Source organism: Arachis hypogaea, chromosome 6 (assembly GCF_003086295.3).
Source record: "Arachis hypogaea cultivar Tifrunner chromosome 6, arahy.Tifrunner.gnm2.J5K5, whole genome shotgun sequence".
In the NCBI taxonomy this organism is placed as follows: Eukaryota; Viridiplantae; Streptophyta; class Magnoliopsida; order Fabales; family Fabaceae; genus Arachis; species Arachis hypogaea.
The window spans coordinates 1047549-1118654 of NC_092041.1; the positions used below are offsets into that span (position 1 = coordinate 1047549).

The window sequence follows — 71106 nt, forward strand, 5'->3', positions numbered from 1 at the left end:
ATCTTATTTTATTATTATTATTATCATCGTCTTTATCTTTTTCTTTTCTTATAAATATTCAATACAAAAATATTGATGCACAACACATAAATTATAATGCACAACATACAAATTTTAGTATACAATACAAAATTTTTAAAGATTATATGTTTAAAATATTGACACTGAACCAATGAAATACGCAAAGAGAGTCACTCAGATAAAGACGCTTAAAATATCTTTTTTTAAAGATAATTTTTAGTAATTAAAATTTTATACATATAATTAATCGATTAAATCGTATTATTTTTGTCAAAATTAGATAAGACAAATTGATTTAGCCAAAAAATCGGCAAACCAAATTTTGAATTGACTAAATTAATAGTTTCTTTTATAGAAATGACTACAATAATTCTATTATAGAAAACGACTGAAATATTGTTATATATATATTTTTTTCTTTTAATTTTAAGAACCCTAAATCCTAATTCTATGATGGTACAGAGATAAGAGAAGAATTAGGATTTTCTGTTCTCAAAATTTATATAATAATAACAATAATAATAATTATATTTTAGTCATTTTTTATAAAAAAATATTAATTTAGACTAGTTCAAGGTGTAGTTCATCGATTTTTTGGCTAAAATCAATTTGCCTGATCTAATTTTGATAAAAATAACATGATTTAATCAATTATATGTATTGAATTTTAATTACTAAAAAATATCTTTAAAAAAAGACGTTTTTAACGTCTTTATCTGAGTAACTCCCATACGCAAAATATATCAAAAAACAACACAAAAATCTTGTTGCATAAAATAGAATTTTTGAAGTGTAACATAGAAATTTTTAGAAGATACACAGAATATTGACTCACTAAATTAACAAAATACATTTACAACAAAAATTGGTGTTATATACAAAAATTTGTGTGCTATGTGCAAAAAAATGTGTGTTATATGTAAAATTTTGTGTGTTATATTGATAAGTTTGTATTATATGCAAAATTTTGTATTATACTTTAAAAATTTATATACTATATCAATAAATTTTTGTATTCTTCAACAAAAATTTGTGTACAATGAAAAGTACAAAAGATAAGAAATAATAACGAAACACTCTATTATACAGATCGAAGTTGTATAAAAAAAATATAAATTTTTTTATAATTATTTTTAATTATTTTATTAATATTTAAAATGTAGGTCTTAATATTTTCATTTTTTTTATCACATAAAAAAATCTATAAATTTATATCTTTATCGTACAATTCACCAATAATAATATATGCACATATTTTTTTTTCGCTGAATTTTATACTAATTTAATTAGATTTGATTATAAAAAAATTTGTAGACGTAACGTAACACCGAATAATATCTGCTAAACTCCTCTTACATAGGCTAGGTATTAGTATAAATATATAAATAAATTAATACTGCAATGATGACTAATAATGGTTGTATCTGTGGATGGTCAAAAACCGAGAACAAAGCATTAAAATAACAAAAATCTAAACATGATAATTGAATAATGAATATTGAATTTTCAATGATAATGAAATGCGACTGCCAACTCTTCTAACACTTTAACCGATGGTCTCAGTTCAGACTCACACTCACTCCTTCGATTTCTCGTGTTCTCGTTCTCTCTCTCTCTGCGCCAAACAAGAAATAATCATAATGGCCAAGAAACCGCCACTCGTGCCGACGCATCTCCTCATCGGCCTCATCATCGCCGCCGTAGCTGTGGCGGGAGGCGGCTCCGGCGAAGGGGAGCTTGACTACAAGAAGCTATCGGGCATTATAATCCCAGGCTTCGCGTCCACTCAGCTTCGTGCGTGGTCCATCCTCGACTGCCCTTTCTCTCCCCTCGATTTCAACCCTCTCGATTTGGTCTGGCTCGACACCACCAAAGTACTCTCTCTCTCTCTCTCTCTCTCTCTCTCTCTCTCTCTCTCTCTCTCTCGTTTACGTTGCATTTTAATAATAATGATACTTAACGTATATTGTGTGTTTTTAATTTCATCGATGGTTGATTTTTCTTGTAAGGTTGAGCAGGACGTGCATGAAAGAATAATATGAACGTAATTCGAACAATTTCAGCATTCCATTTCCGTTTATATACGTGTTTCGTTTGTTTCGAAGGAGTCATTTATTTATATATATGCAGATTCAGATAATGAGCGAGTATCGCTTGATAGTTAATTAGTAAGAGCATGTTAGTAGTAGGTTTCTTGCTTAAGCTGCCTCGGAATGCTTTTGAATTTAATCTTCAAAGATTTTCTCTCTTAAAATTAAAATAAGCTAATTTAATAAACTTGCATAGACACTTAGACTAGTGTATATATATGAGCAGATTTTGATCAATTCATTTGTTTTATAGCTTCTTTCTGCTGTCAATTGCTGGCTTAAGTGCATGTTGCTTGATCCATACAATCAGACTGATCACCCTGATTGCAAGTCCCGCCCTGATAGTGGTCTTTCCGGCATTACAGAACTTGATCCAGGTTATATTACAGGTGGGTTTTCTTGTTTGTCTCCCTCTATGTAGGGTGAATCATGATTTAATAACTTGTTTGCTGTGGATTTTGTGTTCTGTGGTTTGATCATGAACTCCTTTTTTATTTTTTCCTGGTAGGGCCTCTTTCTTCGGTGTGGAAAGAGTGGATCAAGTGGTGTATTGAGTTTGGAATAGAAGCTAATGCAATAATGGCTGTTCCTTATGATTGGAGATTGTCACCATCAATGCTTGAAGAGCGAGACCTTTACTTTCATAAGCTCAAGTATGCCTACATCTCCGAATCTCAATTACATGTCTTGCTTGCTATAGTTTTGGCAAAAAATTTTAGGAGCCAGTGCTGCTGATTTCTACTGCTGGTAAAGGGCCATTTGGTTTCCAATGTTTAGAGGTTTTCTTAATGTGTACATAATAATCGCATATATGATGTAGTCTATGTTTGCATCTATTCAAACATCATAGGCAAATATGATATATGTTCTGTCTTCCGTCAGTCTGATTGATGTTTAGAAGTTCTAGAGACAATGGGTTCTTTCCAAGTTTTCAAATGATTAACGATGGAAGAAACTGGAACTCTGGAAGATAGAAGTTATGATTGTAAAATTTTATTATAGCCCTTATAATCTTTAAGTAACAGAATTCATGTGGTGAAATCGCAAAGAAAAATTTTTAAAATAAAAGCAGAGCGACACTGCTCACTGCTCACTGCTGGTTCTCTACAATTTCCTTCCCCTTTCCGGGCAAGTGTTTTTATCCTCATTCATTAATCCACGTCTGTTCAAATTCTAGGACTCAACCTCTTTTATTTCTAGTGCATGACTGGCACAATAATTTGGTTACACAATCTGTATTGAAAACTAGAATCTTGTGTAGTATAAGGCTAGCAGAATGACAAATATACTCACTTGAAGAGAGCGCTAGAATGATATGTATGCTAATACTGATTAGTAGCGAGTGGATAGGTTCTCACAGTATATGTGTACCAGAATGTTATTCTACTATTCCAGAGCTGAGTTAGAATCCTCTGCTCCCCATCCCCTCTCTTCAAAAGGCAGATGATTACATGAAATTGACTTCTTGTATTTACATTTTGTAATTCTCTTTGCAGATTGACATTTGAAACTGCATATAAACTTCGTGGTGGCCCCTCATTGGTTTTTGCCCATTCATTGGGTAATCATGTCTTTCGTTATTTCTTGGAGTGGTTAAAACTAGAAATTGCACCAAAGCACTATATCCAATGGCTAGATCAACATATTCATGCCTATTTTGCTGTTGGTATGGTTGGCTTATGTTAATTTGTTATAATCCATAAAAAAGCTGATGTAGGCTCTAATAGCTGATAATAACAATAACTTTATATACCCATTTTTTTTTATCTTTGATTGGGTATCAGGAGCTCCCCTTCTTGGTGCAACTGAAACTGTTGAAGCAACACTTTCAGGATTCACATTTGGTCTTCCTATTTCAGAGGTTTGCTTTTAATTTTTATAGTTTCTCTTTTCATTTTTTATATGTTTATTACTTAATATAGGCATGAACTGTTTAACCTTATAGGTTTCCATAACCCCTTCCTTAGGTTTTTAGTTCTACCTGGTCAGGATCTCATATATTTATCTGACATGACACAGTTATTCTACTACATAATTCTACTACATAACTCTCTGATGCCTGCATTGGAATCTCAGTTTCCATTAATACATCCAGTGTTATTTAATATTTTTAATCTTTAACTGATGCTAGTTCTTACACACTGCTGTCATATTTAAAATATAGTTGATAATTAACTACCAGTCCCAGCAGATAGACATGTTAACTGATGGATGTTTTAGACATATATTCTGTGCTGCTATTTCTTATGCAGTTATATTGTTGTCTTAATTCATGCTTATCATAATTTTTTTAAGGTATCAGGGAACAGCTCGATTGATGTTCAACTCCTTTTCTTCGTCATTGTGGATGATGCCCTTTTCCAAGTACTGTAGATCAAATAGTAACTATTGGAAGCATTTTTCTGGGGCAAGGCATGTAGGTAACCACACGTATCACTGTGAAGATAAGGAATTTCAGTCAAACTTCTCTGGATGGCCAACAAATTTAATCAACATTGAAATTCCTTCAACTCGTGGTAAAATCTGATGATTATTTTGTATGTAATTGTGGGGAGTCTTGTTATGGGGGTTGTGGTCCTCAACCGTGTTTTCTACTGCTCACAGGATTTGATGCATACCCTTCAATCACAGAAATACCTCAGTCTAATTTGTCTAGCATGGAATGCGGAATACCTACACAATTATCTTTTTCAGCTCGCGAAATGTCAGATGGAACCTTTTTCAAGGCAATTGAAGATTACGATCCAGACAGCAAGAGGCTGTCGTACCAGTTAGAAAAGTATGTGATATCTCTAATCAGAAGAATATATTTTGCATCAAATAATTGACTGTTTTACAAAGATGCCAAAAGATTAAGGCATCTGAAGCTTCATTTTCTTTTTATATTTACAAAATTTTAGATACAAGGTAGTGCAAAAAATGGCCATCCATTTACCAAGATAGTTACATCTGGTTTATTTATATAAAGATTACTATAAACAGCAAAAAGATTCGACAACAAAGAATAATAATAACAAAGTATATTTTTAGAATACTTTACTTCTAAGGAAGAGAAATATGCCACTATATTATAGCTCTACCATCAAACTGGCTAATATTTGAACACTTCGATGTTTCAGATCATATATCAATGATCCTGTTCTTAATCCTCTGACACCTTGGGACCGGCCACCAATAAAAAATGTCTTCTGCATTTATGGCACTGATTCAAAGACTAAGGTACAATTTACTTCTACAACTGAGCACACTCTGGTGTATAATATCTAAATAATTGAAAATATACTAAGGAGTTCCATTGAAGTGAGTGACTATTAGTTTGGTTAAGTTGTTTCATAGGTCTAAAATCTTGAAAACTTTTGCACTGGGTTTTTTAATTCTTTTGTGTCCCCATCATGTTGTTGGGTTGTGAACTCTGCCAAGTTCATTTATAGTTTGCCTTTTGACATATCTGACATCAATTTTTTTAAAAACATTTTTGGGCTGAATTGGTTGAACTGCATATGTAAACAGCAAGTTTTATTCAGTTTTGACAGCTGTAGATTACCTTAATCCTTTAGTTCTATGGTATATCTCACATTATTCTCACACATCTGTGGAGTCACAACTTACAAGTACTATATGAATTGATGAATGCCAATTTCATCATTGTTCACATTCTGTCATGTTTATTAATTATTACCAATGCATAAGCTTATCGCTTTCCTCTAGTATGGTTAATTGTGTTAAGCAGAGGCCACATATAAGAATATACAATAAAGAAGCATTTTGCATGACTGGGAAAAGAAAAGATAGTTCTACTCTCATGCCTAAAATGAAAAGATAGTCAAATATTTTATATTCTTAAAAGAATATTAAATGGCTACTCCTTTGTGTTAGTCAATTCAATAGTGTTTAACATTCCAGAGAGATTGAGTTCAGCATGTAAGGTTATATATTCTGGTCCTTGCTTCCTTTAAGATCATTTTCGGTAATTTCCATTGTTATTGGGGTAAGACTGATTTACTGGTAACTTAATAATGTGCCGATAACATTTTCAAAATGAGCATGCAGTCATTACAGCTAAAATATTTGTATATTTTCTTTAGCTACGTAAATAATGTCATAATCTAGTATATTAAATATTTTTCCTGATTTGCCAACATTTAATGATTTACCTGTATCCCTGGATCTTGATTTATAAATACAGTAAATCTTTGTGGATTCTGTTGATCGCTGATAGTGCCATTGCAAATGATAAATTTTACTTCAATTATTGAAAACAGGTTGGTTACTACTTTGCACCTAGTGGCAAGCCTTACCCTGATAACTGGATAATTACGGATATCATTTATGAGTTTGAAGGTTCTCTATACTCAAGGTAACCCTTATTTTTGTTAGTTTGAAAGTTTTTTTTAGTAGAACGAAAATTCTATGGTTCTCTCCCTTCCTTTCTATCTCCTTGTCTCCTCCCTAATTTTTTAAGAGATTGACTGACAGTCTCAGGGTCATGAATATGCAAATTTGTCATCGTCAACTCCTACAAGAGATTGACTGCACTTTGTTAACTTTTGGTGGTCATCCTTTATTTTGGGAGGGAGGGGGTAGGGGGATGGTTTGTTAAATCAAATTTGTGGTTTTATCTTTCATTTTGATATTTTTGTGGTAAAGCAACACATATATGGTGGTCAAACAGATGTTACTATTACAGTTTTCCTTTGTATGCTGTTCTGGTATCCTATTTGAACATATTAAAAACTTGTCTCAACTGTCAGGTCAGGGAATCTGATTGAAGGGAATCCTGGAGCCACAAGTGGAGATGAGACGGTTAGCTTAGATTAAGTTTCCTTTTATGTGGTTGTGATTATGAAGGAAGGCATAACATGTTGACTGTTCTAGTTTACTGCTTGTGCTGTTAATGGATTTGCGAGGACAGCACCTACATACAACAATTAGATTACAATATATTCAACCCGTTACAGGTACCATACAACTCCCTTGCATGGTGCAAGAGCTGGCTTGGACCAAAGGTGAACATAACAAGAGCGCCTCAGGTATGCCAGTCTAAAAAGCAGTTGGTTGCCCTTTTCATCTGGAATTAACTATGATTATAGGGTTTTCATTCAGAATTATGCTGTGTGGTTAAGATGCATATAGTAGCAAAGATGTGTTATTAATTGTTAATTTGCTGGGACCTACAGTGTTACAATAGTGTGGCATGCCCTTGTTTGTTTAGTTTACTGGGAGTGTGATAATGGATAATAAGCCCAGAAGATGTGTTTGATGTAAATGAGTTACATAGTTTTGGAAAACAAGCAGCAATTGACATTACATTATGTCTATTCAGAATTGATGTGGTTTCTTTTGTGTCTTTTTAACTGTATGTGTAAAAGTTATAGGATCCAGAAGCTTTAGAACCATATTTGCTAATTTCTTCACTCTGATATGGCAATTTGACATAGTTATCTGTTTTGTTGTCTCTGTTCTAAATTATCCTGTTCAGTTAGTTTCCGATTTATCAATTTCCTGAAACCAACATCTCAAAGTGGCAGCTACTAAATGAATTCATTTTGATTTTTAGAAAGCTCTATCTTCTCAACTTTAACATTTCTTGTTAAGATGTATTTACCTGTCATATTTTAACTGTCATTTGATTACATGTTAACATTGTATTGAATGACGATCATTTTATCTATCTGTTCTTATTTTCAGTCTGAGCATGATGGTACAGATGTACAAATTGAGTTGAATGTAGAACATCACCATGATGAAGATGTTGTTGCAAACATGACAAGATCACCAAAGGTTAAGTACATAACATATTATGAAGATTCTGAGAGTCTTCCAGGAAAGAGGACAGCAGTTTGGGAACTTGATAAAGGTAAGAGTCTGCCCTCTGAGTTGTCATGGACTAACTGATGCTTTTTTCTTTTTTTGGCTTACAAAAATGGCATAGTTATTTACCTGCATTCGTTACTTTTTTCATCAGTTCCATAAAAGCTGCCGTTCATGATTGACTACTAGTTTTTATGGATGAGCAAGAGTTATTGGTCCATTCTTAGTCTAGGCAAAGTCCATCTTGCTGTGGTAGAAGGTAGCATTTCTTTTTAGAGACTGGAACTGAGACTGGGGGATTGGGATTCAGTACTATGTTTGATGACCAGAGACTAGAACTAAAATTTTAGTCTTGGGACACAATTTTAGTCCCTTCAGTAACTCTAGAAAGTGGGGACACAGGGAACTGAAATTTTTTAGGACAGAGACTGAAACTTTATAACATTTTTTTCTAAAAAATATCCTCATTTAACTTTTCAAATTCCAAATCTACCCTTCAATCTCCATATTTATCTTAAACTAAACATAATACTGAGACATAACTCAGTCGATACATTTTACACCAAACACAATACAGAGACTTAATTTAGTTTCAGTCTCTCAGTCCTATCTCCCAGTTTCAGGCTCTCAGTCTCAGTCTCCCTTCCGAACACAGCTGAAAGGAACAAAAACAAATAAGTTTTAGCTAATGTGACAAAGACATCAATTGTAGTTCCAAAAACTCCATATGCTTTGGTTATTTAAAAAAAAACTCAGAAATGAATAGGTATGGAATAGAGAGATTTGAACTGCCAGGCCATTGTCTGCATGTCCTTTACAAAGGTAGTTTATGACAGGGATACATAAAAGTAAACTGACAAAATCTTTGTGTAGCAAATCACAGGAACATTGTGAGATCACCGGTGCTAATGCGAGAGTTATGGCTTGAGATGTGGCATGATGTCCATCCTGATGCAAAATCAAAATTTGTCACAAAAGGTATTTCATGTACTTTTGTAAACAATTTTAGAAGGTTCAGACAAGAATCTCTGCTTACTTTGTGCCATTACAGCTAAGCGAGGACCCTTGAGGGATGATGACTGTTACTGGGATTATGGCAAAGCTCGCTGTGCCTGGGCAGAATATTGTGAATATAGGTCATTTTTAACTATTTCCCTAACATTTAAGGTTTGATTTACCTTTCAGGAAGATTATGAGTGGAAATGTTGGCAAAACATATTTCCAATTTTGGAGAATTAACCAAATAATAAGACTAATTATTTCTTGCAGATTGATTAATGGTTAGCTAAGCTGAATTAGATCATAAAATGCAATAGTTGTTAATTGGGAATATTTTTTATAAGCTTCATTTAATGGAATTCCCCCACTAAAATTTTGTTAACTTGCTTTTGGTTTATTCTTTTAACCTGTCAGATGTATAATAATGCAGGTATGTCTTTGGTGATGTTCACCTGGGACAAAGCTGTAGGTTGAAATCTACTTCAACTAACCAGTTGTTGAATTATTTGTAAATAAGAAGGTACCTTGTATTCCTCATGAATATTCTCTTTTCTATGGCTTGAATGTACACTGCTACATGATTTTGAACTAGACTGAACACCACCACAGCCCCATGATTTTTGTCTTTCTTTGTCTGTTAAAAGATTCTGTTGTTACCTTAGGTACTGGTGGGGCTAACCCCAGGCAAGTCATCCGCCGCACGACATGCTACACATGAATATTAGAACAGATCCTCCATAACTGATTTTTGGCCGTGTTTTCCTGCGGCTTGTAGCGCCACTGAATGCCAGCAAATTCTTTTTTTCCCGTGTGTGGAACTTTTGACCCATTCCTCAGCTCATCTTTCATCCACATTCACCATTTTCACAGTATATTTTGGCTCAGATTACAGAGATTTGTAATGTTGTAGTCTAGTATATGTAGCTGCGGGAACCTCTTCAGTGGCATGTTAATGGCGGCATCTACCGTCTAATATGTGTACCTTCAAATGCTTAACAAAACAATGTTTAGGTCATGGTCTTGTATTTGTTAAGATACACGATTTATTCTGTTAATGATTAAAGTTAGGAGCAATTTTTTACTGCTGGTTACTTGAGTGAGCATTTCCCATTTTGCTTACTGAGACATATCAGGTCATAATTTTGGTGGATCTGTACATGAAACTGGTCATACAGTTTGACATCATAAACATATGAAACTTAGGTTATGTGCAAGATATATAATTTGAGAATTGTTAACCATGACTTAAATTGTTTAGTTTGATGTTAGTTTAATTTGTGAACAAGATCCTTGGATGTAAAACCGTGTGATTCCTTTTAAGTTATAAAACAAACGACTCATCGAGAAGCCACTGCTTCACAACTTAAAAGTGGTTGATTGTAAGATTGATCTTACCACCAAGATGCTAATCATTATCTTATCACACAAAGATCCATTATAATTATTTCTAGTTGTTAAAGATATGCCATCACAATGGAGTTCATCCCTCTTTTGACTATTAGCAAGCAAATATAAACCTGTAGCATCATCAACAAAGAAAAGAAAAATATAACTAACGATTTGGAGCTTAAGATACAAATATGCATAACAAAACGTGTCATTAAAATAAAACCGGCGCTAGCTTCTCTTTTTTATCTCGAACAAATATTTGAGCTCCATGTGACACCTTTTGTCGTCATCTTCAAACTGTAAGACACCAACAAAAGAGAAACAACTTTATTTAGACATCAACTTGAGTCAATTGTACAAAGTGTTGATATTGTCTAAAAATAGTTTCAGCAATGGAAGGTTTTCACATCTTTATATAGACTAGCTTGAAATTTCAATTTTGCAATAGCCTCTGGCAGATTGAACTATGTTGGTTGTAAAATAAATAAACGAAAACTAAATATTATTAACTATGCACACGTTATTTTTCACCTCCTTGTGTTCTAATTGTAGTAAGCATGTGTATTGTACAAGAGAAAAAGGGACTAAATCCCTAATGTGGTTCTTGAGACTCACACCATGCACCAGTTTGGTTCTTGAGGTTCCATTTGCACTATTATCGTTTTTGAGATTGATCTCTGAGTACCATAGTGGTCCCTAGACCCCTTTCTTGCAGTGACTCAGCACCAATGCCACGCTAGATACTGGTGGAATGATCTCGGTTGCTTTTGGCGCCCAATGAAAGCAGATGCGACGTTGTTTTCATATATGCGAAAAATGTTTTAAATGCCAACATATATCAAAACGACATTCCATCTGCTTTTATTGGGTGCCAAAAGCAAACAATGTCGTTTCATCTGTGTCCAGCATGGCATTTTAGTGCAAGTTCATCTCTCTGTTTGCTGAGTATCGGAAAGAGGTCGAGGGACCACTATGCCGCCTAGAGATCAATCTTGGGGACGATAATAGTGTAATTGGAACTTCAGGGACCAAATCGGTGCATGGTGTGAATCTCAATAACCACTTTGGGGATTTAGTGGAGAGAAAGGGTTTTTATTCCAAATTTTCTACTTTTCAATTCTCCTACAAACCAACGCCAACCTAATATCAATGCTAAACTATTTTCTTGGCTGGTCTTAACATAATTCCGATTAAGATAAACATAACGGAAAAAAGCATGCACATCAAATTGAAGTTCCAAATTCCAGATTATGCTTATTGCTCTGAGCATGACAACATTAAAACAAGCTTAAGATAACAAACATTTGAATAATAGCATCAACTATAAAAAAACAAACTATAATAAAGTCTTATCCCATTAGATGGGGTCAACTACATGGATCAATATCATATATCATAAGCCCGGATACATAGAACTTTGTTGAATCTTCATGATGTAGCATCAACTATACTTTGATAAAAACATCTTAAAAAAAGATGACGAATAACACTACATGTTCTTTCCATATATTAAGTGAAGCCTTGGCATGAACTTAATTATGAGCAAAAAGCATTCATTTTTGTTTCTTCATACCTTAAGTTTGGCAGAGTAAACACCCCTTGCAAGTGCACCTGATGGAGTGGTGTCCTCCTTCAAGGCATAGACATATGGTTCTTTTTGAGGAGCAAAAGTCCCTAACATTCCCTTGCTTTGATCAACTGAAAAGCACAAGAGCATAATCAACATGTGAGTAACACACACCAAGAAAAAAAATGTCATTCTAATTGACCAATTTCATATTATTTCAGTCTTTGTTCTTCTCTTTCCTTTCCAAACCTCACGTTCTCAACCATTCTTAGTCAAGAAACCGGTGGTTGTTTGGCGCTAATAACTAATAATCATAAACATAATCCGAGACTCTTAATTTTTCTGATTTTTTTAAAAGCCTTACAAATTCAAAACTATCTAACAAAAGCAAAAATTTCAATTGAATACCTTGAAGCCCTCCTTTCCACACAGTGTTGGAGTATGTCAAGCCAGACACAATGTTGTGTAGAACACTAAATTTTAGCCTAAGCTGATAGCAAGATCCCTCCTTGAGAGTGAATAGATTTCGGCCGTTACGATTTTCGTCCACAGGTAAGGGGATAACAATTTCACCAAAATCCTCAGAGAGAATTCCAATGGAATGAAATTTCACTTCAGGATCCAATTGGCCTAATAAAAAGGAAACAACTTAAGCAGAACTGAGCAAAAGGTTCAGTGAGGCATAAACAAGGATGACAAAACAAACCATCTAAATTGCTTTCCAAACAACCCAACAGCTTCTCCTTCCACCTTCTTAGGCTTTCGTCCTCCTGCATACCACAATTGACCTCGAAATCAGTACCAGTACAGGTAACAAATAACAGACCAATGAATGTGATTCTAATAATCAACCTATGAGAATCCACCTGCATGCAAAAATGCATATCTTCTTTATGATGCATTCTGAATAATGCCCCAATGCCACATTATGTTCAATACTCTTTGTTATTTTCACTATCTTCTTACCAAACACAGAATAGACATAAAACAAAATGATTAAAAAAATAAAACTATGTAAGTTAATGTAGAAGTAACTAGTGACAACTGAAAATCCAGTGTAGACTTGTAGTCAATGAAATTCAGTTACAATTTACAAAGAACTAAAGTTTTAACCTTCCTTCAATCCCACAATTTCAATGGATATACACAAACAAATGCAGAACAAACAAAGAGCTTCAAAAAATGATGGGGAGTAAAAACCTTGTCCCGTTCGATCTGCTCCTTGAGAGAAAGTAAAGGACCAGGTACAAAGCCACAATTTTTGTGATCACCACCAAAGCTTTGTTCATCATCTTCTTCTTGCTCTGCTTGTTCTTCTTCCACTTCCCTTATTGGCTTTTGATTCAGTTGTTGTTGGTGGCTTTCACCAACCCTAAAAGCAGTAGAGATCAATGATGATGGCCCTGCTTCTTCTTCCTCTGCTCTCTTCCTATTCCCACTCTCCATTCTCTCTCTTCAACACCACCACCACAAAGAGAAGCTCTTGACTCTTGTATTGTAGTAATGTGTTGTGTTAGTGTTAGTGTTATCTTCCAATGGATTATTACTTTTTCTTTCTTTTATTTTTTTATTGTTGGCACAATAATCAAAGAGAGACAAAGTTATTGTGTGTGTAAATACTGAAAAGAAAAAGAAGAGTCAGAGTTTTGTGACTGCAACTGGCAGTGTTGACTGACATGACAGACACATATCAATCTGTGTCTTTTGACTTTCACCGTTTTTCATTCACAATTTGTCCCCACTCTGTCGCCATGTGCTTCTCTCAATTGTGTCGCTATTCCGTCACAAATATTCTCATCATATTTTAATTCCCTTTGACCAATGTGAATTGTACAAGTAACCAACCAATCTAGTGTCTCCATTTTTGGTATAGGTATTGTGGTACGGAGTTTGTTGTAGAACATACAGGAAACATCATTTTTATTTCAAAATAATATTGTAAAAAATGACGAATAAAGAACAAGAAAGAATGGGACAAACCAATAGTGTATAAAAAACTTCAAAAATGCTATATACAAACTAATATATATTATTTGTGTATAAATATATGTTTAATTTATTTTCAATGTGAATTTTTTATTTTAATATGTATTTTAAACCAGTTACTGATTTATTCTCTATACCTATGGTTGAAAAAACTTAGGCAATGGTGACTAATCTTGCATAAAGATGTATTTAGAAAAATGAAATGTGACAAAAGCAGTTGTTTTCTTCTTTTACTTCTCAGTTTCAGACTTCCAGTGCTGGAGACAGACGAATGCAGAAGAGAAATACGTGACTGCGAGGGAAGGAGTGAAAGGGGGCAATACTTTTCATGCTTTATGTCAATGACTCTATTAAGGTCTATTTACAAACAAGTTTTATTTAATATTTGAACACAAATTCATGAGCTATGGACAGGACAAGGACTAATCAAATGATAACAAATAAATAAATTTGGATGTTAGAGTGAAGGTTACACTAAAATTCAAAGGTGATAGGGTAAATGAACGAATCACCTCAAATTATTATTAAAAATATAAACCACGCATGATGCATGACGCACGAAATGACGTTAAGAAGTGCTTGGAGACCCTGTCATCTGAATGGTTCAACTGGTGCTGATTCTTCTAGGGAGTTTGCTGCCTCAAAACATTCTGCAGCTTCTGATATTTTATTCTCGGCCTTGTGAAGAATGCCAAGATTGTACCATGCAGAAGCGTTCATCCTGTCATGCCGTAGTGCGTCCATCAGAAAGCTTCTGATGGCAGCATTTGACTGACCATTGAACTGTCTAAGAACCACAGCAGCGGATATCAAGCTAGGGACATGTCCCGAATCGATATCCAAAGCATCTCGAAATGCTTTTAGAGCCTCCTTGTAAAGGCCCTTTGCCTCGTGCATTGTACCTGTGAATATCATGTCAATCATTACAAGTTTTCCACAAGATGTTTCAATTGTGAGGTTATAGGTTAGGGTATCATATCATCATAAAATTGAATTTGGAACATGTTAGACTGTTAAGAGTTATTCAACTATTTTCTGTGGCATGCTTTTCTTCGGTAAGATACACGCATCATTAAACATCCAATGCATTAGATAGCTATAAAATATAAAACCATGCATCAGATGATAACCACAAGTTATTTCCAAAAAGGTTATGCTCAGGTAACACATTTTCAAGGATTTTATTTTACTTACCCAGTGCATGCAACCTTGATGCAGTGTATGGTTTTATGGCTTTAGATCTAGAAAGACACATCTCTGCATCATGCCAACATGACAGAGATATATAGACATAAGCAAGATCATGCCATAATTCCAATTCCAAGTTCCAAGCATGATCTCTAGAATCCTGCTCCAAAGAGTAAGGATAATAAGGTTAAGCAGCTAGAAACAATGTTACCTCCAAAATGCATCTCTGTAAAAATAAATTTTACAGGTTTATAGGAGACCATATCCAGCCAGTTTTTATCACAATAAGCACAGAACAATATACTCTGGTGCTTCTACAGCAAGAAGAGTGGTGCACGTTTCCATTAAATGATCGACACTTTGACAATTGTAAATCAAGTTAAAGTCAAAAGACGACGATGACCCAAAAAAGCTGAAATGTTAGATATCAATAGATCAAAACACAACCCCCTTGTTGCTCTAAGAACACCTATAAATCTCTAGTAATCAAAAGAACAAAAGCTTACGACTCAAGATAGTAAACCAACAAGCATTTCAACCGACCAACCTTACACAGCTTCTTCCATTGACCAAAAGTTTTCCGTTGAATATGAAGAATAGAAAGAAGCTGAACATATGTCTCAAAGGCACTCCTTAACTGGCCCTGTGCAATTTGCAGTTTAGCTTTTGTTCGCAACAGTTCTCCTTGATCCCATTTTGCAGTCTGATCCAAAGCAGCATTAACAACAGATTCAGCATCCAAAAACCGTTTTTGTGCTGATAATATCCGGGCTAACAACAACCACCCTTTAATACTAGCCCTAGCTTCCAGTTCCAGAAAGCACTCAGCATAATGAAGTGCAGAATCCAACTCCCTTTGATCTGCATATTCTAAACTAAGATAGTACAATATAAATGGGTCTCTCATTCTAGTCATTCTCCTTGCAGTTTCCAGAAACTGAAGTGCCTTGGACTGTCTCCGAATCCGCTCGGAATCAGAAACAGCTATTTTTGAGTGTGCTGAAAGTGAAATACCAAGTAAGCAATTTGCACGACTTTCCAACTGGTCACATCTGCCATTCAAGTTCTCTAGCATTCGGCGAGCATAGTTGACCCCATCTTCTGCAAGATTGGGGTTCTTGCAACAAATGTTAGAAGCCATCAACAAAGCTGGAACATGTTTTGGATCTTCGTTGCTACTTAATAATTTTTTAAGAAGATTCAATGCTACCAGATCTTGACCAGCACCATAATAACAAAGAGCAAGGGCATAATATCTTTCTCCTCGATTAATAGTCCCAGGAAGCAATTCTTCCCATTGATTGGCTAAAGCTGTCAAATCCCCTGAAACCGACAGAGCAAATGAAAGGTGGTCCAAAATTGAAGGATCCCACTCAATTTCATTCAAAGAGACTTTTCTTAGCAAAATAATTAAAATTAGTATAGCCTCTTCTATGTTGTTTCTGGGCACAAATGAGTTTTCCTTTTGTGAACGGAGATCTGGGGGGATTACTTCCGCTCCGCTATAAAGAAGAAAAGCAGCAAATTCTTTCTGAATCTTTGCTATGGTCTCGGAGGAAAGGTTCCACCGACGTAGGAGAGCCTGTCGGTAAGCCATGATAACTTCATGTGGACAATCAGCAAGTTTCCATAATTCTGGAAGTAGCTCAACTGCCTTAGTTACAGTGTCCTGCAATTTACATTCAGCACCAAAGTTTTTACACGAGCCTTCAGGCAACAAAGAGTCAACTATGTCCAGAATAACTTTGCAAGATTGGGCAGCTTCTGCAAGAATTTTAGGAAGTATACATCAGAGAATATTTTGGATTCTCATACAGCTCAAACATTCTAAAGAGAAATTTCTTCTAGAATATTTGAGAGATAATATCTATCAGACTATTAAGAGATGATTGTCTACATGGAGTTTGAGATTTTGAGAAAAAGTATAGAAGTGCTAGCAGCAGTAGTGGGTAATTTGTGTTCTTTAAGAAAGTATTTTTCGAAAACACAATTTTAGCAAAGGAAAATTTAACAGCAGGCTCAAACAAGCAGTATATTCAAGTAAACAACGTGGATGATTTAACACTTTAATCAACTCAAGTGATGGGGTGTATAGGGTAAACAAATATCTTAATAGAATCTAGAAAGCTTATACATGTTCCGAACAAACACTCTGCAATCCAGGTGCCTGACAATGAAAAAGCATGCAAAATAAGTTTCATAACAAATGTAGCAGTTACATACTTAAACCAAAGTATGCAACAGAAGTAATACCGGAAAATAAGACAGACAACAAATAAACGACATCAATGTGCATATAAAAAAGAAACTAAGCTAACAGGTTCTTTAAGTTAAAAAGCAATGAGCTAATCTGTCAATCAAGTAAGGGTGGGCACCTTTAAACCTTCCCAGAGCCTGCAAACATTGTGCTTTAAGGAAAACTGCTTCAAACAGTGTGCCAACAGTATGTACAGACATTGGCGGCGGAACATAATTCTTGGAATGTCTCCTATGGTTCTCTTTTATTTTGGCAAGAGAAATTTTTATCTCTGGAGTCACAGAGTCTATATTTATTCCCTCAAAAACATGTAAAGCAGCTTCTATATTCCCTTTCTGATATTCATATCTTCCTAACAGAGCTCTAGCTTCCTGCAAATTTTCAGCACATTATTCATTAAGCAGATCACAAACTTACAAGAAACTTATGTTAAGTCCAATAAATAGATTATCATATAAAGATGTCGATCAGCCTCAGTCATGATCTGAGTGAAACCAACTCCTTGACAGTAAAATGATGTAAGATGAATGCTTGTGTTATACAATTAATTGACAGATGCTAAGTTCCCTCTTCCTCAAATGAATGCAATACACTGAAAGATTAGTTTGTGTAAATATGAATACATCAATGACACAACATTTTCCCATTAAGTACCACTAACTACATCAGTCAGTATCTGCTATTGCATCCAATGATGAACTATTACTATAGAAAATACCTGTGAAGAAAATAAAATAAGCATGAGATTATGAATACACATAATTATGCAAGCAAATACACATGATTATGCAATCTCTCTAGAGTAAATAACACAGAGCAAGTCGTATCATAAAGTCTAATTAATCATTCAGTGCAGCATCCAACCTCATAATTCAAGCAGCCGGCCTCACGCAAAGACGATTCAGCTTCTTCGATATTTCCTGCATCCAGCCTCCTTTGAAGTTGTCCATCCTGTCCAGAACGGCCGCTGCCAGTCGTGGCCGAATAATAGTCCTTAGTGGCAAGAGAATCCGATGACGAAGGAACTGCCATCTCATCCATGCCTCCTTCTCGTCTCAACTGCTCCCCTGAGCACAGGCACTGCATCATGTTTTTCAAACTCCTCCTCTTCTTCCTCCTCCCCTGCCTATTTCCATTTCCCATGCTTTCTCAACTCACCCAATAACTTCCCACAAGCCACAACCGTTGAACCACTGTCACATATCAAATTCGAACGAAATCACAAAATCATCACCGAAAACAACAAAAAACTGTTTCCATTTCCTATTCAATTAAACATTTAAAAAACCGGAAATCTCAGCTATATGTTCAGGGAAATCATAACCATCCGAAATTGAAAAGTGATAAGAATCAAACGAATTCAACGGAAAAATAAGTAACGTCACGAAACTGAAGCGAAACCGATGCAAAAATAATAAATTCGCTAAACAATCAAATAGGAATCTCGTACATGACTTCGGTGGTGAATTGAATTGAATTGAATTGAGCTCTCCACTCAGGAACCGGTGGAGAATTCGGAAACACAAAAGAAGAAAAAGAAAATTTGAAACTGAAAAAAAGAAAGAATAAAAGAGAGGGATGATTAGAGGAAAGTAAGAAGTAACCTTTTGGTATTTGAGAAAAAGAAAAGTAGAGGGAAAAATCAGAAGGGAGATGAACAGTAACGGCCATTGCTGAAATTCCAGCAATGCATCCATCAAAGGCACCTTTGAATGAAGCACTTCACTCTTTTTATAATCTTCTATTTCATCTCTCTTTCTTTTATTTTAAACCTTTAACTTTAAGTGGGGAAATAAAGAAAAAAAGAAAGAAAGAAACAAGTTAGTGGGAACAGAATGCGTGTGTTACAAGAATCACAGTTTCAGAGAAAGGGGAGCGGAATCGCATGAAGAAGAAAGTTGTTTTTTTTTTTTTTTCCTACCTGAATGGTGAAAAAGGCGGGGAGGTAAAGTGCTTGCCACGTGGCGGTGTGCGTTTTTCATGGTGTGATGAGCTGGCAATTAAGTGCTCTGTAAACACATTTACCAACTACTGCTTTCTCACTAACCAAAGGTAGTTGGCAGTTAAACTAAGTTATGATTCATGGTCAATGTTGCTATCAATAAAAAAAAGGTTAGGCGAAGGATCATCTGTTGCAATTATTTCAACTGCTACTCTATATAATTAATTAAGACGATATATAGGGATATGATATGATTCTTATATAATCTGCAAAAATTAAGGAATTATAGATAAAATTGGCGGTGAGGATCACTTGATTTGATTGAAGAAGACGATTGATGTAAGCATTGTTTAATAATTGCTTATTATTTGTTTTCAAACGTTCTAGATGTATATTAAATCCTCCGTTAATATCAGTTATTTATATAAAATATTTATTAAAATATAAGCATATATTAAAAATAAATTAAATAATAAATATATTTATATATAAAATATATTAATGACTAATTTTAATAATTAATTTTAATATATAAATAATATTATTTTATAATTAAAATATTAATAAAATTAGACCGTCAAACAATTTTAAACTAATTCTGTTTATCACACGTTTTTTCTTTTGTACATATTCTTTAATAACGTCATCATTGTTTTTTTTTTTCTTCTTTAACATTATCGATTTTTTTTTACATTTTTTTCTCTTGTTTGGTTTTTTTTTTTCATCTTCTTTCATTATTGTCATCTTTTTCTTCTCTTATATATATTTAGAAAATTAGTTAGAACACAAAAATTTTAATTCATAATACAAAAATTTTGGTACACAATACAGTACAAAAATTTTGGTACACAGCACAAAAATTTTTAAATAATTCGTATTCAAAATATTAACTCACCTGACCAATAAAATATATTCATAACAAAAAATTTATGTGCTATACACAATTTTTGTACTATATACAAAAATTTGTATGTTATATTAATAAATTTGTGCTATATACAAAAATTTGTGTTATGTACGAAAATTCTTATACTATATTAATAAGATTCTATATACTCTCAAATAAAATTTTTATGCTGAAGAAGCACAAAGAAAAACAAGTGATAACGCATTTACGCATTTTTTTAACTCAGCTTGTACCAATTTAGTTAAACTTAATTAAAAAATTATTATTATAATATGACACCCCCCACACAATGTGAATGGAAGAGGCACCAATCAAAATATGTAATTTGTTCCATTTTAATATTTTGGACTTTAATTTTATTTAAGAAGTAAATATCAAATCAGTATCGAAAAGATTTTGATGCTGATAAAATGATACATAATTTTTGTTATTCATAAAATAATCCCTAAAAGATTTTAAAATTTGACAAGTGTGCCATCGGATTCGCCGGAGCACATCTCCAACAAGTGTGATATTGATGTGGCTACAGTGTTTTGGTGACCTGGCAAACCCCAACCATAATTCCTCCCTCTTCAGCGTACTCTCCTCCTCTTCCTCCCCAACGCAGCTTCCACTTCCTAATTCCCTCAGCTCTTTGGCCTCGTCTTTGTTCTTCAACTTGTCCAGCCACCACCTCCGTCCATGCTGTTCCAACGTCATCGCGACACTTCTGTTCTATCGTTGTTTGCTGTGGTTCCTCCTGTTTTGGCGAGTTTTTCTTCTGTTTTGCTGTGCTTCCGCCGCCGTTACACCATGCTTCTGCCATTGTTCAGCCTCTGTTCTACCGCACTCCAGCCTTCGTCTAACTTTTGTTTAGACTCAATTCTATCGCGTGGTCCAACCTCTGTTCAGATGTCATTTCGCTACTGTTCAGCCATCTCTATTGAGTTATAAAGTTCAATCTCCCTCTCCGTTTGTTGATTTTTAGTTATTGTTTTAATTGGTGGTGGTTTAACTATTAAATTGCTTTTTCAGTTCTTATTTTGTTGGTGAGTTGCTGTATTTCCTTGTTTTGATTATAACTTGTTTTGGAATTAGGCCATAAAGAGGGAGAGAGGGATTAGGGTTGGGGGTTTTACCAGATTACTAACATACGGTGGTTACGTCAGCATTCATTGTGTTCGACAGAGATGTGCTCTGGTGAGTTCAGGGGCACGTTTGTCAAATTTTAAAATATTTTAGGGACTATTTTGTCAATAACAAAAATCATATACTATTTTGACAGCGCTAAAATTTTTTTGATACTAATTTAGTATTTATCTCTTTATTTAAATACCATTTTTTACTTTAAAAAAAAATATTTGATCTTGTATAATCATAATCACGATTTTAGTTATTATTAAATAAAATAATTTAAAAAATGTGTTCAACAATATATCACAATTAAGTTTTAAAATTAATATTTTTTTTATAAATTATATATGTTAAAGTTTGTTTTAGAAATAAAAAAATTATGCTCCAAAGCTTTTTATTTTTTTTCACAGATAAAATACTTACGTAAATTTGTCCAAAAAAAAAGTATAAAAAGGATCATAAAATCAAGTCATCAGTAACATAGAAATGAACATATTCAAACAATTATAGATAATGAAAGATTTGATCAACATCTGTGTTTTTTAACCATTTCTCCTGAGTTTAATATTCACAAAAAGATGAAATAGAATTTGTTTAATAGATACCCTAGTATAAACCAAAAAAGATAACAGAAAGAATTTTGCTAAAAAAGAAGATAAAAAAAGATTAACAGTAAATAAAATTAATATATAATTAAACACTTGGTTATTTCCAAAAACATTAAACACTAAAATAATATAGTTATAAAAAACATTTTTCTAACATCTCTTACTCTTTAATGAGATTGTTTAAGAAATCCGGTCTGCTAATTTAATTACAAAAGCATCTGTCTGAGTAGTATAGTTTACAAAATAATCTATCTAACATATAATTGATGAAAATATGGGTACATAGGAAAAATTTAGCATATAACTCATTGAATTTTAATTTCATCAGTATTATTTTTTTTTAAAGTATCATCTTTTATTATATAATTTATAAAGAGTGTTAATAGCATAAAATTTGAACCTAAATCCTTAATTAGAGTACACAATATTTATTTGATTAGTTTCACATTTAATTATAATTAAAAAAATGAATTATATATATAAATGAAATAAAAGAAAGAAATAAAGGGGGTATTGATGAATAATCAAAGGGGTAGCTACTAGCTAATATATATAAATGAAAGCATTAAAGCCAATAAAAAATTAAAAATGTTTGGTAATCAAAGAAAATTAACCAAAAACAGTCATAACTTATCTTATTTAGCATTTATTAATTGTTGCAACAATCAATAAATGTTAAATAAGACAAATTCTGACTGTATTTTTTGTCTCTCTAACATTACCCTAAAAAATCATCCAAAATAATAAACAACCAACCAAAGCCAGATATATAATAAACTGAGCAGTACATATATATCTTGCATGCTTCAACAATTCAAATAATATAACAAATAAATAAATAAATGAATAAATATAAATAGGTGAAAATTCAAGTGCAGTCGACTTTACATGAAGTTAGTAACTGAGAACTGTTAGATGAAAATTTATTCAAATCAATTAAATCATCTAACAACTCTAAATTATCAATTTTACGTGAATTTGACTACACTCTAACTTTGTATGATGTAAGTATATATCTACTTGATTGCATGCCCTAATATGAACTCGTTATTTTTGCACTCCAACAAGTCAACAACATAATGTTCTTCATTCATCAGCCTCTTTGAAAGGAAGCAGTTCTCAACTTCTTCTTAGTAAGGCGAATAAACTCCGAAAATTCTTCATTCTCGTTCTCCACATTATTATTAACCACAGGTGCAGGGTAGTTACTGTGATCTTCGTCGTTACCAACGTACGACACGGTTCTCATGTTTTGCTTAGCTCTTCGGATGTATTCACTGAAAGCTTCATCAGTTTCTAGAAGCTCCACAGCACCACCATCAAGACCATAATGTTGTTGTTGTTGTTGTTGTTGTTCTCTTCTTGGTTTGTTGTTAGCATAATAATGAACACCCTTTATTACTTGCTGACCTTGCTGAACCTTGGACTTTGATGATGTTGATGAGGTTCCATTTCCCATGATTCTAAACAAATTAAACACTACTTGATAAGATTATGTTTTGGGTTAAGTGGAACTTGCATAAACCTGGTTTTATAGTGTTTGGTCGAGGTGTCAAAGTTGAAAAGGAAAAATAAAATAAAAATAAAAATGAAATAAACAATGGTTTCAACAATTGTCATCTTTAATTTGTGGGAGCCAAATGTGGCTGCACAGAAGATTCTAGTAGCTATGCAGGAATTAATATATAAGATTAGTGGTGTTACCATTGTTATCCATATACATTAATTTTTTATTTATATGAATATCTAATTATTACTTGTTATTAAATATGGATGACACTTTAATAAAGACATTAAAAATATTTTTTTAAGATGTTTATATGTGTCATGTTATTATTGGATATTTTTATTAAATCGATTAATAATTTATTTTTTAATAAATCAAAACAAAACCGGTTTATTATAGCAACAATAATAAACTCAATTGTCTACATTATAATTATTAGACTCGATTTGATCCGATCGAATCGAATTACATAATTTAAATCTAAATTTTTTGATAAAAAGACAAATATATCTATAATTTTTTGTTTTGCAAAACATTTGAATCTCTAAATTTAAAAATACAATTAGATTCTTAAAAAAATTGAGTTTATTGTTATTGTTATAAAAAAATCGGTTTTATTCTTATTTGTTAAGAAATTCAAAAATAACCAGTTCATTAATACGTTCAATAATAATACAACACGTAAGCATCTTTACAAAAAGACGTTTTAGACGTTTTTATAGAAACATCTCCCATTAAATATACATTATTTTTTTCATCTTTGTGACATAATTAAATACGTATAAAACTATTATTTATTTTCACATTTTTTTTAATAAAAAGTAAACACTTTCTATAGATATATATATATATAATGAAAAAAAATTTTGGACATCAACTTTTAGTATTTTTTGTCATCACTTGACCAACATAAATATTAAATTGTCTTTAATAAATAAATTTTATTAATTTATATGTGTAAATTTAAAAATGTAAGATACAAATAGTATTGATTTAGGTAAAAATTTTAGTAAATATTAATGCAAATAAATTATATATTTTTTTGTGCAAAATTTTTATAAATATAAATATAAATTATTGTTGGTTAACTATTAGCCAAAAATAATATTATTTATTAGTCATGTAGCATATTATTATGTAATGAGAAAGTATAGGGAGTTAATGGCTTAAGCGTATAATGTGTATAATGGAGGTTTAGGAAGTATTAGAGATATGACCATTAGTGTTACATTGTTCTGTCAGGTTACGCTTTTGGAATGAGTGGGTTCATAATATGTTATTAGAGTTTTAGGTTCGAAAGGTCAAGGATTCGATTCTTGGTAAATTCCAAAATTAGCTTAGGCCATTGGCTCCCTAGCAGTACCCTGCCGCCAAGTTTATGGAGGCCTAGAGGGGAAAAGCTAAGCACACAAATAATTAAACATGATGCATTTAGGTTTAGGTTTTCAAAGGTATCAGATTCGATAAAAGAAGACTCGTAGAATTGGAGAACCTAATAACGAAGAAATAAATCTCATCAGTTTATGTTGGAATAAGAAGCATCATGCGAGCTTCAGACATACGAAGTGTGGTTCAATTTGATTTAGTAAATTAGGTTATTGTGCGTTACAACTCGAATCCTAGTACGTTGTATATGTATATTATCACCGTCGTATTTGAAACCATAAAAAATAAATTAATGAATGAATAATTAATTCTTTGTCAAATACTCGTCAACCAATTCTTATAATAATAACAATCGCATTTTTCCATTTATAATTTTATGTATCAAACTCCTATATATCACGTCTCCTTTATATAATAGATAGATAAATATAAACTCTTAAAATCTATGTATAACTATTTTTTATACATTTGTAAAATAAAAAATAAAAATAAAATAATGATACATATTTATAAAATAGAAGTTGAATAAAGTTTCTTAATCAAAACGCGGTAGAAAGTTTTCGGTCTCTTCTAAGAAACCTAACAAATCATTACTATATTTGAATATAAGAACATAGGTTCAATTCATCATACCTAAGATTCTGCTATATTTTCTGTAGTCTATCTTCCAACTCCGATCCATGTTATAATTGTTTAGTATATATGATGAACTACTTGTACACTGCTACATTATATTATACCATCATTTTTTGAAAAAAAGAAATTTGTTTTGGGTCAAATTCTAATAATAAAGACTAGACTGCGTTAAATTATTATTTTCTTGTATGTTCTCCATGATGACCTCGTACGGATATATATTGTAATCTTGAACCCTTGAAGCAAGCATGACATAGAAACTAGTGTTCTATCAAGTACGGATATTTCGTTAAGTTGTCGTGTCAACGTGTAGGATATATTTTAGATACGATATTCATCGATATTCGTCTGACATCAGTGTTTGTTGCGTCTAACTATGTCTTAATAAAAAATATTTTTTTTGGACACGTTTGGACATACCTAAATACCATCACGTGTCAACGTGTCCAAACTTATTCTTAACATATATTTTTGAAATAAATTTAGATATAGTATATATTATTATTTATTAGGTTTAATTACTTTGTTGGTCTCTATAGTTTCGTAAAATTTTCAATTAGGTCTCTATACTTTTTTTTTTAATTGGGTTCATGTACTAATTTTTTTTTCAATTAAGTCCCTCTTAGTAATGATTGGCTTAATTTTATAGAGATCTAACTAAAAAAAAGAATTGGTATAGAAATTTAAATAAAAGGAAAAAAAAGTGTAGGGACCAAATTAAAAAAAAAAATTGGCGCAAGAACTCAATTAAAAAGAAAAAAATATAGAGACCTATTTGAAAATTTCGCGAAACTATAGGAACAAATAGAGTAATTAAACCTATTTATTAAAACAAAAAATATTTTAAATACTTGATATAATTAAAATAAGACATTAAAAATAATTAAAAAATTAATTTATATTTAATATCAATAAAATATTAAAAATATCATTATAATTTATCTAAAAAATATTATATATTTTATATATATGCATATCTATATATTTTATAAGATTTTAAAATTCGCGTATCAATGTGTCTCGTATCGTATCGTATCTTATCGTATCATAGCTAGTCCTAGACTAAAATAATCAAGGACCTAATTAAACACACCATGTTGGCAGCAAAAGAAGACACATACCTAAACAAATCAAAGTGTAAGTCTATAATGGTGGCAGATAGATAGATGCCCTAAAAAGCTCCTCGTTTGTCAGAGGCAAATAAAAGTTCGATTTGTTATGTTGAATATATAAGCAGTGAATATAAATATTGTATGCAATAATTTGATTTTTAATAAAATTTTATTATTTTAAAAACTTTTAAGAATTAGTTTCGTTGTATAGATTAGTAGTATTTTCATCATTTTTAATTAAGTTTTATTATTTCTAATAAATTTTATTATAAAATAATTAAATTTAAAATATTATTATAAAGTAAATTATTTCATCTTTAAAATAACAGAAAAATAATCTGAAAGGAGTAAAGTATTTTATTTAAAATTCTTTTTAGATTAATTAATGTGGGCATTTAATTATATATGTTTTGAATAAAAAATAAATCATATTATTTATATCCTGGCCTAACATTATGACTCAAATCCAAATATACCAAAATACCCAATTTTCACGGATAACCTTCCCTATTTATTAAACACTATAGGTTTTTGTTATATGAATTGAAAGTATTACACAATCGAATGAATTGTGCTATATTATAGTCTTTCTTTTTTTGGCGAAATGAACAAAACTCTTATACATCTTTTATAAAAGGTGTATAAGGTTAAGATATAAATTGGCCCAATTCCCAACACTGAGTTTTTGTTATATGAATTGAAAGTGTTACACAACTGATTGAACTGCGTTATACCATAGTCTTTCTTTTTTGGGCGATATGATCAAAACTCTAGAGGTTCTCCTCGTTCCATTCATATTATACAACATCAATAGAATTGTTTTCATGTTTTTCATGTTTAATTATCTTTTTTATGCTATTAGTTGTTGTGAGAAAAATCTTTGTTTTTTTCATTAACAATCTCATCAGAACAGTTATCACTCTTTTTTTTTCTTGTGACATTTCTCAACAACATTAACAACATTATCTTTTTTTATTTTTACGTTTTTGGAATTATTTTATCTAAATTTTATGCAATTCAATCGATTGTGTAACATTTTCAATCTATATTACTATGCAAAATTCAATATGTGTTACACTACCAATCAATTGATAAAAAAAATCATGGATAGCCCAAGTCAATTGAATTGTATAACACTTCCAATCAATTGAATTTTGAAAAAATTCATATTACTGTGCGAAATTTAATCGATTATGTTACACTTCCAATTGGTTGAAGTTTGGAAAAATTCATTGTCAAAATTTAATCGATTTGTTGTGCTTCTAATGGATTGAATTACCAACAAACTATTTTCTTAACTTTTATGGATTCAACGGATTGAATTACCAACAAATACTATTTTTCTAACTTTTACGGATACAACAGATCAATGTTTCTAACTTTTACGGATACAACAGATCAATGGATAAAAAAACTCATTAATGTGTACTTTCAAAATATTTATAGAAGTCATAATTAATAAAAAATGTATTTTATTATTTTATTATTTTTTAATTAAACATAATAGATAAATAATAAAATAATAATTTATAAAATAAAATATAAAATTTATAATTAAAATTAAATAAAAATTATTTAATAATTATTAAAAAATTAAAAAATATATTTTATTATTAAAATTATTTGATAGTCCAAACTTTACTATAGAATCCTTTGCCTTGAAAATCTAAAAAACATATGCTACAACTTTGGCTTTAGCTTTTGGTTACTGTCACCGAAAAATGGCAGGACATCTTTTATTATTCCGCAAAAAGTGCAAATAATCTAAAATTTATATTTTATTATACACAATTAATTAAAGTAGCTAGACACTTCTGAAATGGTAAAATATCACAAATCCATCATCAAAGACCTACTCAATGTAAATAGGTGGTTGAAACATTAAAAATAGTCTTCTCACGACAGATTGAAAGGCTATTTTGGTGAATATATGTGGTATTGTATAATAGAATTGCTTGTCTTCAAATTTTTACAAGTCAATTTAGTTACAGAAATTGTTCTTTTCATCTGCTGAATTAAGATTGATAACCAAGGAATTGAATCAAGAGAAATTCTTACCAAAGAAGCTAAAGGTAACAATATGTTCTTTGATACTATTAGTCTTCAAGCAAATAAAGTTCATTATGTCATTGCTAACAATATACATAAATCATGGATAAATTATTGGATTTGAACATGGAAGGAAAAGGATAAATTAAATATGAAACTCTTAAACAAGAATGGTACAAACTTAGCTGTTCATGTTCTTCATTTCTTTCATCAGTGATTCTGCAATCTTAGTGGCAATACAATATGCTGTGGACTGAATTGTTATCATGGGGTTGACACCAACAGCATTGGGAAACACACTTGCATCACACACATACAACCCTTCTGCTTCCCAACTCTCGCCATTTTCATCGAGCGCGCCGTCATCTTCAGTGGCGCCCATCCTACAACTTGCCATCTGATGTGCAGTAGTGAAAATAGTCCAAAGTTCATTCCTTGAGCTGGGACCACCGGGCACTGTGACTGTGTCCAGAAACTCCTCAAAATCTTCCTCCTTGATCCCTTTGCATTTGATTCTTTGGCCATCACTCCTGTAAGTGCCGACTTCTACAGCTCCGGCCGCAACCAAGATCCTCAAGGCCTTCCTCAATCCAATTCTAAGGCTTTCCTTGTCCACTTGGTCAAGTCTGTAAGAAACTCTGCCTTCAGCCTTTACTTCTCCTGACCCCTTGTCTCTTACCAATGCAAAAAGGTTAGCAGTTCTTGCATACTTCGCCAACCTGTCTTTCGCATCGAGCCCTGAGACCCAAGGAACCAATGTTGAAAATGATCCAGGTCCTAGAGCAGGTGCTTCTATAATGAATTTTGGGGTGGAATCCTCTGCAAATTCTTTGTGGATTGCAGTTATGATTCCTCCCTCATAGTTAGTACCACTGAAGTTTGTCATGTCTTCCGGGAAGTAGCCCCAAGCTAACTGGACCGGGTGCAGACGGAGGTTCTTCCCAATGTATGGATTTTGCAGGCCACTTGAAATCAATAGAGGAGGAGTGGAGAGAGAGCCACATGATGAAATAGATACCTTGGATTCGATTCGGAGTTTCTTTGTGACCTTACTCCTCCAAGTGGCTGCAGCAATTACTCCTATGCATTTCTTTTTCTTCAGTCCATTCTTTCCATCTTCCAATATGAACTTCTCGGCTTTACATCCGGCGACAATCACTGCACCATTCGCCACAGCATCAACCAACCAAGTAGAGTGAGTGCCCTTCTTATCTCCAGTTCTACAACCATAACAGCATGAGCCACAATAGTGATCTGCTGAAGCGTTTATTGCAACTGACTCAACTTTTAAGCCAACTTTCTTGCATCCTTCTCTGAAAATTTGATTTTGAAAGCTTTCTTTTGCACATTGTGGTGTCACACCAATCCTTTTGCATACCGCATCCATTGCAGATTGATAATTAGAGCTCCCAAAAAGTGGGATTTTATATCTTTCAGACCATTCCTTCAGAACAGGATCAGGTGTTCTGATGCATGCAGACCAGTTTATAGCCGAGCCTCCACCAACTGTTGAACCAGCCAAGATCATCATCTTCCCATCGACGCTTGACATGATTCCACCTGATTCATAAAGCTCATTCATGGATGGACCTTCAAGGGAAGAATAATCTTCGGAAACAAAATACTCTCCTTTCTCTAGGACAACCACTTTCAGACCTGAGTTTGCGAGAATTGCAGCCGCAACTCCTCCACCACAGCCAGAGCCAGCAATGACAACATCACATTTGATATTGTATGAATTGTGCTCTGGATCTTCAGTGACTTCAAGGCCCTTTTCGGTGAGAGACTGGATTAAAGTAGAATCATTTTCATACATAGTCTCTACTATCCCCTTCTGTAGAGGCCTCTCCTTATGTGTTAACTTCTGTCTGGTGTCCACTTTGTAACCCATTGCTTCCCATGCTGGATTATGCCCACTTCCATCAGTCTACAGCAATTCGAGAAAAGTATCAAACTTAAACAAAAGGGAACAAAAACCTTAGTAGTTACAAACAATAATTAGTTAGTTACTTAGTTAGCAAGAAAAGGGATTAACAAGACAATTATGTGACATGGTATTTCTCTTAGTCAAATAATCAAATATGTGGTATACAGTTCAAATAATTACCCTTGTGAAGAAATTGTAGAAGGAGACAAGTTTGATGAGCACAAACACTATCCTCAGAGGTCTCCAATGGTTCTCCCTTGACCATTTCCTGAGAATTTCTTCTCTCTTGTTCAATGGAATCTCAGAGAATTTGTGGATGAAAGGCCACTTCCATTCCAAGCAATCCTTTCCACAAAGCAGCAGTGTCCCAAACCTGAATGAAAGAATCCACAGAACCCAGCTAACCAAGGACCATGCTTGTGGCATTACCCTCTTGAACATGATCTCTGCAGTCTGAATTTTCAATTTGAATTGGTTCAGAAATAAACATAAAACAAATTGTATTCAATTCACAAATTCCTCTCTGCTGTTCAATTGTAACACACTAACACTCAAGATTCAAGTACAATAATTGAATCAAATTGGCTAAGCTTGTGATGATCATGAAGAAAAACAGCACATGCAAGATTCACATGAATAAAACAAAATTCACCTCATCAGGAAATGGAGCCTGAGAACCAGAAACACTGTAGAAAGCTGAAAGTGCATGATTTTGTTCCTTGTTTAATGGGAGAGAAGGCAATAGGGCCTCACAGAAGGAAGCCATAACTTGCATCTGAGAGGAAGATAGGCCATGGCTGTAACCTTTCTCTCTTCTGTTACCTCCTCTCAGAAGAGGGTGACAATTCTTTCCATCTTCCATTATGTCTCTCTCTCTGACTTAAACAGTTACAAAGTACTGCTTTTTATTGTCAGTGATTATGGAACAAGACAATCGTTCAATTATGGAGTATGCCAATCAGGATTGCAATAAATTTCTACAAGTATTGTCTTTTTTTAATATTTAGATATAGAAGTTGAATCATACATACAATTAATATCTATGTATTCTATGTTGATGCAAGGTCCAAAGTCCATCCTCATCCACCACTTAATAATGTTTCAAACAATTTCTCAAACATGTGATCCGCATAATTTATAACAACTAAAATAATAGATTAATAGTCATGGTTTCTTGTTCATATTTTCAAACATGAGGTTTTGGAAGAAATAAGATATTGATATCAATATCAATATTAATTAATATAAACAGGTTTTCTAACAGATTTTTTAGTATATGGTCAAATTTGTAGATTGTTTATTTTTTAAACTAGTTTTGAAACATTTTTTTAATTAAATTGGTCATATTATAGTTTTTTCGTTTGGTGCTATAATACATTAAATAATACACGACACATACCTAATAGTTTTAAACTTTTAATTGAGTGCTAACATAATAAATTTATAAAATTAAATTAATTAATTCTAAATTAAGAATTTTTTTCTATTTTTTAATACAAACTTTCTATTACAAATTTTAAGACATATATTAGTTAAATTCTAATATGAATAGTAAGAAAATAATAAATTTATAATTAATCTTGGAATTTTTTTTTCATTCCCTTAACGTGTGCTTTTGTTAGAGGCTTAGAGCACTTGCCAATTCCTATAATAAGTTACTTGTAAGAAGCTTTATTCACTGGACCAGTTCTATCCCTAGGCATTTAAGAGTTAAGACTCCTTTAAAGTTAATTATTTGAGAGAGGGAAGACCAAACCATAAACAACTTGAGAGGAGGGACCATGGAAATTAAATGTCATTTTATAGGAGGGATTTTTTTTAAATAAATATTTTATTTACTAATATAGATAATTTGGATAATAATTTAAGTTTTTATATCCTATTACTTATCTTGTTTATAATGTAAACGAATTAATTAAAAGTATATTTCGTTTATACAGATAAAGTATAAATAAGATAAGCCACAAATTTTTAAATACATATTAATACGTAAAAATTGACCTATTTCACATATTTCATTTATAATATAAATATTTATGAATATAAAAATATATTTTTTATAAATATAAAAATATAATTTTTAAAATAATAAAAATATTAATAATTTAATTTGGATCAATTTAAATAATAAAATTCGAGAAGGTAAATATAGTCCATGAACATAATGTGCGATAATAAAGGAGAAGAAGATAGCGATAGTGATCTTTTGAAAATTGAAAATTAAATAATAAAAATAAATAAAAAAAGGAAGATAGCGTGTAAAAATTTGAATGGATTGTAAGAAAAAAAAGTTGGTTGCTTAAATATAATGCTGAGAGTAGTCACCAAAAAATATAGTGCTGAGAGTTAATTGACGCAAGTGAGAACCTTCAAATATGGAAATGCTTACATGCTTATGCTTATTTTTATTTTTTTATTATTTTCATTTTATAACTTTGAAAGCAAGAGAGTGACATGGGAGAGGATTTTGACTTAAACAAACCAAACATGATTTTTGTAATCGCTTTCTGTATTTAAATCTGGAAGAGTTACTGTATCTTTTGGTCTTTTGGTGAGTGTATCTCTGAATTGATATTTTTTTAAATTTGAGGGTTTTGCAAAATTTTCTTTCTATTAGAGTCATCCGCTCCATCTTCTCGTGAGAGTATTATTATTGTACGATCGTCGTTGTGACATTCTGACTTAGATTTGAATGACATGTGTCTATTTTTGAGATGTTTGTCTGTTATAATTGGGTGTAGACTTTAGATTTATGATAACGACGCTAATGTTTCAACGGTTATTTGAAATTGGATGGATTTGGGTCTGAACGTGAGGTTCAGACTCCTTTTGAGTAGCGTCTGACGTCTTTGATGATAAGGTACCGCCGTCCGAGTTTCTCGTGAAGAGGTGGGGATAGTACTTGTAAAGAACTCTGATGATTAAGTTAGCAAAAATTTAAACAAATTTTTAGTAGATTGGATTTGAAATATAATTAAAGATGTCAGTGTACTTATAATAGAGTCAATAATTATTTTTTAGAATATAATCATAAATAAAATATTAACATATTCTGAACTACTAAAAGAAAAAGAAATAGTTGAACAATCAGCAAAATATGTCCACATTCTAAGACATGATGTTTATTAATTATTTTATTTTTTAATATAAATTATTTGTTACATCTTTTTTATGTATTTTCTTTTTTTGTTTATCAATTACAATTGTGCAATCTATATTATAAAGTAGCTAAAATTGTTTAATCCAACAAAATTGATAAATAAAAGAATAGCGATACCAAAATAGAATGATGTATCTTAAATCTAATTGATTTTTTAAGTCCAATTTAATAGAATTTTAACATATATTTTTTCAATTGTAGGATGATCTTCAAAATTTAAAAAAGGAGTATATTTCTACAGTTCTCTTTAATGAGTTAAATGAATATTGAAATCAAGCAATTGAAATAGTACAAAAAATAAGAATACATAAATTCTCTATTATATTGCATCATTTTTTTGTCAACTAATATCGGTTGATTTAATTATTAAATAAAACTTTTATCTATAAATTTAGAATATGAATATCGAGATCAAGCAATTGAAATAATACAAAAGAACAAGAATACATAAACTCTCTACTATATTACATTATTTTTTTGTCAACCAATATCGACTAATTTAATAACTATATAAGACTTTTATCTATAAATTTAAAATATGAATAACGATTTACTTTTTTATTATCAAGAACAAAAATATTTATTTTTTGCTTACAGTAAAGCCTTTGAGAATTTGGTTAAAAATTTATTGTACAAATTTATTTTCTTTAATAAAAAATTTATTTTTTAGCACAAAAACTAAAAATTGCCTTAAATCTTTTATTTTGTTGTTGTTTTCATTTCGCCATATCGCATAAACTTATATGGTTAGTATATAAATTATAAAAAAATTTTTAAATATATCAAAAAATACTGATATTTAAATTATTTTAATCGTTAATTTTAATTAATATATATTATATATATTTTTTATAATTTAAATTAATAATTAAAATAACTAGAATATTAATATTTCTGATATACTTAAAACTCTTCCTAAATTATATAGCGTAGCATACAAAATATTTTTGTTCGGCACAAAAATTAAAGATTGCTTTAAAAGTTTTGTTTTGTATTATCTTCATTGTATATCACAAAATCTGTTATGGCTAGTACATAAATAGTGTAGTAGCACACAAAATATGTGTCATCACAAAAAAAAAATTGCTTTAAATTTTTTGTTTTGTTATGAGTGTGTCTAAAACAAATACAATAATTTTGTGCGTATTAGATGCGCCATTTTTTATAAACTATTAGATATTATTAAATAAAAAATATTATAAAAAAGTCTTAATAAAATTTATAAATATAAAAGATATTAATACATATATAAATAATATATTTTAATATATAATATTTTAAAAATAACAAATATAATATTTTATTTTAAAATAAATAAATATAAAACATATAAATATATTTAAAAATATTTTTTATTTATTAAAATTAATTATTATATAGTATTATTTTTAATTACAAAATATAAGTAATTAAATTATTTTATATTACTTAAAAATAATAGATTATTCGTTAAAAATTAAAAACATTATAATAGTTAATTTTGTTAAAAATATATTATTATTATATAATATAATTTTTTTATCCAAATATTAACGGGAAGCAGACTAGCAGACGAGACAGATAGAGGGTTCGCTGAAGAGAGAGAAGATCGCGGCCAGTGGCGTTAGATCTTCAACGGCGAGCGGCGCCGCTAATGTAGAGAAGGCGTTAGCCGGAAGAAAGAAGGAAGAGGAGAGAGAGCTCGACGGTGATGGAAGCATCTGCGCGGAAGAAGAATGGCAGCGGTGAGTGATGGCTGAGGTAGAACAAGCACGATGATGATGGTGGTAAAGAGAGGCTCGACGGTGGTGGTGGAGTTGTTGCTGCCGCAGGAGCCACCGTTTGAGAGGCAGAGGTATTTTTTTTTTGGTATATAAATATTAAATATATAAATAAATGCTATTTATTATTATTTTTTTTATTCTGCTTCTGTTTTGGCTGAAGGTTGAAGTTGGATTGGAGATAATGGTATTTGATGGCTAATTTGTGTAGAGCAGTGGCAGGCAGCTTCAGGTTTGGTTTCATTTTGTTTCTGGATTGGTACTGGATATGAATTGGCATTTGATTTGGCTGGTTGAATTGGTTTTATTTATGGCTGTGTTTGGCTGATGTGGTAGATTTTAGATTGGCTGAATGAGTTTGAAGATGTTTATGATTTAGGTGTTTGATTGGTTTATATGTGGTTCGCTTATGGCTGAAAGTTGTGAATTCAAATTAGTTAAGTTTCCTAATATAGTTTCTAGCTTTCTCAAGGTCAAGAGACTCTCTTATGTGGTTGTTATGCAATTTTCATAAGAACATAATCTTTTTCTCACATAAGTTGTAACTAAGAGATTAGTAAGTCTAAGAGTCTGACTTGGTTGGACTTTTTTACTAAAAACATTTAGTCACCAAGTATTTCTGTATTTTTTATTGGTGTGATAATATGGAGTAAACATGAGTAATGGAGAATTTACTAATCTGTTATTAATATGATGCGGCTACAATATAAAATATTATGTGTCAAGTTTTAACATAACATTATTTTGGTTTTTCTTTCTATAATATTATAAATAGATAGATTGCTCATCGGCGATATACTTTAAGAAGCTGAATTTGTTTGAAATTAAATCAGGTAATTAATTAATTCACCACCCAAAAAGGAACAAAAAGCTGCCGACAAAACAAGAACATAATCAAAAGAAATGTACATATATGATGTATCTTAGGAGCATCACATAAACTGGTTGTAATTCAAGGACAAGGACAAACAACAAGTGGTTCAGTTTATGTTATGTGGACTGTATTTGCAAGGTGGTATTCATTTCGTGTTTCATATTATCAATTTGATTATTGGCAGATATGTTGCTACCATGCTTCTTCTAATATGACCAATTAAGTTCAAAAGTTATGCAACCAATAGAAGTAGAGAAAGCAACTACATTCTGCAAACGTTGTTGTCAAATACAGATCAGCCACTACACTGTCTTTGTATACTTTGGTTTGATAGCATGCAACTCAACATCTAGCTGAACATCACCACCCACCATGTTGTTTTACATGGTATTATGTTTAATTCTCTTAAATCCGTGAGAAACATGAGACATGGTAACATTATATTACAAGCTACTGCATAATAAGCATTTGATACTACTAGTTTTCAAGCAAATAAAGTTCCTTATGCGATTGCTAACAATATACATAAATCATGGATAAATTATTTTATTTGAACATGAAAGGAAAAAACACAAATTGACAATGAAATTGTTAAATTAGAATGATACAAACTTAGCTGTTCATGTTCTACATCTCATTCATCAGTGATTCTGCAATCTTAGTGGCAATACAATATGCTGTGGACTGAATTGTTATCATGGGGTTGACACCAACAGCATTGGGAAACACACTTGCATCACACACATACAACCCTTCTGCTTCCCAACTCTCACCATTTTCATCGAGTGCGCCGTCATCTTTGGTGGCGCCCATCCTACAACTTGCCATCTGATGCGCAGTAGTGAAAAGAGTCCAAAGTTCATTCCTTGAGCTTGGACCACCAGCCACTGTGACTGTGTCCAGAAACTCCTCAAAATCTTCCTCCTTGATCCCTTTGCATTTGATTCTTTGGCCATCGCTCCTGTAAGTGCCCACTTCTACAGCTCCGGCTGCAACCAAGATCCTCAAGGCTTTCCTCAATCCAATTCTAAGGCTTTCTTTGTCCACTTGGTCAAGTCTGTAAGAAACTCTGCCTTCAGCCTTTACTTCTCCTGAACCCTGGTCTCTTACCAAAGCAAAAAGGTGCGCAGTTCTTGCATACTTTGCCAACCTGTCTTTTGCATCGAGCCCTGAGACCCAAGGAACCAATGCTGAAAATGATCCGGGTCCTAGAGCAGGTGCTTCTATAATGAATTTTGGGGTGGAATCCTCTGCAAATTCTTTGTGGATTGAAGTTATGATTCCTCCCTCATAGTTAGTTCCACTGAAATTTGTCATGTCTTCTGGGAAGTACCCCCAGGCGAATTGGACTGGGTGTAGTCGGAGGTTCTTCCCAATGTATGGATTTTGCAGGCCACTTGAAATCAATAGAGGAGGTGTGGAGAGAGAGCCACATGATGAAATAGATACCTTGGATTCAATTCGGAGCTTCTTTGAGACCTTACTCCTCCAAGTGGCTGCAGCAATTACTCCTCTGCATTTCTTTTTCTTCGGTCCATTCTTTCCATCTTCCAATATGAACTTCTCGGCTTTACATCCAGCGAGGATCACTGCTCCGTTCGCAACAGCATCAACCAACCAAGTAGAGTCAGTGCCCTTCTTATCTCCAGTTCTACAACCATAGCAGCATGAGCCACAATAATGATCTGCTGAAGCGTTTGTTGCAACTGACTCAACTTTTAAGTCAACTTTCTTGCATCCTTCTCGGAGAATTTGATTTTGAAAGCTTTCTTTTGCGCATTGTCGTGTCACCCCAATCCTTTTGCATACCGCATCCATTGCAGATTGATAATTAGAGCTTCCAAAAAGTGGGATTTTATATTTTTCAGACCATTCCTTCAGAACAGGATCAGGTGTTCTGATGCATGCAGACCAGTTTATAGCTGAGCCTCCACCAACTGTTGAACCAGCCAAGATCATCATCTTCCCGTCGACACTTGACATGATTCCACCTGATTCATAAAGCTCATTCGTGGACGGACCTTCAAAGGAAGAATAATCTTCGGAAACAAAATACTCTCCTTTCTCTAGGACAACCACTTTCAGACCCGAGTTTGCGAGAATTGCAGCCGCAACTCCTCCACCACAGCCAGAGCCAACAATGACAACATCACATTTGATGTTGTATGAATTGTGCTCTAGATCTTCAGTGACTTCAAGGCCCTTTTCAGTGAGAGACTGGATTAAAGTAGAATCATTTTCATACATAGTCTCTACTATCCCCTTCTGTAGAGGCCTCTCCTTATGTGTTAACTTCTGTCTGGTGTCCACTTTGTACCCCATTGCTTCCCATGCAGGATTATGCCCGCTTCCATCAGTCTGCAGCAATTGGAGAAAAGTAGCAAAGTTAAACAAAAGGGAACAAAAATAATTAGTTACTTAGCTAGCAAGAAAAGGGATTAACAAGACAATTATGAGACATGCAGCTTTTCAGTATGCCTCTCAGTCAAATAATCAAATATGTGGTATGCATTTTCTTCATTTACTTATTATGAAATCGGAAGGTCCTTACATCCAGTTATTACTAACATGCAAAAATTCACTACAGACTGAAATCTCAGAGAAGAAGAAAACCATTATTACCCTTGTGAAGAAATTGTAGAAGGAAACAAGTTTGATGAACACAAACACTATCCTTAGAGGTGTCCAATGGTTCTCCCTTGACCATTTCTTGAGAATTTCTTCTCTTTTGTTCAATGGAATCTCAGAGAATTTGTGGATGAAAGGCCACTTCCATTCCAAGCAATCCTTTCCACAAAGCAACAGTGTTCCAAACCTGAATGAAAGAATCCGCAAAACCCAGCTAACTAAGGACCATGCTTCTGGTAATGCCCTCTTGATCATGATCTCTGCAGTCTGAATTTTCATTTTGAATTGGTTCATAAATAAAAAAAAAAAAAATTATATCTTTTTGTTTGAAAAAAAAATCAAAACAATAAAGTGGAGCATAGTACAATATAGAAGAAATAAAAGAGAAAGTACTCAAACTAGATGCACTTAAACACAAATAAAATAAATTGTATTTAATTCACAAATTCCTCTCTTGTGTTCAAGTGCAAAATTAAACTACTACTTCAATTAAGTTTTCCAAATTGACAGATATTTCAGACACAAACAGTAATGAAGATTCAAGTACAACAATTGAATCAAATTGGCTAAGCTTGTGATGATCATGAAGAAAAACAGCACATGCAAGATTCACACGTATGATGCATGTCATACATAACTTATGAAGAAAATAATAAAATAAAATTCACCTCATCAGGAAATGGTGCCTGAGAACCAGAGATATTGTAGAAAGCTGAAAGTGCATGATTGTGTTGCAGGTTTTGTTCCTTGTTTAATGGGAGAGAAGGCAATAGGGCCTCACAGAAGGAAGCCATAACTTGCATCTGAGAGGAAGATAGGCCATGGCTGTAACCTTTCTCTCTTCTGTTACCTCCTCTCAGAAGAGGGTGACAACTCTTTCCATCTTCCATTATCTCTCTCTGTGAATTAACAAATTATTATTATTATTTTGCTTCTTCTGAGTTGATTAAACAGTTACAAAGTACTCCTTTTTATTGGCAGAGAAAGATCAAGACAGTGAGGTTGAGGAATGAATTTGGAGCAAGAAAACGCTTGGTGTCATTTTCAATTATGGGTATGCCAATCAAGATTGCAATAAATTTCAACAAGTCTTGTGTCTTTTAATATTTAATTATAGAATCATGCATATATCTATATACTCTATTTTGTTACAAGCTCCAAAGTCCATCCTCAATTCCTCATCCACCACATAATAATAATGTTCTAAACAATTTTTCAAATATGTGATCCGCATAATTTATAACAATAAAAATAATGGTGGTTGTTTGGTTTTATTGATATTTGATTATTTTCAGACAATCTATGGCTAAGGCCTAAGATATGTCCCGAGTTGAGGTTTTGGAAGAAATATTGATATATATTAATATTACTTAATATTAAATTATTTTCTGACAGATTTTTGTTAAGGTTATTTATATTTTTTTCTAATTTTTTAATACAAACTTTCTATTATGCATTCTAATGACATATGCTAGCTAAATTTTTATGTAAATAGTAAAAAATTTGAATTTATAACTAATCTTAGAACTTCTCTTTTTTCGTTCCCTTAACTTGTGCTTTTGTTAGAGTCTTAGAGCACTTTCTATTCCTATAATAAGTTACTTTATTCATTGGACCAGTTATATTCCGTGGCATTTAAGACTCCTTCATAGTTATTTCATTATTTGAGTGGCATTTAAGACTCCTTTATAGTTATTTCATTATTTGAGAGACGAAAGACCAAACCATAAATAACTTAAGAGGAGGGACGAAAGAAATTAAATGTCATATTACAGGGCCAAGATGTAATGAATTTTCTACAAAAAGTTAAAGTACACTAAGTTTAACATGGGTTTTGGCATTAGAAATAGAAAAATATTATATGATACCAAAAATCAAATACCAAATTAAGTATTATATATTTTTATATATGTGTATTGTTTTACATATTTTTAATGTATGTTTTGTATTTCAACATATATTCTATCTATATGGCTAATTTTTTATGTATAGTGACCAAGAAATTTAAAAAGATTGAAGAAACCCCAGTTCTTCATGGATATTGAATTGAGAATGACTTTTTAATAAAGTTACCATTCAACTTCCAGGTTTGAACAGAATTTTGTTAGTCTAAGCTTGGCCACTTTTGGTAGGAGAATGAAAAAAAAAAATAGGTATATTTTCATCATGATTCATGATTATGCTAACGTTGTTGAGCTTGGAAACATGTGAATGTTGGTCACTTTATTATAATTTACTCTACCGACGCCATTAATTAGTTAGAATATAAACATGAACTACATGTAATTTTGAAACCTGAAAAACTTGTTACACCATGACTTAACTAGTTTCTACCTGAAAAAACTCAGTTAATGAGTTATTAGTTAATAATAGATCTCTGTCACTAGTTTGTTACTGTTAAGTAATATTTTCAGTTCTAGGCTTACCTGAATATGATCGTAGAAAGATAATAGGGTAGCAAACACCAAATTGTTGTTGATTTTCTTGATCCCAATAATGAGAAGTGTAGTGTTTCTCAATGGCTTTGGTGCTTAGGTATGAGTCTCGAGATATTAGAATTAGAAAACATATATGATACGTGAGTATCAGTGATCCTTTATAAAAGAGAAAAGCAAAAAGCTTTATCTTTATCTTAAAACTATCGGCCGCTTTTCTATTGAGTTTTAAAAATTAATTTTATATTTTTATTTTAAAATTATAAATTTAATAATAATTAAAAATAAATTATAAAAAAATAAAATATCTTAAATTATTTAACATATAAAATATTAAAAAATAAATTTAAATTAAAAAATAAGATTAAAAAATATAAATTTGCTATTATGTGTAATAAAATTAATATAAAAATTTATTGATATTATTTAAAGATTAATTATTTATAAATATTATTAAATTTATTTATTTTTTCAATCCTATTTAATTAGAAGCAAATTTAAAAATTTATATCCAAAATATTTTTTATCTCCATCCATAATTCTAATAGATAAAAAAATATATTTTTTCAATTTAATATTAAAATAATAGTACTTTTATCTGACATTTAAGTAAAAATTATCTTTTATAAATAACTAATATGTATTTTGGTTTATATATACTCTTTTTGAATCAGAAAAATGTTATTATCATTATTTTTTGAATTATATTTTGGTTTATAGTAATTTTAATTTTAATAAAATATGATATAAATAAAGTCACATCAACATTAAAATAAAAAATACTTATCTAATAAATTTGAAGAATGAATAATATATTAACAAAAAAATAAAATTAATTTTTTAAAAATAATAAAAAAGCTGAAAGTGCCTGTTCATCCGTTTTTTTATTTTTTTGTTTTTAAAATTATAAATTTGATATCAATAAATAAAAATTAATTATAAAAAAATTAAATATTTTAAATTATTTAAGATATGTAAAAAATATAAAATAATTTAATTTAAATTAAAAAATTTAAAAAGCTATATTATTATTATGTATACTAAAATTAAGATAAAGATTTACTAACATGGTTTACAAATTAGTTATTTATATATTAAATTTATTTATTTTTTCAATCTGATTTAATTTGAAGTAAATTTAAAATTTTATATTCAAAATACTCGTTATCTTTATGTATAATTCGAATAGATAAAAAAAATTTTTTAATCTTATATTAAACATTTTTAATTATTTTTAATTTTATTATTATTTTAAAATTATTAATTTTTATTTTGATTATATCATCTCATCATATTATACACTATCATTTTTTCTTATCATTCTTTTTACATGGATAACTATTATCGTCTCACCGTCACTATTATGTTGTCTTATTTTATTTTTTTTCGCAATCAATTACCATAATACGATTATGGCAGCTCTCATTTTTTTTCATCACTTTGTATGTGAAAGACAGATTAAAAATATATAAGAATGAGTTAACAAAATAATTTATGAGAGTTCTTCGGTTCATTATTGATAAGTATATACATGTCAAAAAAATTAAAAAATAAATATCAGATAAAAAAATAATCATTTTTTTAAATTAAATTGATGAGAGAAATTTTGTATGTGAAAGATAGATTAAAAATATATAAGAATGAATACAGTTTGGTAAGTAAACTGAAAAGAAAGGAAAATGAAGGTGAAAGTTATGCGTGAAATTAATATCAACAATAAAATGTTATAAAATTTGCAATTGTAGTAAATGAAAGCGAGGAAAAGATGGAAGCGATACAATCACGATATTCAGGGAATGAGAATGATGACAACAGTAATAATATAGAAGAGTGCACCTAATGGCAAGAGGAGAAGCACTAAAAATTGAATAATGAGATCAAACTTGGTATAAAGTACTCACATAAAGAATATACCCAAAATAAAACGATAAGATCTATAAAAAATTATTTATCACCCCTAATTATTTTTTTCCTCCTTTCATACATGGCGTCGAAAATCAACATTTGGCATAGTCATTATCTAGTTCAGAAAATTACAAAAATTAATCCAAATAATTGTTACATACAGAGAAACTTAGAAAGAGAAGTAAGAAAAATTGAAAACGGATAAAATTAATTAAATGGATAAATTATTGGAATAAAGAATTGAAGAAGAGGTTACGGTTCCTACAACTATTAGTGAAACAGAATGAAAATAAGATAGAATAACATGTGTTGCTGTTAACGGTGAAAGTTCTTTTATTCAAAGTAAAAGACGCATGTACGGGAGAATCTCTATCATTAAGGGCAACATTAGAAAGCACATTATATATTGTTATAGATTTCTGTTACTTGTGCCTGTTCCATTGTCATACGCTTCCATCCCTGTATGTTTCAAAAGTAAAATATAATTATTAAAAACTAATTGAATTCATAACAAAGAAAATTAGTTATCGTGTTACCTGTATCAAATTGATAATGGGTGGTAGCTCTGGTCATTTGTTTAATTGTAGTCAATTGGGCTACTCCTATGTTTGTAGTTAATCGAGTACCTTTACCTGCGTTTGGCATTGGAGTTGGAATTGGAGTCAGTTGATATAGTTTTCCTTGTCGAATCATCTACGGATAAGTTGCATGTCTTCTAGCTAGGTGTTGCTGTCTTTGTTCTTCGATCATGTTGTCTTCTTCGCCTAGCATATTCTGTTCAAGTGGGTCGACGTTGATTGTTGATTTTGTGAAGTTTCCAGTTCTATTTGTCAAAAAGATAGCAAAATGTAGAGAATCAAAAAGGTTTGTGAGAGAAAGTGAAAAAGTATTTAATTCTGTTGGGGTTTCGGTTTTTAAATTGAGTACGTAGTGGGAGCAGTTTTTGATTGGAAGTAAATCAGTTTTAAAATATGTCGTGGGTTGAAAATGAATCAATTTAATACTCTGTCGTGAGATAAATTCTTTTATAAAAAAATAAAAAATTGAGGACGTGGTAACAGTTTGTTATATTAAATTTAATGTGTAACAAAAATAAAAAAGAAATAGTGATAAAATAGGGAGAAGGAATTGGATACCAAACTTTTCTATCCCATTATATATTGGTATAGATAAAAAAAGTTATTATGACAAAAATAAAAAAAATAGTAAATAGAAAATAATAGAAAAAATAGTTATTATAATAGAAATCAAAGTTGTTAATCATGCAATGGGACTATTTCAATTCGAAAAGAATAAAAGAAAATTCAAATCTAAATTTATTTGATACTAAATAAAATAAAATTACATAAAATATTATTATTTACCGTATAAATTAAATAAAAAATTACTAATATTTTTAAATAAATATTTTATACAACAACTGTCAAGTAGAACTCACTGAATAAAAAAAATTGAACATCAAACTCCCATATTTTTTTTGTATATTGTTATTTTGTTATAGTATAAATAATAGTTTTGGAATTATCTAAATATTTTAATATAAATTAGTTAATATTGTCAAAGCTAAAAAATTTAAGAGATAAAATTAATATTTCTTCTAATGATTATTTTTAAAATTATAAATACACAATAAAAAATTAGAGTACATTAAAATAGTACAATAATAAAAAATAATTCAAAAGATAAAATTAACAAACTAATGGAATATATATACACAACTAACTAATGTTATTTGGACCAATTCTAATACTTAATATCTAAAAACAGATTTTTAACATATAAATAATATTTTTTGAATTTCGTAAATCTTTTAATATAAATAATTTAATATTATCTGGAAAAAAAATTAAAAAATAAGATTAATATTTCTTTTAAGAATGATTTTTATCAAAATTATAAATACATAATAAAAATTTAGAGTACATTAAAATAGTACCATAATAAAAAAATTCAAATATTAAATTAATAGTGTAAATTTTTTAAATAAAGAATTAACAACAATAAAAAAAATTCAAATATTAAATTAATAGCGTAAATTTTTTAAGGGAACAATTAACAACTATAATACACTGTCAAGAGGTGACAGGTACGTCAAGTGGCCAAGTGGAGTAAAAGAAACGGTTACGGCGGAGATTGTGGATAGCGTAGCGGCGGAGCATTTTCAATACCTGCAGTCAGAAATTCGCAAACTCTTCTTTACAATTGAAAATGCTCCGCCGCTACGCTATCCACAATCTCCGCCGTAACCGTTTCTTTTACTCCACCGTAACCGTCATAGTGCCCCACCCACACCAAATATATGTTATATAACTTATATTTAATATCTCATAAGTTTTTAATATAAAATTTATATAGATTAATTTTTTATATAATAAACTTATATTTTAAAACACTATGTAATATCATTATTATATTTTAATTAATATTTAATTATTAATATATTATTTACTATCATTTTTATAATTTAATATTATAAACTCTATTCTTCTTTATATTAAGTAAAATATATCTATAACAATATATAATGGCAATACATGGATTTGGTGTCCAAATTTTTTTCCAGTATTACCCTCTCTAATTAACTTCGCCACTTAATGTCAGTTATCTCTGAAAAACTCCCATTACTCCACTTGGCCACTTGACGTACCTGTCACCTCTTGACAGTGTATTATAGTTGTTAATTGTTCCCTTAAAAAATTTACGCTATTAATTTAATATTTGAATTTTTTTATTGTTGTTAATTCTTTATTTAAAAAATTTACACTATTAATTTAATATTTGAATTTTTTTTATTATGGTACTATTTATGTACTCTAAATTTTTATTATGTATTTATAATTTTGATAAAAATCATTCTTAAAAGAAATATTAATCTTATTTTTTAATTTTTTTTTTCAGATAATATTAAATTATTTATATTAAAAGATTTACGAAATTCAAAAAATATTATTTATATGTTAAAAATATGTTTTTAGATATTAAGTATTAGAATTGGTCCAAATAACATTAGTTAGTTGTGTATATATATTCCATTAGTTTGTTAATTTTATCTTTTGAATTATTTTTTATTATTGTACTATTTTAATGTACTCTAATTTTTTATTGTGTATTTATAATTTTAAAAATAATCATTAGAAGAAATATTAATTTTATCTCTTAAATTTTTTAGCTTTGACAATATTAACTAATTTATATTAAAATATTTAGATAATTCCAAAACTATTATTTATACTATAACAATATACAAAAAAAATATGGGAGTTTGATGTTCAATTTTTTTTATTCGGTAAGTTCTACTTGACAGTTGTTGTATAAAATATTTATTTAAAAATATTAGTAATTTATTATTTAATTTATACGGTAAATAATAATATTTAATGTAATTTTATTTTATTTAGTATCAAATAAATTTAGATTTGAATTTTCTTTTATTCTTTTCGAATTGAAATAGTCCCATTGCATGATTCACAACTTTGATTTCTATTATAATAACTATTTTTTCTATTATTTTCTATTTACTATTTTTTTATTTTTGTCATAATAACTTTTTTTATCTATACCAATATATAATGGGATAGAAAAGTTTGGTATCCAATTCCTTCTCCCTATTTTATTCCTATTTCTTTTTTATTTTTGTTACACATTAAATTTAATATAACAAACGGTTACCACGTCCTCAATTTTTTATTTTTTTATAAAAGAATTTATCTCACGACAGAGTATTAAATTGATTCATTTTCAACCCACGACATATTTTAAAACTGATTTACTTCCAATAAAAAACTGTTCCCACTACGTACTCAATTTAAAAACCGAAACCCCAACAGAATTAAATACTTTTTCACTTTCAATTTTGGTCTCACAAACCTTTTTGATTCTCTACATTTTGCTATCTTTTTGACAAATAGAACTGGAAACTTCACAAAATCAACAATCAACGTCGACCCACTTGAACAGAATATGCTAGGCGAAGAAGACAACATGATCGAAGAACAAAGACAGCAACACCTAGCTAGAAGACGTGCAACTTATCCGTAGATGATTCGACAAGGAAAACAAGTTGCTATATCAACTGACTCCAATTCCAACTCCAATGCCAAACGCAGGTAAAGATACTCGATTAACTACAAACATAGGAGTAGCCCAATTGACTACAATTAAACAAATGACCAGAGCTACCACCCATTATCAATTTGATACAGGTAACACGATAACTAATTTTCTTTGTTATGAATTCAATTAGTTTTTAATAATTATATTTTACTTTTGAAACATACAGGGATGGAAGCGTATGACAATGGAACAGGCACAAGTAACAGAAATCTATAACAATATATAATGTGCTTTCTAATGTTGCCCTTAATGATAGAGATTCTCCCGTACATGCGTCTTTTACTTTGAATAAAAGAACTTTCACCGTTAACAGCAACACATGTTATTCTATCTTATTTTCATTCTGTTTCACTAATAGTTGTAGGAACCGTAACCTCTTCTTCAATTCTTTATTCCAATAATTTATCCATTTAATTAATTTTATCCGTTTTCAATTTTTCTTACTTCTCTTTCTAAGTCTGAATGTGTTTCTCTGTATGTAACAATTATTTGGATGAATTTTTGTAATTTTCTGAACTAGATAATGACTATGCCAAATGTTGATTTTCGACGCCATGTATGAAAGGAGGAAAAAAATAATTAGGGGTGATAAATAAATTTTTATAGATCTTATCGTTTTATTTTGGGTATATTCTTTATGTGAGTACTTTATACCAAGTTTGATCTCATTATTCAATTTTTAGTGCTTCTCCTCTTGCCATTAGGTGCACTCTTCTATATTATTACTGTTGTCATCATTCTCATTCCCTGAATATCGTGATTGTATCGCTTCCATCTTTTCCTCGCTTTCATTTACTACAATTACAAATTTTATAACATTTTATTGTTGATATTAATTTCACGCATAACTTTCACCTTCATTTTCCTTTCTTTTCAGTTTACTTACCAAACTGTATTCATTCTTATATATTTTTAATCTATCTTTCACATACAAAATTTCTCTCATCAATTTAATTTAAAAAAATGATTATTTTTCTATGTGATATTTATTTTTTAATTTTTTTTGACATGTATATACCTATCAATAATGAACCGAAGAACTCTCATAAATTATTTTGTTAACTCATTCTTATATATTTTTAATCTGTCTTTCACATACAAAGTGATGAAAAAAATGAGAGCTGCCATAATGGTATTATGGTAATTGATTGCGAAAAAAAATAAAATAAGACAACATAATAGTGACGGTGAGACGATAATAGTTATCCATGTAAAAAGAATGATAAGAAAAAATGATAGTGTATAATATGATGAGATGATATAATCAAAATAAAAATTAATAATTTTAAAATAATAATAAAATTAAAAATAATTAAAAATGTTTAATATAAGATTAAAATTTTTTTTTTATCTATTCGAATTATACATAAAGATAACGAGTATTTTGAATATAAAATTTTAAATTTACTTCAAATTAAATAAGATTAAAAAAATAAATAAATTTAATATATAAATAACTAATTTGTAAACCATGTTAGTAAATCTTTATCTTAATTTTAGTATACATAATAATAATATAACTTTTTAAATTTTTTAATTTAAATTAAATTATTTTATATTTTTTACATATCTTAAATAATTTAAAATATTTAATTTTTTTATAATTAATTTTTATTTATTGATATCAAATTTATAATTTTAAAAACAAAAAATAAAAAAACGGCTGAACAGGCACTTTCAGCTTTTCTATTATTTTTAAGAAATTAATTTTATGTTTTTGTTAATATATCATTTATTCTTCAAATTTATTAGATAAGTATTTTTTATTTTAATGTTGATGTGATTTTATTTATATCATATTTTATTAAAATTAAAATTACTATAAACCAAAATATAATTCAAAAAATAATGATAATAACATTTTTCTGATTCAAAAAGAGTATATATAAATCAAAATACATATTAGTTATTTATAAAAGATAATTTTTACTTAAATGTCAGATAAAAGTACTATTATTTTAATATTAAATTGAAAAAATATATTTTTTTATCTATTAGAATTATGGATGGAGATAAAAAATATTTTGGATATAAATTTTTAAATTTGCTTCTAATTAAATTGGATTAAAAAAATAAATAAATTTAATAATATTTATAAATAATTAATCTTTAAATAATATCAATAAATTTTTATATTAATTTTATTACACATAATAGCAAATTTATATTTTTTAATCTTATTTTTTAATTTAAATTTATTTTTTAATATTTTATATTTTAAATAATTTAAGATATTTTATTTTTTTATAATTTATTTTTAATTATTATTAAATTTATAATTTTAAAATAGAAATATAAAATTAATTTTTAAAACTCAATAGAAAAGCGGCTCAACAGGCACGATAGTGCCTGCTGAGCCGCTAGTTTTTATAATATATTTATAATTATAAACTTATAATATAATAAAAATATTAGTATTTTTAAACTATTTTATAATTTATAGTTATCAATTAATTATTATTAATATATTTAATGATATAAAATTATATTTAATTATAAAATTAGTAAATTCCACATTTTTTTAATAATTAAATACTACCTAAATTTTAATAAAAATACTTATCCAAAAACTTTCTCTTATAGAATTAGTAATAAAAGGAGGCCCTTGGTCCCACGAACCTTTGAGGAAATGTATGGTATATAAATACTTGTTCCTACGGTAATATTAAATTTGTTCCAGTACTAAAATTAAAATTACTTTATTGAATTTAACGTTAATAAAAATATTTTATTAAACTTAACTTCATATATAATGACAAAAAAATTACTCTATTAAATTTCATTTAAATAAAAAGATAATAGACAATAATATGACACTATCTAATATTACTACAATAAAATTACTTTTGGTACTAAATTTTTTGTAATAATAACATAATAACTACTATATATCTTATTTAACTTATGTTTTTACGATAATTATATATTAGGCATTATTATTATGTGCTATAATGATAATTATATATTTTTTGTGGTCATTAAAAATTTTTTTTTTACAGTTATCGTTAAAATTTTTTAACGATAAAATATAAGACGTTAATGTCTAATTGTCGATAAATATATTAGTGATTATTTTTATTATCGCTAAAAATAAGTAAATAACCGCTAAAAGTTTTTTTTTTTTATAGTAATGTACATCCAATATTCTTGTGTATCAGGTAATTAATTAATTCACCACCAAAAAAAGAAGAAAAAGCTGCCGACGAAACAAGAATATAATCAAAGGAAATGTACATATATGAGGTATCTTAGGAACATCGCAGAAACTAGTGGTTCAATTTATGTTATGTTATGTGGAGTGTGTTTGCAAGATACGATGCAACTCAACATCGCCATCATATCCAGTGAATCAGTAATCCACCACGTTGTTTGTGTTTTAGTTGGAATTTGTGACCTGGGAATATATATACCAAACTGTCCATAGAGACTAAAATAAATATTTTAAAATTTTATTTATTTTTTTCAATAAGAACCAAAACAAAAAGCGGACAGTTTATAGATATAAAAAGTTTATTTGAATAATAATCAGATGTATATGTAAAACGCTTTTATATTGTTGATATATAAAATTTAAAATTCTAAATTAATGTTATATTTGGTTATTAAACTAAATAAAAAATAATTGAAAGTAAAAATAAAAAATTAAAGATTGACATCTAAGTTTATTCAAGTGATTTAAAGTCACGTGTTTCTTTTTCAGCTTTTTTCTTCTCTCGCATGCTTCTTTTTCTTTATCATCCCTGATGTTAGGGAGTGGATCATCTCCAGTGAAAAAAATTGGATAGTATCCAGTGTTTAATCTAACATTGATTGTTCTTTCTTATTTATTTCCGGTCCCACTTATAGAATCACACTGCATTTTGTCTAGTGTTAAAAAAATTGGAGAGGATCCATTTCCCTGATGCTACATCGTCTTCTTCTTCTCCTACTTTTTTTTATTATTTTTCACTTTCGTTACTGCCGTTACCAACACCTCCTCCTCCTCCTCTTTTCTCATTGAAATTTCTTCTCCTCCTTCCTTTTCATCATTCTCCTCCATCATCATCATCATCATCATCATCATCGTAATTGTCGTCTTCTTCTAATACATATCATTGTTATCGTTATCGATTCATTCTGAATATAATTTCGGTTCTTTCTGGATTTAAATAATGTGCACTTGGTCTGTGCTTATTTTGAAACAAGTTTACATTCTGAATTTAATTTTCGATTCATTTTAAATATAATTTCGGTTCATTTATGAGTGAATTAAGATGCATTTAATCTCGTTGTTCTGTACAATTCAAAACTTTTCGTCCTAACCTTCTATTGCTTCTTCTTCTTCTTTTTCATTTTTTTTCTTCTTCATCTTCTTATTTCATTTTGTTATAATTTTTCTTGTTTCACTCTATTGAGAGAAATAAAATCATGAAAAAAAATTAAGTAAAAAAAAAAGAAAAAAAACATAATGGTGCAAAATCATCAAAAAGAGAAGAAGGAAAAGAAAAAAAAATACAGACCAAAAATAAGAAATACATAATGGTACAAAATCATCAGGAAGAGAAAAAGAAAAAGAATAAAAAAAATACAGGCGAAGAAGAAGCTTCGTATGTGAAAACACGTGTAATTACGCTCTTTTAATGAGAATAATTTTTGTTGGTATTGGGCCTACTTGGATAGATTTAGATAACAATAAGACTTAGATATATAGCAGTTCTCATATATTTTATACGAGTAGTTAGTTATGTCTGAACTTTTGTATGCACATAGCATGAACTATGATATCCTCCACTTTTATTTGACGATACAAAAAATAAACATCCCATGGATACAATAATGGGAAAAGAAGGAGAGAAATGTAATCAATTATAATGTAGGACACCTCAGTCTTTACATGAATCAAGATCAATAGTGCATGCCTTAAGGAACAGAAGAAGCACCAATATCCATCATGAGAAAACAGAGCTGCTCTCGCAGGAACAAAACCTGTTTCACAAGTCACTCGTAATTAAGTAGTACCACTTACACTAATCATTTGAGGAATTTAACAATGTTCTTCAATTGTTTCTCATAAAATTCACTATGGGAGTTTTGAACACATCATATTAAGTATCAACTCAATGGCTGAGGTTTTCAATGATATATATGGTGGAGTCTATTGAGCATATGACTACAGTAACTATGGTGTCTAAACAACTTTAGCAACACCTAAAAAGTGTTGCTAAAATTAAAGTCATATTTTTTAAATATTTTGGTAACAATTTTTTTTCTAAATTAAAAAGCATTGTAAAGTAGTAAAAAAAGCATTACTTTTGCTTTAGCAACACTTTATAAATGCTGCTAAAGTTGTAAAGCCACCATAACTATAAGCACCATAACAAGCACCATTTAATTATGGAGGAATATGTTTTCATATTAAGTACACACACATATATATAAAAGGAAAAAAAAAGAAGGGGCATGGTAAATGGCCCTCTTTCATTGTTAGTTTTTATGAACAATTCTGAATCTTCAAGAGGATTAATTTAAAATAAACCATTTACATGATGGAAAAAATTAGCCACTTTTTATTTTTTCTTTCATAAAATCACCAAAATCATATTTTGTTCTTGTCTAGTACATATTGTAATCAATATTTTCCATTCTTTAAAAAAAAAGTTAGAAAAGGAACAGGAACAAAGGCTCTAAACAAATGGACATTACCTCTTCCTGAAGTAAGGGAGGAAGATTTTCAGTTGTTAGAATGCTATTAACTTCTTCACGCAGCTTTTCTTCCTTAATGCCTGACCAAGTATGCAACGGCAGCGCCAATAGAAGCACTGTTAAGACATCTGCCGTAGAAGGGTGCATTCCGATGCACTGACCTTCATCAGATAAACACAAACTATTCGGTTCTCTCTTACACAAAGGGACCAAAACATCAACTCCTTGTTCGTTGCTGCCACCAGTTGTAACAGTTCCAGAAACCAGCGTTGCTTGATTTTCACCATCGACATTCAGATGCTTTAGGTCTATTTGTCCACAGCATTTTCCACCTGACCTACTGCAACCATTCAAAAGATCTGCCCCTTGGCAACAAATGTTTGCGGCAAGTTCTGGTAAATTATCTTTGTCGCCAAGTTTTGAACCATTGTTGCAGCACAAACTTTCCGAAACCAACCACCTGGTCACATGTTTGAAGAGCACAGTTGTCCTTATCTGTTCCAATATGTCTGCCTGAAATTCAAAGCACTCAAACATTATGAGTCTTGATTTATTGGTTTTTCCTTTTCAAATATAAACAATATGTTTTTTCTAATTCAGTGTGAGGAATTTAGTCTCAAAACCTTGATGGCTAGCCTTCCTTTCTCCTCTTCACTCAGTGTGAGATTCCCATCTTCTTGCCGACGAACTTCAGCAACCCATGTGATGAACCCTCTTAATTTATTAGGAGGAGACTTAAATACAACAGAGAGTACATCATGCATGTCTTTTAAATCGTCTGACTTTAGAAGGAGAGGAACATCTTCGGCTAAGAATTTGGCGATACTGCTCCAACCCTCATGTCTACAACTCTGTGGATAGTCTAATAATAAGTATTGACTGTAATCTACATAGACAAATAATATTAATGAAACATAAACAAAATAAATAATCAGTATGAGTTCTGCTAAATTTGAACAATACAAGTACTCAGGCCCTGACAATTCCTAAAAGGGAACAACAATTCGACACAAAGATTAAGCTTATTCATATGAAATCCAGCATACTCCCAAATCAACCAGGAAGGATCATATTAAGACCTTGCAATGATAGTTGATAATTTTAATAAATCCGTGGATGACTGATTTTTGTATTGTCTGACATAACGGAATCAGAAAACCTATCTTATAGATGACTTCAACAAGATAAATTTACGGTAAGACAAATTACTTTTCCATCTATTTTAGAATTATGAATTTAGAGACTCTATATTTGCTTTCCAGTGGTCTCATAAAGAATCAATCAGCAAAACATTACCACAGTATAAAGTATTGATGGTGCCCTATTAAGCCTTGAAATAATCATGTACCTGAAAAAAACAAATTTCAAATACAAATGGAGGTCAACAACACTAGCTGAGCATGCCCAAAAGACTAAGCTCATAAGTTGTAACCTTTTTCATCCCAACAATTCTGAAAACTGCAATATAATTGAAGGAAATGACAGTGAAGACTGTTGTCTTGACAAAACCGCAGAAGAGACATTGTTAACTATCACACTTCAATTAACAAAGTAGATCTTACCCCCTGCGATGTCCAGTTGATTTATCAATTGTATTCATGGCATCCCAGAGAAGAGAAGTGGGAACCCAGTGAGGAGGATATTTAAAACGAGCAACATCCAGAATGAGAACCATATCCCTTTCGGCGTGATATCCTCCGATTGGTGAAAAATGGCCAGTACCAGTCTGTTATCCAATAATTCGACAAATTCCCATCATTCCTATAAACTTATTTAGCTTTACATTCCTTAGACAACAATCTTTGTATCTATGCAAGAAGATCTAAAATCGTATAATCTATGAACTCTAATGATAGAGAAGCATGCTTTCTGGTGAACTTGATCAAGAACGAAACTCAACTAAAGAATTCATTGGCATAGTTTATGAACATAAAACAGGAAGAATGACCTTCAGACAAGACCTGATTGAAAGCTGCTCGGTGATAAGACACAATCACATGGCAATCCTCGGAGGAACAGCAGGAGATCAAACGCTTGCGAAAATCATCAATGGTACTTTCGTCTGAACGAAAAGCTTCAACTCTAGCCCCATTGCACCGAGCCAAGCACGCAACTTTGCCAAATGTGATTCCTTCTGCTTTGACTTTTTCCAAAGGCTCACAGCAATCCAGCATAGAGTCATCAAACCATCTCCAAGGACCTATACACATTGAAAATAACAAACTTTCTTATATCCTTTTCATGCCATTCAGTGCAAGACATTTATAAAAACAATTAAAAAAATTAGAGAGAACAAGAGAACCAAATAGGGAAAAGAAAAAGAAGAGACCTTTCCATTTTCTACCCGGATCAATGGAGAGAGCATTAAGGACAACAGCAAGTGTGGCGAGTCCGCAGTAAGCAGGCTCTGATTGTGTTTGGTAGTAAGATATCAACTTGAAGAAGCCCTCCATGGTTCCATGAGCTAGAGCTTCAGCAAAGATCTTCTGCTCAATTGAATTGGGATCAAAAAGGGATTTTGATGAAATGGGGTTTGTTAGTTGGATTGAAATAGTTGAAGACTAACCTTGCCTTGAGGAGAGGAGAAGTCGATTGCAGGAGGAGAAGGGAGAGCTCTACGATAGAGACCTGCGCTTGCCATAACAATTCAATTCAATGAAACAAAAATTGAAGCTCTGATTTTGATGCTATGGTCATACATTCTTTCTTGTTAGTGGAGTAGCGGCTTTTATTTATGCTTCCAAATTCGAATCTTCAACATTTTCAACCCCCTTTTGTCCAATTATTATGTTCTTCTCGCCGCTCTATTTTTGTTTAATGCTCTCAAGTGGGTTGGGCGTTAATCTCCAAATTAATATACCAAAGGGATGATTAGATCATCTAATAAGTAATTCATCTCAATTTCTATTTATGCCCTATTGTCATAAAAATAACTCTATATCAATTTTTGCGTTATAAATAGTAAATAGAAACTCAAAACATCTTTCTTTTTTTCGTTAAGAAGAACTAACTTTAGTTCCTATTGTGATCCAACTTAATTAATTAAAATAATTAAAATTAATATCATTACTATTTTTTTACAATAATATTTTTAAATTTATAAATTCAAAAATAATTTACTGTTAAAAAATATTAATATTAAAAAATTATATATAAAAATAATAGTATAATACACAATATATAATTCGAAATTACACTAATTTATAAAATTACTTAATATTAAAAAAATATAGTTAAATTATTTTATAAGGTGTAAAAATTAAATTTATTTTTTTATGTAAATAAATTTAATTAATTATAATTTAATATAATAATATAAATAATATTTAATATTGATTTAATATAATTATTTATATTAATTATTATTTAAATAATTAATATAAAAAATTAATATAAATTATTATTTAAATAAAGATATAACTATTTAATATAATTAATTATTATAATTATTAATAAATTAAACATGATTAAATTATTTATTTTTTGAATAAATAATTAAATTATTTAATTAATTATTATTTAAATAATTAATATAAATTATTAATTAAGTCTAGATATAATCATTTAATATAATTAATTATTAATAAATTAATTATAATTTAATTATTTAATTAATTATGATTTTATATAAATATTTAATTTTATAATAACTTGCCACATAGCAAGTTATTACAGAGGGACTCAGAGGGCCTCCAATTATTGGAGGTGCTCTTAATGATTTGATAATTATAAGAATTTTTTAGGACTTCTATTTCTTTTTAGTTTCTATATCAATTTTGATGTGAAATTAATTTGTCTAATAAAATAAAAAAATTAAAGATTGATTTGGAAATTGAATTTTATTAAAACTTGGATGTGTAATAAAAAAATTTCTTGAAAACTTAGTGAATGTTACTCAGACTTCATTGGTGTTTGTATATCCCAATATTTTAAGCTTGAATGGAAGCACAACTCATGCCTATCTCGTTCAAGGGAAAAAGAAATTCTTATAAACTTCCCAAACAAAACCACTCATTTCAAATATTTAATAAACTTTAAACATTGCAATTTTGAGTTAAATTGACATGTATATATACATTAAATATGTTTCATTTCTTAGAACATTCATTAAATATGCTCCAAAACGTTAAAAATCCAAGTTAGTGATTAGTGCCTTGACGTGCTTTCAATGATGAGGATGAGAAAATCAAATCTCACAAACCGAATGTGAAATGGTAAACATATTCTGAATAGAATAGCTACTTGCTATAACAATGTAATTTGACGACCAATGAATATTAGAATATACAAAAATGGATCTCCTATAATCATTCAACAAAATCTATCACCGGATGATTTCTCTTCCTTGAAATTTGTATGAATAGTTAAAATATCGAAAAAAAAATCACAGCTAAGTTGTAAATTACTAAATGCTCTAGCGTCTTCAGTAGCACTAAAATGTCCTACAAAACAATTTAAAAAATAAAAACCTGCTGCAATTGCAATTATGTACCAAAATTTCTTCAGCGGATAGTCACCAATTTCAGTAATTCTATACTATTCAACGTGGGTTGACCAGGATGACCGAAATGAGAGAGATTCTAAGAGAAAGGCGCATGGAGATCCTCATCTACCTTATCCTCTTGACATTTCTTCAGAAGATGTAGCTGACGTCTTAAGTGCAGAACCTGAAATCCAGATTTTATATTATAAGCAGAAGATGGAAATAGAACAGAATATGCAGAAATCAGAGTGCTACAATGCATGGAAAGACACTGTTTTTTATTGAGAAGTTTACTGCATCACGACTCGGTACAACAACCTGCAGCGAAAGACTCGAATATGTGGGCTGCTACTAGCGATTCAACATATTTGTGTACGGAATTTACATTGCTTACATAAAAAGGTCAAATGCAAATTTCCATATAAGAATTAAAAGAGGTACAAACAAAGACAATCTCACCTCTTTGGTTTGTATTTTTATCTTTGGTTTCATTTTCAACGTTTTCGGTTTAGGATTTTGTGAGAAAAAAGTGAAAATAGAAAATATGATTTCATTGTTTTCCAATGTTTTCATTATTTTCTTCACAAATTCATGAAAACCAAAAACAGTGAGCACAAGATTAAACAAACAGAACAATTATTATTGTTACCACTTGGAGGCATCAAGGGATGATATTAGTAATTAACAAGAGATTGAGGATAAAAGGAGATAGTTAAATTTTTGTTAAAAAAGAAATTATGATAACTACCTCTTCTTGAAGCAAAGTAGGAAGATTTTCAACTGAAACCAGGCTATTTATTTCCCTCAAGAGCCGCTCATCTTTGATATCAGACCATGTCGTAGATGGTAAGGACAGTAAAAGCACAGTTAGCACATCTGTGCTAGCTGGGTGCATCCTAATGGAATTACTTAGGCTAGAGCAAGTGCAACATGATTTTCTAGTAGAAGGAATCAGCACATCAACCCCTTGCTCACTGTTGCCATTTACCACAGTCCCATAAACCATTGTTACTGGTTTTTCATCTTCAGCTTTGCAGCATTTCAAGCATGTTTCATGACAGCAATACTCCGCCGATGAGCTAATTTTCCCACCTAAAATTTCTGCTCCTTGGCAACAAACATTTGCAGCAATGTCAGGTAAGGTGTCTCCATCACCTGAAGTGGGTGAATGTATGCTGCAAGAAGTTGACATAAAGCGAATCACATGTTTGAAAAGCCCTGTCTCCTGCACTTGTTTCAATACCTCTTCCTGCATGAAAAAGGAGTTAACTGCAGTAGATTAAAATTTTGGAGAGAATTACAATAAGTTGGTAAGAAACATGTCAAACCTTAACACCAAGCCTTGCTTTCTCCTCTGGGCTTAAACTTGGACCACCATCTTCTCGCCTCCTGATCTCCGCAATCCATTTGATAAATTCCTCAAATTTAGATGGAAGTGATGTGACTATTATTGAAAGAACCATTTGAATGTCTTTCACATCCTCTGATTTTAATAGAAGAGGAACATCATCCATTAGGAATTTTGCAATACTAATCCAACTCTCATGTTTGCAGCTCTGTAACATCAAAAGAAGTGCGTAATGCATCCATCCACCCACACCAACCATCATAAATAACAAAATGTACAGGCATCACTTTCTAGAAATATACTATTACTACACACCCAGTCACCCACACATGTTAATTAGTTTCATACTCGCAGAATTCTGAAGTCCATTAAATTAAGAACGGCACCACATATTCTCAAAAATTCATCAAATGGTCCAATGTGCAAACTGACTTTCCAACTTGGATTTTGTAATCATTGATTTCAAAATGACTTTTGAATCAAACCTCAATTTTTTTTCTTCCAAACACCTATTAGCAAATTCCATACGAACTGAATGAGATAATATCATCACAAAAGAAAGAATGTATCTGAACAGACATTGAAATCATGAAATACGATGGAAAACAAGGTATCTTCTGGACACAATTTCATCTATAGTTTTAAGAGACAAACTAACAAGTTCATATCTATTACAAACTAAGGGAAATGCTTGATTAAGAAAGGAAAATTGTGGTTCATTTCACAACATCTGCTAGATAGAAGATCACACAAACTTGAAATAAACAAACTGTCCAATATGCTCCGACAAACAAGTTCACCATACCACAAAAACTGAAGTATAGTTCAATAAAAAGTAATGGAATCTCTTCACTCGCACATGTAACAGAAATTATCCAACAATTTATTATCCATACCAACATTTTTATATATGATGAAATGCCAAGTTAGGGCCCATTATATAATGGAAAGACAAATACCAGAGTATAAAGCATGCCAGGTTCCCTATGTGGCCTTGATATAAGCATGAACCTGGAAAGAATAAATAATTACATATAGAATTAACACACTCTTGAGTAAACGGACATCTAATCATTGATTTCTACTAACTATAACTAGGCATACAAAGTCAAAAAGTATAAAATTTATACAAGAAAATTACCCCCTAGTTTGTCCAGTGGATTCGTCAACATAGTTCATGCCTTCCCAGAGAAGCGAAAGTGGAACCCAATGAGGGGATACTTAAATCGTGCAACATCCAAAATAAGCGCCATGTCCTTCCCAGCATGATAGCCTCCAATAGGTGAAAAATGACCAGTTCCAGTCTATTGTGAAAGTTAAATTAAAATATTCATGTTCATCATTTCATCCAGAATACCATATATGCATCAAGAATGTCTACCTAAACAAATTTTATAGCTTTGAAGACATACTTGTTTGAGAGCAGCCCTGTGGTACGAAGAGATGACATGACATTCATCAGAAGCTGAACAATTCATGACATATTCACGGAAAGCATCGATGCTGCTCTGGCTAGCATGAAAGGCTTCAACTTTTGCTCCAGCACAATGAGCCAAGCACACGAGCTTCCCAAAGGAGATGCCTTTAGCTTTGACCTTTTCAAGAGGCTCACAACAGTCCAACATAGATTCATCAAACCATCTCCAAGGACCTGTATGATTGATTACACAGCAAATTGAGGTAGGGGATTCAATCAACTAAACCCTAATCAGAGAAATAGGAAGTAAGAAACCTTTCCATTTGCGACCAGGATCAATGGCAAGAGCATTTAAGACCATGGATAAGCTTGCGAGGCCGCAGTAGGCGGGTTCCGATTGGGTCTGGAAATAAGAGACCAACCTGTAGAAGCCTTCCATGGTTCCGTTCTGAATAGCTTCAAGAAACAGTTGCTGCAGAATGCAGATTCGATTCGATTCAATTGAAATGATGATTAGGTAAAAAAAAAAAAAAGCAGAGTAAGCAACAAGCAACCTTGCCTGGAGAGGAAGCGAATTCCACGGCGGGGGGGCACGAAAGAAACCGCCGATACAACCCCGCCATCGCCATTGGAATTTGCAAACACACAACACAGTAACCGAATTATTGAAAGAATATATCCCGCGTTTTTTTGTTTTTAATTATCGCTCATCGCTGATGCCTCTGCCGTACTGGCACCCTTCCCAATAAACTATTCTCTCCTCAGAGAAATTTTTACTAAATAAAAATTGATATACTGAAATTTTTAATAACTTCTATTATAAGAGTAAATGATAAATCCGTCTCTGACTTTTTTTCCGCGGACATTTTCGTCCCTGAGGTTTGAAAAATACTTTAATGTTTCTGACCCTCCGAAAAAGTAGACCTGTTTACCCTTTCGTTAGAGTCGTTCCGTTTGTCCTGACGGAAAACGGTGACGTGGCTCCCGTGGCGCTGACCTGGCCGTTACGGGCTGCCACGTGGGATGGACTTTTGAAAAGAGGACGTATTAATCCTTTTATACCAAAACGTGTAGCTTTTCAAAACAGGACATATTAGTCCTCTCACCTCAAAACAACGTCGTTTCTCCCCACCCCCAATCTATGAAATCCTTGAGCCCTAATCCTTCGAATTCAGTGTGAAGGGGAAGCGGGTGAAGGAAGAAAGGGAGCATTCCGACCCATGGCATCCGACGGAGCTCGGCCACAAGTCCGACGGCCAGACCATCGAGTGGCTCCTCTGCCAGGCCGAGCCCTCAATCATCGCCGCCACCGGAACCGGAACCACTCCCGCCAGCTTCTCCTCCGTTTTCGTCTCCGTACGCGGCGGTGCTGGCTCTCTCTTTTCTCCTTCCTCAACCTCCGCATCATCTTCGCTCGACCACAAGCCCTTGCTTGCTCCCACTCCCTTCATACTCGGCAAGTGCATACGCACTAACGACGACGCTTCCGCCAAAGACGATGACGTTATTTATGGCCACTTGTTTGTTGTCTCTGAGCTTGAAAGAATGAAGCTAAAGGTCTATGACACGGAAACAAACTCCTGGGATGCTATAGATGGCCCCCCTTTGCCTGAGCAAATATGCAAGCATTTTGCTGTCAATGCTTGCGATTGCCATATTTATGTCGTGGGCCGAAATCTTTATGTTGCTGTTGGTCATATCTCTAGACTGCTTCCAGACGAAAAATGGAGCTTCAGTGTTCGGTGGCATGTAATCGATGCACCAGAGAGTTTATCTGATCACACTCCTTCAAACTCTCAGGTGTTGTTTGCATAATTTTTCTTATTCTCTCAGATCCGTTTTCTCCATATGCAATTTCTGGTAAGTTGCTGATTCTATTTGAGAGTGTAGCAATTTTTCCAGAATTATAAGGAGTTCTTACATGTTCTTCATAAATTGCACAATTTGGACTGGTTGAATTGTGAACTGAGTCGGTGAAATTGAATTTGTGCTCTGTTGTTGGTGAATATGTCGCTGAATTGCTTGTTGAATCTGAATTTGCTTAGACTCCTGCCTCTCATTTTTCTTGAAATTTCGCTGATGTTGCTGCGATTTGTTACTCTATTGATTCTTTGTTTATGTGTTTTGGATGCATTGCTGATGATTCTGGAATTGCAGAACTGGAAGTGCTGAATTTGCTGCTTCTGGATTTGGCGAAGTATTGTTGATTGGAAATGCAGAAGGGGATTAAAGTGTGTTTGGAGGGGTGGGGGAGAAACGGCGTCGTTTTGGGGTGAGAGGACTAATATGTCCTGTTTTAAAAAGCTACATGTTTTGGTGTGAAAGGACTAGTACGTCCTCTTTTCAAAAGTTCATCTCACGTGGTAGTCCGTAACGGCCAGGTCAGCGCCACAGGAGCCACGTCACCGTTTTTTGTCAGGGCAAACGAAGCTACTCTAACAGAGGGGTAAATATGTCCACTTTTTCGGAGGGTCAGGGACATTAAAGTATTTTCCAAACTTCAGGGACGAAAATGTCCGCGGAAAAAAAGGTTAGGGACGAATTTGTCCTTTACTCTTATTATAAAATAATTAAATTATATAAATTAGTTCTTTTCAAAGAAACAAAGAAAATCAATCATTAAGAATAATTATTGAAAATTTTTAAAACAATAAAAAATTATTTAGGACAAAGTGTTCTTTTTACTGAATTGCATGTAGTTTGGAGAGTGAATTTCGTGAGGTTATTTGTGAAACAGACTGTTTAGAAGCTCTTTTCTTGGTAAACTAAAAAATACTTGGTAAGGATATTCCGGAATGAAATTTGTCAAAGCATATACAGGAGTTATGAATTGGAATTTGAGAGTTTCTATTCTTTTAATTCAGAGGAATGCAAATAATGTTGCAGATTGTATGGTTAAAACAGCTGCTTCTGGCGCGAACATTTACTTGAATTGGAGCCAACCATAGAATAAGCTTCAATATCTAATAAATTTATATATGAACCTAGCAAATTAATTTGGTTTTGTCTCAATTTTTTTTTTCTCTCTTTTCTATTTTGTCACAAAAAAACAATGATTATACCTAATGAATTCTAATCCAATTCTAATGTGAACTTTTGAAGAATACGTAGGAGCATAGTATTATTTAGTTCCCAAAATAATTTCTAATTTTTTATTTTTTATAATTTTATTAAATTAGTCTAATTTTTAGTAAATATAAAATTCATTTATATTTTTATGGGTAAATTTATAGGCTCTCAATTTTTTCGTTGCAAAATTAAAATATGACTATTTCTATAATGTGTATGGTCCTCACACGTTGCTTATTTGCTAGCAAATAAATATGCAGAGGTTGTATTATTGAATAAGTTTTTAGTTATTACAAAATATTTTTTTTTTTCGTTCTTTAAAAAACTGATTTCTTTGATCAAATACAATAACAACGATAACAAGAACAAAACCTTATCCAACTACATGGATTAAACGATTTCATTGCAGTTCATGCAAGATTCAAGCAAATTAAAATATAGCACAGTAACAAACAACAGTGCAAGATTGAAAAAACTACAGAAAGTGTAAATTAAGTAACAGAAGATTAAGTAAATGGCATATATTATTTAACAATGTAAGAAAATAATGGTTTAAAAGCATGCACTAACCTTGCCTTCATCGGAAATAAAATCAACTGCCGGAGGTGATGGTAGGGGTCGTTTGTAGAAACCGTTATTCATTTAATTTAACTTAATTAGTGAGTCGTTGTTAGGATTAAAAATAAAAACAATTGGATATATAAATCAATTGATGAAGATGCAGTTCATCCTTCACAATTTTCTTTGTAAAGTTTGTAACTTGCTTAAAAGTGATAATATTCTTTAACATATGCCTGCAAAAAAGAGTATAATCCATATAAAAAAATAAATTAAACCTTAAAAGTTAATGTCCTAAACATGTATACATATAGAACAATCATCACAAACAATAATGCATTGTTGCATGCCAATGAGTTATAACTCAAATGGCATAGTCATCCCATACTCATTTAAGAGGTCACGGGTTCGAGTCTCCCCATACTCACAAAACAAAATGCATTGTTGCATATAGCATGCATGTGAAAATATATACCTTAAACACTACAAATAAACACATTAACATAGCATAAGAGAATGATTTGAAAGCATATACTAACCTTGCCTTCTATTCATAGTTGTCTTAAATTTGAAGTCAAATTAAGAAGAATTCTATTCTATTACACTTGCAAAGGTTGTATATAAATGTCAAAACTTAATCCCTGTACTAATTTATTTGTTGAAGATATATATATATATATATATATATATATATATATATATATATATATATATATATATATATAAAGAAGTTTTATTTCTCAGACAGAATTTATTTTGTATTGATGTTGTGAATCAATATATCAATTAAATGTTCGTTTGAGTCATTTATGTCATCAATTATATTATACTCTAAAATAATTACACAATCAAACTAAATTACAATTCATAATGGGTGATAGATCATGTGTGATAGTAAATTAATGGTTAATTATTTTCCTTATTAAAAGAGTATGATAAATGAAAAATTTATAATGAATGGAGACAGGAAGGAATGGAATCAAATATATATGTAGTTACAAGTTGAATCCATAATAGCTATTTTTAAAATCAAACAATATCAATGGTCAATAACAGATTCTAAAATAATGTAGAAATAAATCTTTGACTGATAAGATGTATAATAAAAATGATAAAAAAGGAAATCCTTATTTTATCAAAATTATTTTACATATTAAAAATAATTTACTATTTCAATTTACTAAATATAGGTACTATTATTATTGAAAACCAAAATTTTAATGAATCCAGATCGAAAAAGCTAAAGAACTAGTTGAAATAACAGAGCTAACTGCCTCAGATTCCGACAGCAACACCATTACTAGAAAACTCAGAAGGTAATTCATTAATTCCACTTCTTCTACACGAACCCTAATTTCTCCTTTTTTTTTAATGTCGTTATTTATCGGTAATCAAGTATGATCAAAATGTTCAATCTAAGAAATCCAGTTATTGATCGGATCGGAATAGATTTCAATTGAATTAAATCATCAGATGCTGCATTTTTCAATTGAATCATTTATTTATTTAGTTACTAATTATTCTTGCATGTGTTTTGATTTTGAATGGCACATAATGTGTTAGTAAAGTGAAAAACATTGATATTATTGATGAATAATTGCAGGAGAGAGATGGTGGAAGGACAGGTATTTCGGGTACCTTTGGAGGAGTTGGCTAAAGTTAAATCTAAAGAGGGAAAGATACTCACTAAACCCTTCTTGAATGTATGCAAAAGTGTCTTACCGGTTTTAGGTATATTTTTTATTTTTTTATTTTTTGGAGTAAATGGACAAAATCATGCATAAAAGAGTTTGTCCTGGACAAAAATTCTATATATAAAAAATATTGTTTTTATTGGACAAAAATGTCATGCATGTCATTAGTGAATTTGTAAAGTTTAGAATGTATTTTTGTCTATGAAAATTAAACTTTTGACTTTACTTTGATATTTATAAATTTTGATGTGTATTTTGCGAATTGTAAATTTTTTATTTATATTTTTGTCTATTTAATATAATTATCAGATTAAATTATCTATATTATATTAGATGCAATTCTTTTTTAGATTTTGTTTTATCACAAAATATACTTGTGCATTAGACTTTTTTTTTATATATGTCCTTGAATTTAATAATATTATTATTAGATGATTTCATAATTGATAAAATTTAAAATTATATTCAATAGTTAATAAGGTTCTTTTAATTTTTAGTTAAAAATTTAAAATCATATGATGATAACAGATTTTTTTTTTGGTTCCTTATACTGATAACAGATTCGATCCTAATATATGACATTATTCTTTTTCAAGTGGGCTCGAATTTTGTAGTTGGTGTTTTAGCCTTTTAGGTGTATTTTTACATGAAAATTAATTAGATGTACTAAATTAATCTCTTAATTATCGCCTAACTTTTAAAAAGAGAAAGTTTTAAACTTTTGTATTTTTTATGCTTTTTAAAAGTAACATTCATTATATTTGAATTTTTTAATTTTTTTTAAGTATTAAAAATATAAATGAAGGGATTTAGCTAATAAGAACATATGATGAGTTTACTATTAGTAAAAGATTTTTATTTTTTTATTTAATAAATATAAAATAATAAAATAAATATATTAAAAATTTAAATTTATTGTATTTTTAATAAAAAAAAAATAATTTATAATTTTAACATGTATTTTTAAGGCACATAATAGATAAATTCTAAATTAAGGATATGGTTCACAATTGCTTTACACCTCTGATGTTTATGTGATTGATTTCAGACATGTTAGGGGGAGCATTTTCATTTGTAAAATCTGATGTTGGTGGTAACATATTGGTAAGGAAGACACTCCTAAATTGTTGACCTTAATTTATGTCATTTTGTCAGTTTAATTACTTTTAAACTTATGTGTACAGAGATTGGAATCTAGGTATGAGTCCAACCCTTGTGAATACAAACTTCTATACAGAGTAGTGGAGAAAGAAATTGAAGATAAAACACACAAGTCTTCATCTAGCTGCACTAATGCCCTACTATGGTTGACAAGGTTTGTGCACTATTACTCATAATTTTTTTAAATAAAACTTGTATTATTTCAATTCTTGAAAAACTTCTGCATCATATTCATAATTGACCTTAAAAAAAAAGTTAAAGTACTATTTTCTGGCCAAAAAATTTTAATATGAAAATAATTTTGAAGTTACGCTTTAAAACCAAGTTAAAGGCATTTATTATTTTTTCTATGCTGCATGATAGTGTGTAACACAAAAGAATGAGTCATGAGATGTGTTTTTCAATACTATATGATGAAAGAAATCGGTGTCTTCAATTTTTTGTTTTGTTACATAGTGATCTTTTTTAAAACTCGAATCTATCCATTTTATGTTATTTAACTTTTTTTTAAATGAATCACAGAACGGACGGACTGATTTATGTTTTTAAAAAGGAAAAGTACGAGAAGTTAATGAAATATTTGTATAATGTGTACAATAAAAGTTTAGAGAATATTAGAGATATAACCATTAGTGTTACCATTTTTCATCAGCTGAAGTTTTTGGGATGAGTGGTATCATAACATTGTATTAAAGCTCTAGATCCGAGAGGTCAAGAGTAAAATTATAAAAAAAAAAATTAACATTGACATTTGACTCTCTGATTTTTGTTTTCAAAAATAAAAAATTAAAAGTACTTCGATTTATAGTTTGTTTTCCTTCTTCAAACAAATCATATCCGTCTGATTTATTTAATATCAATTTTTAAAAAAATAACTCCATATCAAACAAAGACACTCAAACTTCCAATAACAAATTGAGTCTATACACTGTTTTAATTTTGTAATTAAATCTTTTTTAGTGTAAAAAATATTAGAGTTAATTGAATATTTTTTTACAAATTGAAGATATTTATAATTAAAAACTTAATAAAGTTTTTGGCTGCATATATTTTGATAAAAATATTATGTTATTTTTAATATGAAAAAGACGTAATTACAAAAATAAAAACAGTGTAGGGATCCAATTAAAAAGAAAAAAATATAAAAATTTTATTAAAAATTTGGTAAAACTATAAAGATGAACAGGGTAATTAAACCCTTTTTTTTTCATTATTACATTAAATTTATGCACGAAGAAAAAAATTATTGAAAAATTTTATCAAACAAGGTTTTAAAGTCATAGTAATTTTTGTTACATAGGATAAATTAAATTTATATTATTCAAATTGATAAAACAAAATTTCTAACAAATTAATCTAATTTTAATAATTAATAATAATTTTAAACATAAAAAATATAATTAAGGATATAAATTATAATAATTATTAATTATGATAAATGATATTTTTATAAAGAAAATAATTATTTTCTTATTTTTTAAAACAAAGTGTTGTGCACTAATAGTAAAAGTAAATAAATTATTTTAATATTTTTTCAAAAAATATATCTAAATATGATTAAAATTTAAGAGAAATAATTTTTTTTTTAATATACTTTTTCCAAACCAAAAAAATGTCAATCCAAAGAAACATTAAAACACAATGGCATGGCAATTTTGTTAGGGGAATGGATTACAGTGTAAAAATGTTCAGCAACTTAGAGGAACATAAGAATTGGAGCATGCAAGAAGCTTGCAATGATTCATACAACAAGACACTCAAATGCTGGCATGGCTGGTTAGCTATTAAAACTTTCCATGTAAGTTATTAGAATTCTTTCTTCTTTTTAATTCTGGCAAAAGAAATAAGAGAGAAAATAAGAAAATAGTTCTATTGCAGGTTGCAATGAAGCTTCTTCCAGAAAGAGAAAAATTCATGCAAGTGCTTTGTGGTGGAGGGGAATTTGGACCCGAAATGAAAAAATTTTGTACCGATTTCTCTTCAGTGCTTGAGGAAAATCACAAATTTCTGGTACAAATTTTAATTACTTAATTACTTAATTATTATACTAATTGTATATTGTAATAATCTAAAAAATTGTGTTAAGCTGATCAAGTTTATTTTTTGATTTGGATCCTCTAAAGTTTAAATTTTATTTTAGAGAGTAAAGCGTGATTTCTCACCATTTATTTCATATGTGGGACGAAGAATAAATATGAAAGAAAAATTATTTAAGAGTATAAAAATCATACTTTATTCTTTAAAATAAAATTCAAACTTTAGAGGATCCAAATACTTTATTTTTATTCCTATTAGTATAATGCTGATGAATTTTTATAGGAGAATGTGAACCTTAATACATGTATAAATTAGATTATTTCATATAATATTTTTATATATATCGTTTTCGTTGTTTTAATTTATTCTTGTTATTTTGCTGCAGGCTAGTATTGGAATGGATAATTTAAAAGCTTAATGCACAAAGTGGAGCAGTTTTAACTTAATTCCAATCTTTTACTACAAATTATTTAGATTGATGATCATCTCTATTAATGTAATTTGATATATTATGAGTAATGATTTGGAGTCTGAAGTTTTAGTTTATTTTTTTTATCTTATAATATTTAAATGAATACAAAGTTAAATATATATTATTTTTAAAATATTAATGAAATAAAAAATTTAAAATTTTTTGTTTAAAAATTAAAAGAATAATTAGAAGAATCAATTAAGATTTTTAATTATTTTTCTTTAATTATTACATATTTAATTATTTATACATATCAAAACAATGACATATATATGATAATGTTAAAAAAATATAAAATAATTTAATATTTATTAGTTACAAAATAAGATAAATTTAAATGATTTTAACTGATTTTTATTGTCTTTCAATATTACCGATATATATACTACAAATGGACCTTCAAGCTTTTATCCTGCCATGATTCTACATTTGAACGCCTAAAATCATGAATTAATTACAAATAGCTTTAATTAATTATATTGGTGAGTCTATTTATAGAAAGAGAGGTAGTACATATTAAAGTATTTTTTGTAATTAAATATAATTAAATTGACCTAAATCTAACAAAAATTATTTTCATTATACATCATATGTACACACGCACTTTACTAATGTAAATAAAATTCTGTTTTACTTTATATTTATTATTCGTGTGCCTCCTCTTCCTTCTATTATGATGTTGTTGATACATTTTAGTTTTATTTCTTTTTTTTTGTTTTTTTCATATTATTGCAGTCATTTATTTTTTTTATTTGATATTTTTTTGTTAGTTTTATTATTCTCGAAAGAGTAAATCAAGAAAAAATTTTAAAAAAATAAAATAAGATAAAAAAAAAGAAAAAAAAAGAAGACAAAACAGAAAATGAGGAGAAGGAGGAAGAAAATTTTTGAATTGTGTAGGATAACGAGACCACATATACCTTACACGGTGATTACGACACAATTAACTTAAAAATGCACCGAAAATTATAGGATTAGTTTTTGAGTTTATAGAATACATAATTTTTTATTTATTTGTTATTACACAATTGTATTGTTATAATGATATTCTGGCTCATTTGCAGTCCAAGTGTGTTGTCGATGAATAATTTGTCCCAAAAATTAGGATGATTTTCAAGACAAATTGAATGGAATGAAATGAAAGCTAATGCAATTGAATAAAGTGATAATGAATAATTTTATTTTTCTTTACTAAAAAATTTGGTTAATATTTATCAACAGTATAAATTGAACTATCAACACATAAATGAAACGAAATTAGTTCAAATTTAAAGTTTTGAACAAACAATAAAAAAGACTCAATCATCAACAAAAACACATCGAATTTATTTCTGTATTCAAATGAATATCAATTAAACTAAGAAATGAACCGAAATCACTTAAGGAATAAAAGATTTGGTCAATATTTATCAACAGCATCAATGAACCTCAATTAACACACAAATGAACCGAAATTACTTCAGATTTGAACAAATAGTTAAAAAGACTCAATTATCACAAAAAACACATCAAATTCATTTCTAGATCCAAATGAATCTCAATTAAACTAAGAAATAAATTGAAATTATTTTAAAAATAACAAATTTGATCAATACTTATCAGCTGTATCAAGTAAATCTCAACTAATTCACAAATGAACTAGAATTGGTTCAAATTTGAATAAGCAGTCAAAAAGACTTAATTATTAACAAAAACATATCGAATTTATTTCTAGATCCAAATGAACCTTAAATAAACTAAGAAATGAACCAAAATTATTTATTGATGGCACCAGAGAAAATTAGAACTAATAAAGATTTTAACAAAATATTGATA

At 30.3% G+C, this 71106-nt stretch overlaps 7 protein-coding genes, 1 long non-coding RNA gene and 1 pseudogene across 24 annotated transcripts; 3 read left to right on the forward strand and 6 right to left on the reverse strand.

Moving 5' to 3' along the window:
* Positions 1–1512: 1512 nt before the first annotated feature.
* LOC112695174 (phospholipid--sterol O-acyltransferase) lies at positions 1513–10012 on the forward strand. 5 transcript variants are annotated; one of them, XR_011862048.1, is made up of 16 exons: positions 1513–1895; positions 2365–2500; positions 2620–2764; positions 3608–3777; positions 3896–3972; positions 4414–4627; positions 4716–4890; positions 5231–5330; positions 6374–6468; positions 6863–6914; positions 7070–7141; positions 7800–7968; positions 8806–8900; positions 8974–9058; positions 9352–9441; positions 9566–10012. XR_011862048.1 is itself a non-coding variant. In XM_025747423.3 (16 exons), the coding sequence occupies exons 1-15, from the start codon at positions 1575–1577 to the stop codon at positions 9431–9433; spliced, it is 1998 nt and encodes a 665-aa protein (XP_025603208.1). In that variant the 5' UTR covers positions 1513–1574; the 3' UTR covers positions 9434–9441; positions 9566–10012. The 5 variants fall into 5 exon arrangements, 3 of the variants coding, with proteins under 3 accessions (XP_025603208.1, XP_025603207.1, XP_025603209.1); XR_011862047.1 differs by having other exon boundaries at positions 9584–10012; XM_025747423.3 differs by having other exon boundaries at positions 8796–8900.
* A 321-nt stretch (positions 10013–10333) lies between these two features.
* On the reverse strand, positions 10334–13537 carry LOC112695175 (rho GDP-dissociation inhibitor 1). Its single transcript, XM_025747426.3, has 5 exons — positions 13078–13537; positions 12584–12647; positions 12286–12507; positions 11884–12008; positions 10334–10607 (listed from the first exon to the last, which is right to left on the reverse strand). The coding sequence occupies exons 1-5, from the start codon at positions 13321–13323 to the stop codon at positions 10539–10541; spliced, it is 726 nt and encodes a 241-aa protein (XP_025603211.1). The 5' UTR covers positions 13324–13537; the 3' UTR covers positions 10334–10538.
* A 629-nt stretch (positions 13538–14166) lies between these two features.
* On the reverse strand, positions 14167–19231 carry LOC112695173 (protein NPGR2). Of its 2 annotated transcripts, none has more exons than XM_025747419.3 (6): positions 18913–19231; positions 18173–18501; positions 17427–17679; positions 15599–16815; positions 15058–15211; positions 14167–14765 (listed from the first exon to the last, which is right to left on the reverse strand). In XM_025747419.3, the coding sequence occupies exons 2-6, from the start codon at positions 18449–18451 to the stop codon at positions 14455–14457; spliced, it is 2214 nt and encodes a 737-aa protein (XP_025603204.1). In that variant the 5' UTR covers positions 18452–18501; positions 18913–19231; the 3' UTR covers positions 14167–14454. The 2 variants fall into 2 exon arrangements, with proteins under 2 accessions (XP_025603204.1, XP_025603206.1); XM_025747421.3 differs by having other exon boundaries at positions 18759–19222.
* A 9355-nt stretch (positions 19232–28586) lies between these two features.
* LOC112695176 (long-chain-alcohol oxidase FAO2) lies at positions 28587–31754 on the reverse strand. Of its 2 annotated transcripts, XM_025747428.2 has the most exons (4): positions 31148–31702; positions 30676–30948; positions 30225–30495; positions 28587–30128 (listed from the first exon to the last, which is right to left on the reverse strand). In XM_025747428.2, exons 1-4 carry the CDS (start codon positions 31355–31357, stop codon positions 28750–28752), a joined length of 2133 nt encoding a protein of 710 aa, XP_025603213.1. In that variant the 5' UTR covers positions 31358–31702; the 3' UTR covers positions 28587–28749. The 2 variants fall into 2 exon arrangements, with proteins under 2 accessions (XP_025603213.1, XP_025603212.1); XM_025747427.2 differs by having other exon boundaries at positions 28587–30495; positions 31148–31754.
* Positions 31755–35151: 3397 nt separating this feature from the next.
* On the forward strand, positions 35152–40195 carry LOC112695180 (uncharacterized). 10 transcript variants are annotated; one of them, XR_011862779.1, is made up of 8 exons: positions 35180–35489; positions 35579–35647; positions 36474–36676; positions 36935–38793; positions 38877–39153; positions 39428–39532; positions 39655–39783; positions 39899–40195. It is a non-coding gene; the product is annotated as an uncharacterized lncRNA (long non-coding RNA). The 10 variants fall into 10 exon arrangements; XR_011862782.1 differs by having other exon boundaries at positions 37006–38793; XR_011862783.1 differs by lacking the exon at positions 39428–39532 and having other exon boundaries at positions 35152–35489; positions 36249–36676; positions 37006–38793.
* LOC112695178 (long-chain-alcohol oxidase FAO2-like) lies at positions 36812–39894 on the reverse strand. The gene is made up of 3 exons (XM_025747429.3): positions 39586–39894; positions 38912–39184; positions 36812–38647 (listed from the first exon to the last, which is right to left on the reverse strand). Exons 1-3 carry the CDS (start codon positions 39805–39807, stop codon positions 36917–36919), a joined length of 2226 nt encoding a protein of 741 aa, XP_025603214.1. The 5' UTR covers positions 39808–39894; the 3' UTR covers positions 36812–36916.
* An 11853-nt stretch (positions 40196–52048) lies between the features above and the next one.
* On the reverse strand, positions 52049–55907 carry LOC112695181 (glutathione gamma-glutamylcysteinyltransferase 3). 2 transcript variants are annotated; one of them, XM_025747430.2, is made up of 8 exons: positions 55619–55907; positions 55382–55538; positions 55014–55252; positions 54615–54778; positions 54349–54400; positions 53676–53903; positions 53053–53565; positions 52049–52335 (listed from the first exon to the last, which is right to left on the reverse strand). In XM_025747430.2, the coding sequence occupies exons 1-8, from the start codon at positions 55691–55693 to the stop codon at positions 52270–52272; spliced, it is 1494 nt and encodes a 497-aa protein (XP_025603215.1). In that variant the 5' UTR covers positions 55694–55907; the 3' UTR covers positions 52049–52269. The 2 variants fall into 2 exon arrangements, with proteins under 2 accessions (XP_025603215.1, XP_025603217.1); XM_025747432.3 differs by having other exon boundaries at positions 55624–55863.
* A 1352-nt stretch (positions 55908–57259) lies between these two features.
* Positions 57260–61063, reverse strand: LOC112695182 (glutathione gamma-glutamylcysteinyltransferase 1-like; annotated as a pseudogene).
* A 4474-nt stretch (positions 61064–65537) lies between these two features.
* LOC140173501 (glycolipid transfer protein 1-like) lies at positions 65538–69237 on the forward strand. The gene is made up of 6 exons (XM_072197446.1): positions 65538–65658; positions 66670–66725; positions 66806–66936; positions 68445–68580; positions 68661–68792; positions 69205–69237. The coding sequence occupies exons 1-6, from the start codon at positions 65538–65540 to the stop codon at positions 69235–69237; spliced, it is 609 nt and encodes a 202-aa protein (XP_072053547.1).
* Positions 69238–71106: the final 1869 nt, after the last annotated feature.

Bases quoted from the DNA above. Each gene is read 5' to 3' on its own strand.
- LOC140173501 (XM_072197446.1), top strand. From the start codon at position 65,538: ATGGTGGAAGGACAGGTATTTCGGGTACCTTTGGAGGAGTTGGCTAAA. The intron at 65,659-66,669 runs GTATATTTTTTA...GATTGATTTCAG, and splicing joins AAGTGTCTTACCGGTTTTAG to ACATGTTAGGGGGAGCATTT. The intron at 68,581-68,660 runs GTAAGTTATTAG...GTTCTATTGCAG, and splicing joins TAGCTATTAAAACTTTCCAT to GTTGCAATGAAGCTTCTTCC.
- LOC112695173 (XM_025747419.3), bottom strand. From the start codon at position 18,451: ATGGGAAATGGAAATAGGCAGGGGAGGAGGAAGAAGAGGAGGAGTTTG. The intron at 16,816-17,426 runs GTGCCCACCCTT...AAATTCTTGCAG, and splicing joins GGCTCTGGGAAGGTTTAAAG to AAGCTGCCCAATCTTGCAAA. The intron at 14,766-15,057 runs GTAAGTAAAATA...TGATATTCACAG, and splicing joins ATCAAGGTTGCATGCACTGG to GTACAATGCACGAGGCAAAG.
- LOC112695175 (XM_025747426.3), bottom strand. From the start codon at position 13,323: ATGGAGAGTGGGAATAGGAAGAGAGCAGAGGAAGAAGAAGCAGGGCCA. The intron at 12,508-12,583 runs GTTTGTTTTGTC...CCTTTTTATTAG, and splicing joins TTTGGAAAGCAATTTAGATG to GCCAATTGGATCCTGAAGTG. The intron at 12,009-12,285 runs GTATTCAATTGA...TGTGCTTTTCAG, and splicing joins GTGGAAAGGAGGGCTTCAAG to TTGATCAAAGCAAGGGAATG.
- LOC112695174 (XM_025747423.3), top strand. From the start codon at position 1,575: ATGGTCTCAGTTCAGACTCACACTCACTCCTTCGATTTCTCGTGTTCT. The intron at 3,778-3,895 runs GTATGGTTGGCT...ATTGGGTATCAG, and splicing joins TCATGCCTATTTTGCTGTTG to GAGCTCCCCTTCTTGGTGCA. The intron at 7,969-8,795 runs GTAAGAGTCTGC...ATCTTTGTGTAG, and splicing joins AGTTTGGGAACTTGATAAAG to CAAATCACAGGAACATTGTG.
- LOC112695181 (XM_025747430.2), bottom strand. From the start codon at position 55,693: ATGGCAAGCGCAGGTCTCTATCGTAGAGCTCTCCCTTCTCCTCCTGCA. The intron at 54,779-55,013 runs GTCTTGTCTGAA...ATTGGATAACAG, and splicing joins ACCGAGCAGCTTTCAATCAG to ACTGGTACTGGCCATTTTTC. The intron at 53,566-53,675 runs GTTTTGAGACTA...TTTGAATTTCAG, and splicing joins AAGGAAGGCTAGCCATCAAG to GCAGACATATTGGAACAGAT.
- LOC112695178 (XM_025747429.3), bottom strand. From the start codon at position 39,807: ATGGAAGATGGAAAGAGTTGTCACCCTCTTCTGAGAGGAGGTAACAGA. The intron at 39,185-39,585 runs GTGAATTTTATT...ATGAAAATTCAG, and splicing joins AGGCACCATTTCCTGATGAG to ACTGCAGAGATCATGATCAA. The intron at 38,648-38,911 runs GTAATAATGGTT...CAATTGCTGCAG, and splicing joins TCTACAATTTCTTCACAAGG to ACTGATGGAAGCGGGCATAA.
- LOC112695176 (XM_025747427.2), bottom strand. From the start codon at position 31,357: ATGGAAGATGGAAAGAATTGTCACCCTCTTCTGAGAGGAGGTAACAGA. The intron at 30,949-31,147 runs GTGAATTTTGTT...TTGAAAATTCAG, and splicing joins AGGCTCCATTTCCTGATGAG to ACTGCAGAGATCATGTTCAA. The intron at 30,496-30,675 runs GTAATTATTTGA...GAATTGCTGTAG, and splicing joins TCTACAATTTCTTCACAAGG to ACTGATGGAAGTGGGCATAA.